At 40.3% G+C, this 56853-nt stretch overlaps 1 protein-coding gene, 2 non-coding genes and 1 pseudogene across 3 annotated transcripts; 1 reads left to right on the forward strand and 3 right to left on the reverse strand.

Moving 5' to 3' along the window:
- The first annotated feature begins 197 nt into the window (after window positions 1-197).
- LOC122760889 (contactin-associated protein-like 4) lies at window positions 198-40118 on the forward strand. The gene is made up of 19 exons (XM_044016087.1): window positions 198-473; window positions 566-712; window positions 3083-3350; window positions 4310-4459; window positions 4975-5146; window positions 11391-11497; window positions 12172-12291; window positions 13149-13349; window positions 15065-15227; window positions 15902-16029; window positions 16557-16727; window positions 19017-19235; window positions 23261-23500; window positions 27213-27437; window positions 28363-28496; window positions 29673-29760; window positions 33345-33563; window positions 35842-35913; window positions 37444-40118. The coding sequence occupies exons 1-19, from the start codon at window positions 198-200 to the stop codon at window positions 37638-37640; spliced, it is 3297 nt and encodes a 1098-aa protein (XP_043872022.1). The 3' UTR covers window positions 37641-40118.
- On the reverse strand, window positions 7045-7127 carry trnal-caa. The gene has a single exon. It is a non-coding gene; the product is annotated as a tRNA-Leu (tRNA).
- trnal-uaa lies at window positions 7448-7530 on the reverse strand. The gene has a single exon. It is a non-coding gene; the product is annotated as a tRNA-Leu (tRNA).
- LOC122760890 lies at window positions 24376-26218 on the reverse strand (annotated as a pseudogene).
- Window positions 40119-56853: the final 16735 nt, after the last annotated feature.

The following is a 56853-nucleotide window of genomic DNA, read 5'->3' on the forward strand; positions in this document are numbered from 1 at the left end:
TGTGATTAGTTTTTAATAAACGTCCTCCCTTCTCACCACCTGTTCTTCTGATATTCACCCATCTTCCTCGTTTCTTATCCACCTTCCTGTCTTTCTTCTTATTCGTCCTCCTGCCTCCTCTACACTACCCCTTGAGTTCCAACTTTTTTTGTCACTTATTTTCTCCTGGGGCCATCTCTGGGATCTTCAACATCTTCATGTGTTTCCAATTCAAATTCTCATCCATCTGCTTTCACATCTTCTCGCTCATTAACTCCTCCACTACCACTTATCTACTCCACCCCTCCTCTCTTCTAGGTGGGGCTTTGTCCTCTGAACCCCAGTGTCTTGCTTCCCTTGGCAGCCTGTTAGATGATCGTCACTGGCATCATGTCGCAGTGGAGCGGCAGAGTTCCCACCTCAACCTCACTGTGGACAAACACAGTGAGACAATTCAAATCCCTGCAATTTTCAGTCACTGGGACATAGAACAGGTGGGGTGGAACACAGACACACACGTAGGCACATTTACACTGCAAATATATTTCATTTTTGCTGCTTTATTAAACTTTTCATCCCAACACAGCTGAGTGTGGGGGCATCCCTGAGTCTCAACCCTCTGAGACTGCTCGACTCCAAGAGGAACTTCCACGGCTGCCTGGAAAACCTGCTGTACAACGGCCTGAACTTGATAGAGCGAGCTAAACACAAGAACCAACAAGTTACTCTCTTGGTAAGCACTTTCAACTGTGAAGACCAATTTTGTAGCATGCCTGTTACAGTAAATACTGTAAAGTAATTTAAAGTTGCGGCACAATCTCTTATGTTGACTATAATTTTCATTTAGCAGTATTCAGCTGCAACAAACTAACAAGTAACATAAAGCTCTGATAAACCCGTTAACCCATATGTTTTGTTCTGGAATTAGTAGAAACCAAACTTGAGTGAAATCGAGAGGAAATATTCAAATTCAGTTGTTCATGTTGTTAATGATACAGGCTGATGATGTGGGCCTGACACTTTATGCTGGATGAGGCTATCAGAGGTTAGCAGAGCTGTATCTGTCATGGCCTACTGCTAATGTTGCTATTGTTGGCTGCACTTTGTCTAACAAAAATGGGAATGAATGGCCTTGTGCAAAGGCTCCTTTTGAACATTTTTGTATTTAGTGTTTTGACGTGATTTGACTGGCTCGTGTCTGTGTTGGAATATCTCTATGACCTGTCTTGATTGGCTGGTGCTCACACTGTCGCTTAGGAAACTGAACATTTCTCAATTTCTGCTGCACACAACATGGGCAAAGCAAAGCAATGGAGCCAAAATTCAATTTGGCAACGTCTTTTCAAAGTGATTGAGAAGCATTTCAGTTGACGCCTCCATGTGTGAGTCCCCTTTAATTCACCCTCACACATATTTGGGTAGAAGCACTGCTGCTACCCATACTCCTCTCAGTACACAGAAGGGATTTATAGTGTTCTCTCTCATACATGTCGACTTTCTCATCATGAAGGCTCGTCAATATCAACGCCAATATTTAACTTTGTTTGGGCCTCAATAACAATAGATATTCATAAACCGTATAGATCTGTTGAGAGATAAACAGTAAAGATAAATATTTGCCTGCCTGTTGTTTTCAACTTCTTCAATATGGTGATGATGATGACAAAGTAGTCATTCGGCGAAAAAAGCAAATTTGACATCAAGCTCCTGAGCGAGAATTGGGCATTAGGAGCTGGAGCTGCCACCCACAGTAAATAAAACATACTGCTTATGTTTTGTTTTTTCTCTCTTTTGTGACTTTCTTCACAAGAAACATCATGACACACAGTAACTGAAGCTGCTGCAGTCTCCCATTGTTTGCAAATCGCCATTTAATAGTCACAACTAAGAGTATTTAGGCCAGCAGAAGGAACTGTATTCGAAAGAATACATACTGCACTTCATTGTTTATTTAGGAACATCATTTGGTTTATCATAGAATAGAATAGAATAGAAAGAAGATACGTACTAGAAGAGTCGTCCCCCTGACGACCATTCAAAAGACTACAGGGTTCAGGCACTGGTATTGGCTTCACTTTCATTATTTATTTACAAGCTATGGTTGATACTTTTCGGAAACCATCGGTAATCATGTGTCGTCATCTGCTAATTAGCCCTTGGCCTAGTTAATGATGATAACAAGCACTTAACGAGGACAGTGAGTGATGAGAGACCTGAGGAAAGTTGCCGATTATTAGACTTTCAGTAATGCTTTCTTATATTTATCATTAGAACGGTTTCTATAAGAGGACAAGTGGAGCGAGCTCAGTGGAGAGAGAGCAGCTCTGAACCATTTCTGATAAACGGTCACTTGTTATATTTAAGGACCACAGCACAAGGAAGCAAGAACTCTGGGTGATTTGCATGCATGGATGGCAGTTTTAATAGAGGCTGTTTTAAAAGAGCACTGTAGCTCTTAGCGTCGTTGAGTATTAACACAGTTATTGTCCTTTTTAATAGAGAGACCGCTTTTGGCCTTTCATAAAGGCATGGTAACAAAAAAGAAGTGGAGCTTTCAATGGCATATGTCTGAGTGGAGGATTTTGGGATTGCATGAGTGGAAGTGAATGGTTTTTGGAGGTTTTGTTCACTTTTCCCCTCATATATTCCAGCACTGCTGCATCCTCCTGTGCACTTTCATCTATCACTTTAACAGCTCTACAAAGGGCTTTTAGATGTCATCTGTGTTTCCAGAGCATTATAAAGATAGCAGGCTGATATTCCCAGCTGAGACTGAGCATTGTAATATATTACTGCTGCAGCTTTAGCAATGGACCCAGTGTCATTACCACCACTCAAAATAATGGACCGCAAAGGAAATGTCTGTATAGAAATGTTCACATACATATCCAACACTCCATGCCGCTGAGATTGTGACACTGGTCTCTTCAGTTTGATGGTTTCATGGTTGTTCTCGAGGAGACTTGCTGATGAGATCATGATGACATGAGGCCACATGAGCAATGTCCTCCACAACTGATTAATATTCATGTGCTATGTCACTTTTTAACACAATGGTAATCATTTTTACTTTCACTCCACTCGACTTCTCTCTCCGTCTCAGGGCAATGTGACCTTTTCTTGTGCTGAGCCAGTTTCCGTCGCCGCAACGTTTCCCGGCCCCCAGAGCTTTCTCCAGTTGCCGGTGGTAGCAACATCCGACTCAGAGGGCGTGTCCGTGGGGTTTCAGTTCAGGACGTGGAACAACGCGGGGCTTCTGGTCACCTTTGCCATTCCTAACGAGGGCGGCGTAGTCTGGTTGTACCTGAGTGAGTCTAGACTGCGGCTACAGATTCATAAGACTGGCAGGGCCGTGCTGGAGCTGAGTGCAGGTCAGTCTAACCACCTAAAAAAAACTCAATCTGTGAATGTGAATTCACACAATGCTGATTCATCCGCTCCGCTCCATACAACCCTCTTTAGTTCTCAGTTTTGCAGTGTTTAGATGTCACGCGGCAACATTCCCCCACTGCACACAGGAAGCAACGTTGTGCTCGTAAAGCGAGACAGCCAAGTCAAGAAGTTTCAGAGTTTAATTCTGCCGCTTATTTTACTGTTTGACAGAATAAACCCGTCTTGCTCTACTGCTGTATAAACACAAATGCTCCCTCAGTCAGGTTCGACAGTATTGCTTGTTTTCAAATGAGGGACAGCATACAAATCATGTTACACTGATTCTTTTACAAACATGGGCAATAACAATAAGAGCATCAACTTGTTGCCACTAACTGAAACCTACAAAACCTTGAGAAGATCCTTGAATGTGTTTCTTTTACATCGAACATGCATTAGTTCTCCATCCTTGCAGAGACTTTGTTACATCGCAGTTGAAAACCCTTCAAGTGCTTTATTCACGACAACCTTGGACAAGGTTGTATCATATCACCACATGAGAACAGTAAAGGCTCATTTATGCTTCTTAGATGAATGGACGGAGCCTTTTCTTTGTACTCTGTATATTCGGTCAGAATGGATCACTACTACAGTAAAGTCAAAAGCAGCTCAACCGCAGTGGGATTTATTTATTTTTTAAAGATCCTTTGCAAGTTGATAAGACACTTAACACCAAAAGGCTGCATTTGTCTGTACATTGTTACAAACTCCTCCACTGTCACGCGTTTGATTGTTGTCAGATTCACAACCACACCCCTTTAGCCTGTAGTATTGGGTAGTGATGGTTACGTTGTCATTCCATCCTTTGGAAATGTTTAGCGTACTATCACGTTGTTTTGAACAAATATGTGTCGTAATCACTAGTGCTTTTTTTTCATGCTCGACGTCCGGTCTTCAGGTTCAGCTCTGAACGACGGTCAGTGGCATTCAGTGGATTTCACCTCTGGACGAGGACGCGTGGCTATCGCTGTCGATGAAGGAGGGGGAGGTGTCGCTCACTCCAGCCCCTCGTTTCCTGTCGCCATAAGACATCAGCTCTTTTTTGGGGGTAAGAGTGGAAAATGTTTTATACAAATATCAGTAAAAATACAGTATACTGTATAAACATCCAAAGTTGATCCACTGCTGCCTCAAATTTTGTGACATTTGTGACATTTCAAATCTTGCATAAGAAACTACCTTAGTGACACAATCTTACCAAACTACCAAATGAGACAGCATAGACTTTGGTGCAAGAGTTAAGAAATAAGGGTGAATCCCAACATATTCTGAGGATATCATAGACTTAAGCAGCTATAGATTGCTTTCATTACAGTACAGAAACCACATGGTAATAGTATGGTAATCATTTTGTTAGAAAAAGGTAGTGTTACAGTTCTACTGTCTTATTTCTGATGCAATTTCTATGAATTATTTTATTACCCAAATGGTAAAACTCGAAAACTGTTGACCTGTTTGTGTACTTCATTCTTGGCTTCTCCCTGCATCTGTTCCTTCTTTTTTGATTGGATCACTGTGACTTTTGATCTCTCATCTAACTTCTCCACCACCTTGCTCGTCTAGGTTGTCCCGCTGAACACTACAATCAGGAATGTAGAAACCCTTTTGACACCTTCCAAGGCTGCATGCGTCTCCTCACTGTGGACGACCAGCCAGTGGACTTGATCCTGGTCCAGCAACGGCTGCTGGGAAACTACAGCTACCTGCAGATCGACATGTGTGGCATCATTGACAGGTCAGAATCACAACTAGCATCAGTTCAAATACTTTTTCTACGCCAAAATGATCAGGTTTATACATATTATGAATACAGGTTAACCCGATGTAAAAAGGCCATTGACTCATTTCCCATTGTAAGTAGAGTAACATGCCCTTCTTTTTTTTATCCCCTTAAACTAATGTAATAAATGTACATATTAGGTACCTTCAATGGGTATTTAGTGAGAATAAGACAGTATGTCACCATAATGGTGACATAATCAAACACTTAGAATAAATATGTATATAGCCTTCTACTTGCAAAACACACTCCCACTTTGTGATTTGCAATTTGAGCTATTTGACAGTTTTTGCACAGACGCCACATGCAACCAGGCTCCTATCAGATTGTACCAGCTGTCAATCACTGCCGTCCTCTACAGTCTTATTTTCCTATAAGTCGGAATACTATTTACGAAAGATTCATCATGCGCTATGTAAGACGACTTGAAACAACTGAGATCATGAACTCCTGAGAAAAAGTGTTTACTGATGTTATAAATCAAGTGGAAAGTAGAAGAAAGAATGAATGAGCATGGTAACCTGATTGTCATATTTACATTACTGACAATCTCCTAGGACTCAGGGACTGATTACACCTTTAAGTCTCGTTCAGCCTATTGTGTTACACACAATACCAGAGGTGACATTTGCCCGTTGGGTCTTAAGTCCAACACCTTAACCTCTCAGAAAAGAGGCTTAAAAGACCAAGAGCTGAAATCGTTTTCTGTTCTTTTTACAGTTCTATATGAGACACATCTGTGGAGGTAAAGTGTAATGTTTCTTTTTCTTAAACAAAAGTCACAAACAAGCTTTAAAAAAAACAAACTTAAAAGTAAGTGCTCACAGCATTTCTATTAAAAATGGACAATTTGTGTTCAGTGAATATCAAAGGCTTTGAAATAACCACTGAAATTGATTTATGTTCTCCCTCGTATGTAATAAATCAACGTTCCTGTTCATTTTGTAATGTCTCACTGCAGTCTGCTATCCTCACTCACAAAGTATGTTACACTTCCTGTTAATGATGGAGATTTAACTCTGGTTTTATTTATTCTGAATCCGTTTCTTTTTATTGCTCCGTCAGTTTCTTTGGCCTCTAAAGAAGGCCGTAAAACTTCAGTTTTATAGTCATATTTTTGATGGGCAGCATTCAACCGAGGACCAACCGAGGGCTTGTGGCTCCACATTTCACTACCACTTTTTTAATTAAATTTCACACATCGTGTTTGTTGGATATGAACAAGTCAACTCTAATTTACTTTAGGCCTAGTTTAAAGTCACATCACAAACAACTTGGTCAATAAATCAAAGTTGTTTTTTTTTTGGTCAGGTCTTGGTTCAGCAACATTATGAGCTCAGCTGACCACCTGAATATACTGTGAATATGACCAGATTATTCCATCAATGGATTTTTTTCTTCCCGGGCATATTCCAAGATGACAATGCCAGGATTCATCAGCCTCAAATTGTGAAAGAGTGGTTCCGCGAGACATCATTTTCACATATGGATTGACCACCACAGAGTCCAGACCTTAACCCCATTGAGAATCTTTGGGATGTGCTGGAGAAGGCTGTGCGCAGTGTTGTGACTCTCCCATCATCAATACAAGATCTTGGTGAAAAATTAATGCAACACTGGACGGAAATAAATCTTGTGACATTTCAGAAGCTTATCGAAACAATGCCACAGCGAATGAGTCAAATCAAAGCTAAAGGCCAGGCAGTGTATAAAGGAATCTGTCTAAATGTCCACACAGACATTTTTTTTATTTCCTCCGATATGGTGGGTTTGCTGTTGCAAAGGTGTGAGTCCATAATGTGCTGTACTGCAAAGATATAGGTGCAACATCCACTGGGAAATAAAGAGGTGAATACCAGGAGTGGGATTTGAACCCACGCGGACTTATGTCCATTGCATCTTGAGTGCAACGCCTTAACCACTCGGCCATCCTGATTACATGAAGACTGTAAACCATCAAGATAATGGACCCAGTCTCTGTGCAAAGACACAAAACAAGCTTATCTTGTCCCCCGATGACTTTACACCTGATAACCAATTAAATTCAGCTAAATAGACCAAATGTTAGGTCTCTAAGAGAAACCCACTGTCGGGAGTGGGGTTTCCTTCTTCCTTTGATGCTATAACAGAATCGTGTTTGCGTCTTATTTGTGATATAATTGCAACATTGACTAAAGCCAAATCCTGTGACAATGACCCAGTGTTTGTGATCTTTACCCTGTTTTTATGTTTCATGTGTTTGCTGCTTAAACACAATACCAGGAGTGGGGTTCGAACCCACGTGGGCATTTGCCCATTGGATCTTAAGTCCAACGCCTTAACCTCTCGGCCATCCTGGTGGTGATTGGTTTACTTTCTCGCCTGGTTTTCGCAACTCTTATTATTTTATTAGCCAATTAGAGCTTGACTGGCCCCACCCACGACAGTCAGCTGATTGGGCGACAGAAAAACGTCACTCCCTTGCGACCAGTGTCTGGTGTCCTGTTGAGACAAACAGCCACAAACTGAGCAGGGATAAAAAGTGCTGCTGGATGTCTAGCGTTGTTGTCATTGTTCATTGTCGTCACACCGGTACGACCGACCAAGTTAAGGTACTGTACTACAGACCCAGGGCTAACCCTTTCCAAATTGAACCGTACCATGATGGCAATTGTTTTCCCCAAAACTTCTCCGAACTATAGATTTCTGATCCCCAAATAGAGGCTTGATCCAGCACACATGAGACTAATATCATACTGTACCTTCATGTAATTAGACTATTTTCAGTCAAACATTGTATTCTCTGCTATTGACATTTTATGCTTCAGGCACAAGTATAATAATGCCAGTAATCCATGATTGAGGGCAGACTGTGCCCAAGTGGAAAGGGAGCTTGGCTTGTAACTGGAAGATCACCGGTTCAAGTCCCCAACAGGGCGAAAAGGCTGGGGTACCCCTGAGCAAGGTACCCAACTCCTGTCGCTGCTCAGTGTGACAGCCCACTGCTTCTAATTCTAGGATGCGTCAAAATGCAGAGAATAATTTCCCTGCAGGGATTAATAAACTATCTAAAAAAAAAATGTTGATGCTTTTTGTTGCAGCATGTTGAAAATCTGGCAAAAACATGTCCCATTTTGTTGGGGTAGATTTTAACCCCTGCCCCTTGTAACGCAGGGTCAAGCAATTGATGGTATATGGTATTTGTATTCATGTATTTGTGTCATATACATGAACACCAAACTTACGGACCAAGAAGTGCTGCAATGTGAACTCGAAGTGAGTCAAAGTTCTGAGGTTTCTCTCAGATCAGCACCAGTGTATGTCGGTGTGATGAAGGAGAACCACATCACAACAGATTGGCCAGATGCTGAGTCATGGCTTTTCTTAAAGTCTTAATTAAAGGAAGGCTGAATTTTTTGTACAGTCACCTCTTTTCTTTTCACCATTTTGGGCAAGTAAACATAATCAGCAAAGTGTGCATTCAAGTAGCACGACATACACAGGCTCATACCGCCTTTTTTTGTAAACAGCAGTGACGTAAAATAGTGTGTGTGTGTGTGTGTGTCAAACCCCTTGGAGGTGACAGCTGGTCCTACAACAGATGGAGTCAAAGCAGTGTGGATAAAAACACGATTACTCATCGTCTTCTGTCTGTTCCTCCATCTCCCTTTTACAGAGTTGTGGATTCATCTCTGACTTGTATGAACAGTTTTGACTGCCTGACGCAGCGGTGCAGTTGTTAGTATTGTCGCCTCATGGAAGACACAACCCAAAAGGCCTCCTTGTGTAGAGGTTGTGTGTTCGTCTGATGCCTGTGTAGTTGGGTTTTATGTGGTATTCACATGTAGTTTGATTAAAGGGTAAGAGAAAGGAGTACACTTAAGAACGCAATTGCTCAGATTCTGCTATCTCCTCTCTTGTGCTATTTATGTGCTAATCCTTTCCCGGAGTCACCTGATTCATCTCAAACAAGATGATGTATCTTCTGTCTTCTATTATCTACCTCCCATTTATCATAGATGGATGGCAGGATGACCTGAACACGCAGACCACATACCTGAACTTTCCCAGCATTGCACCTTTAAAGCTACAGTGTGTTAGCATTTAAATTAAAATGAAAGTCCGCTTTCAAAATCCATTTGGCAATGACTTTATTTTGTTTTCTTTCCTTATTTGAGAGATCTAAAGGAAGGGGTATTTTTTGTTTTTGTTCCGTGACTCGGCTGCAGTAAAGAGAGCAGTTACAAATTTAGATTGAACTCAAGGAATGTGTACCTTCACAGATGCCTCTCTCAATCTCACTTGTAAAGTTTGGGTAGTGCACGCGCAGCTGCTTACTTTTAATCCTGGACGAGTCACCAGTCCATTACAGAGACCAACAACCATCCACTCTCACACCTGCGGTCAATTTAGAGTATCCAATTTGCCTCATTCCCAAAGCTGTATGTCTTTGGACTGTGGGAAGCAAACCCACACGGGGAGAACATGCAGACTCCATGCAGAAAATTCTGCTTCTTCTGAGTGGGCAAGAGTGCTAACCACTCCACCAACCGCGTGGCCTCTCTTAAACCATTTGTTTTTTATCGAGAATAAAACACTATCACTGGCTCTCCTAAAACACGTAGAAAAGCCTACAGTAGAAATCAGAGTCCCAAAAATGTGTGAGCGTGCCAAAACATACAAATGGACAGTTGTGGATTTGAACGCATCTTCTCCATTCCTTTTTCATTTTATCTTCTGACACCACTTTGCTTCTGACCCTCACATCCAGTATCTGCTGCACATAAATCGCCTATTCACTCATATATAAAACCTGGCCTGTTTATATGCAACACAAGGATAGTTTGCTTCATATGTTGTTGTTTTTTTATAATCCAGATACAGTTCCCCCATTTGCTTCCCTCGCGTCCCGTTCCTTCCGCCTATAAACATGATTAATGTCACGATGGTCACGGCAGCAGTGGGATATTTATCTATAAATACGCGCCGAGGCTTCAGTGTCATCTCATTGCAGCTGGGTTCATTTAGAGAACTTCTTCAAACAGCCTGACAGGAGTGAAGCTCTGCTGCCGAGGAGAAGTGAGTGGATACTTTCTATTCAGGCAAAAGAAAAAAGAAAAAAAAGCTTTTATGTGATATGAAAGAAAAATGTTAGGAGAGAAATCTGTGAAGTAATGAAATTATTCTTTTCATCTCTCTGGGGAAAGGGTAGGAAGGTATTCTTCTGATGTCATATTTCAGTATAATAGCAGATTTTTTATTTTATTTTTTTTTAAACCAAACTCCCACAGTACAAACATGTTGGCCGTCAAATATATAACTTTCAATAGCTGCAACTAAAAGGCTATTACCACCTTGAAATAATTAATAATGTCACAATAATAACAGCAATATTTACTCTGAATAGAGGTTTAATTTTTCCAAACACAGCTACAGCGAGAGCTTCGGAGAAAAACACAGTCAGGCAGCAAAAGGATTAAAAACAGATAAAAAAAAAAATAGATGTAATGCATCATTTGCAAGGTAAATATGTCTATGTACTGTATGTGAAAAAAGAAACGAACTTTCTGAAACACCAGAAAGAAAATCAATAAGTGCATTTATGGGGCAGAAAGGGAACATGTGAGCAAAGGGTTGCTAGTTCAAGTCCCGACCCGATCAAGGGCGGGGTTACCCCTGTGTAAGTTACCTAATCCCCATTGCTCTTAATCAGGGGCGTCAGACATACTTGTGCCACATACTGCACAATTTGGAATAATAACCTGTAAACAACAAGAATTTATCAGATTTTTTGTTTTACATTTAATGAAGTATCTTTTTACAAAACGTGAAATTTGCTTGAGAGAAATAAGTGCAATTTAGTAAATAGTATGGCTAAATTTACCATTTACACATTTGCATTACAACCTACACATCACAGTGGATCTATGGACATTTAGTCACAGGTATCTGGAAGTGGAAAAATATAGTATTTCACACTATGGGAAGATGATTCTGGGCTGTTTCCCCTTTAATGAGGTCATTTTCTGTGTCCAAATAAGAACATTTTGATGACCTGCAGAGTTATTTTTATTATAAACAACCATGGAGACTCTTCTTTAAACTATAGCAGGAAAAGAGATTTTCAATATTCCTGCTGGGAATGACTAAAACCGAGGATTTGGTGACGACGGCCTTCTTCGACCATTTTCCTTGACCCAAACACTTTTTTTTTTCCCAGGTGTTCTCCCAATCGGTGTGAACATGGAGGCCACTGCAGCCAATCGTGGACTGTCTTCCACTGTAACTGCTCTGACAGCGGCTACAGCGGAGCAACCTGCCACAGCTGTAAGTCTCCTGTCGGGCAGATGCCGCCACGTTATCACCCGACATGAACACGACGGCAGGGAAACAGGGAGCGATGACAGATGAAATGCAAACAAGGGAGCCATGTGTGAAACATGATAATGAAGGGAGACAGTGAATACTTCCTGCATGAATTAAAACCAGAGGCAAACAGATGGAAGATCGGATTGCCTGAGTTCAGATAAAATCTTATTTGCCACATTTAAAGACCTATTAAAACTCATTAACACATTTTACCCCGTAAACATGGAACTGATTTCAAGGTTATTTGTGTGGCATATTTTCACACAGCTGTATGCAGGATTGGTCAAGACTTTAAAATACTAATATTTAGGATTTGCAGCTTTCTGTCCTGAGCTCGGGCCACACACACACACACACAAAATAAATTGTCACAGTGGAACAGAAGGGTCATCAGTGACTGACCTTGAACACACCTCCCGAGTGGAAACAGGGATTTGTGAAGAAAGAGAAGTCATGGAGGGTTTATGGTCTGAGTTCATTCAGTCATTTCTGTTCTGTCCAGTGGGACGGACAGACAAGAAAGAAAGAAAGAAAGAAAGGAAACTCCGGTGAGGATTCAGTGGTGACACATGCAGTGTAGCAGCAGCAGCCTTAATCCTCCACAGGAGCTGATCTCATTATTCTCCTCACAGCTGTGCACGAACAGTCCTGCGAGGCCTACAAGCACAACGGCAACACGTCGGGGCTTTTTTACATCGATGTGGACGGCAGCGGACCAATCAAACCTCAGCTGGTCTACTGCAACATGACAGGTGACGCACACCTTCAGCCTTTCATCGTCACTCAACATGTTATAATGGAATTGTGATCATCCACTCAATTCATTCATCCAACTATTTTTGGTCATCCATCCTTATAAATAAATATGAATTACGATGAAACTCATGCTTTTATTTTCTCCTGTCAGGTTCACGCTCATATGCAAGTCTGGTTTATTCATATAGTTATCATTTTACTGTAATTCCTTGTTTACACAAAGGTAATACGGTTAACCAGAGAAATGCAGGTTTTAAGCGTTTCTACAAGAGTACAATTCAGTATCGATGATGTGGCGGTGATTATGCTTTAATATCTTTCACTTCATTCAGTCCCTCTTTTAAAGTCGCTAGCAACAGAATGATTTTAGAACAGTGCATGTGATAACGTAACCCAAGAAGGAGCAGAGGGATACAGATTCTATACAACTACATAGTGGTGAAATTTGTGCCATGTGAATTTACGTTGCTGAAAAAAATCCACATCTATTGCAGAGTCATTTGACCCAGGATTATAAACCGGGATTATTACTTTTCCACCTGGGACATGATATATGTAAGAAATGCACCAACATTGTCTTCACCGGTTATGTTGGTGCAAATAACTAAACTAAATTGAGTTTAAATTTGTGTTTATGTGATGTTTTTTTTAGGCTGAGATTATGATTATTAATCTCAAGAATTAGGATTCAGATTCAAACCTTTTGAATCTTTAAAGGCAGTTTACATCCCCTCATGTCACAGCCAAGCATAACATGTTGTTCTTGTCAGAGTTAACACAAATACATACGTATAAGAAGCTGTTAATTAACTGTAATTAATAGCATCTCTGTCTATCTATCTATTCGCCCTAGAGGAGAACACATGGATGGTGGTCCAGCACAACAACACAGAGCTGACCAGAGTCCAACCCTCTCCAGGTGTGAACCAGCATGCGGTTCACTTTGACTACTCGTCTCTTGAGGAACAACTGTCGGCCATGATCAGCCAATCACAGCACTGCGAACAGGAACTGTCCTATCACTGCAGGAAGTCCCGCCTCCTCAACACCCCAGGTGAGGAATGTTTGTTTGCGCTAGACATTTTATCCAGGTTTGCCGAACATGTCGTCTGTCTCTACTGGAACAACCAAGAACTTTCTGCCTTCCTTGTGATATAAATATGGCTATATTATATTTATATATATGTATATGTATATATACATACACATACATATATATATGTATATATATATATATATATATATATATATACATACATATAAGTTATATAAGTTATGTTTTAACCACTGTAAAAGCATTGATGCCATTTCAGCCCATTCTTTTTCTGTCAGACTGACATCCCTGCAGCCATTCACTCATTCATTCATTCATTCATTCATTCATTCATTCATTCATTCATAACATGGCTAAATTCTGTCCACCACAACTTCGGTAACAGGAGAAACGTTACAAACCATGTTTCAATCACTCACTATGTTCACGTGACATGAAAAGTGGACTGGAGAAGACATTTCTGAGTTAGTCTGTGACTGTATGGATTGACAGGTTTGTTTACTTAGTACATACAGTACACTGCATATATCTACCAAGGCAAGTCCACACACCCTTAAGTTTTTTCACTCCTGTGGAACTACAGAGAGAGATACGTGAGTGGTGAGGCAACCAGTATTTGGGAGATGGGATATGAAATGATGGATGGAGATAGCCAAAGAGGCAGAAAAGACAGAATGGGTAAAGAAATTTTCATTTTAAGCTCTCTGGTGCTCTCCGAATCGCTGACTCAGCAGAGACCTTTCCAACCACCTTCTCTCCATCCTCCCCACCTACACACGCTCAGCATGTGAATTTATTTATATATTATTTTTTCATTTATACTGTCATGGACCTCAACTCAAAATAATGTATTCAGTGTTGGCTGGAAAACATTCCTCTCCTTCATCTTGGGAGGCGGAGAGAGAGGGGGATTTTGTTTTTCCATACAGCCTTCACTTATTTTCTTAGAATCCCAGTACAGCGCACATTATTTCCCACTGTGTTACAGCTTTTATGTACTGTGAGCATCCGAGTCAATTATTGATTGACGCAAGAGGCTGCTGTCGTGTGCGCACTGGTCTCAGAAAGTATATATGGACCATTAAAATGATCTGCAGCCCTCATAACCTTTTTTGTTGCTCTGGTGATTCTTCTTTTACAACCTCTCTTATTTTCGGTTAAGCAGCTATTGAACACTCACAGCAACCTCATGAACGATCAATGCAGCCGTTACGACGTTATCACTTTTGAACAAGATGCATGTAATAACCCAGAAAGAGCTGATGGTGTGGTTTAAGTCACTTTAATTTGGGCCCACGTGGGTCAGGGTTTTGTTTTCGTTTGTTTTTTTCTTCTTGGGAAATTCAAAACTAGCAATGGTGTTGAAAATAAACATAATGAGACATCAGTATGGGTTAAATGTATTCCTGCAGAGGTAAAACTTCCCCTTTTTAAAGGTCTTTTTTTTCTCTACATCATTTTTTATCTTCATCCAGAGTAAAAAAAAAAAGTTCTCCAGAAGTAAAATGCCATTCTCTAGAGGTAAAGGTGTTTTCTCCAAAGCTAAAACTTCCTTTTCCAGAGGTAACATTTCTTTCTCTATAGGTAAAAACTATTTCTCCAGAAGGAAAATGCCATTCTCTAGACGTGACAATGTTTCCCACAAAGGTAGAACTTCCCTTTTCAGGGTCCTTTAGCGGTAGACACGTTAAAGTTTGTGATTATGTGTGTTTCAGAGGGTTCTCCGTTCAGCTGGTGGTTTGGGGGTCCCGGCACCGGTCGTCTCCAGACTTACTGGGGTGGAGCTCAACCAGGCAGCCAACAGTGTGCCTGTGGCCTGCAGGGCGACTGTGTGGACACACATCACTACTGCAACTGTGACGCCGACCGCACTGAGTGGTAATTCCCCCTTCACCAAGCGTTACGAAAGCTATGCTCTGACAGACGGAAGAAATCATTTAGTGTTGTGGATACTGTGGAAAACTGAGTGACTTTAATGTAGTTATATATTTCATTTATCATTGCAGTTCATTCCTGTGTCGTCTGCTTGTTAACTCACTGCTGATAATTAGACTGAAAGCTCCCTCTTTGCTAACCAAAGCAACTCATTAGAAGAGGCACGTGATCCTCTGCTTATTCCTATTTATTTTCTCCTCTTTTTTGTGGCTGCAGTGCATTCACAGAGAATAAATGAAAGTTTAATGCCTGTGATGATGTAATGTTGGTTTAATGAGAGGATATTACAGTTAAAGTCTTTTAAAATGCAAAGGGGAAACAAAACAAGACACATGCACGGATGAACGTAAGAATTAAAATACTGTAATAAAGACCTGTGGCAACAAAGGATGAATGCATTACTGCTGAATTGTGAGAACAACCAAATGTCTTTTGTCAGTTTGGAAAGTGTTTTTACAGAGCAGTCATTAAGGGGGAAAAGGAGAGCAAGGTAGTTTCAGTGTCTGTGCTTCGTCTTTCAATTAATTCACTCTTTTTTTCATCCTCCTTGTAACCTTTTATTCTCCTTCTTCATATTTATCTCCGACCTTCTCTTCTTCCTCCTCCTCTTCCTGCAGGGCTGAGGACTCGGGCTTGCTCACCTATAAGGAGAGCCTCCCTGTTAGGTCTCTGGTGTTGGGTGACATCCAGAGGCCGGGGTCAGAAGCTGCCTACAGGGTGGGACCTCTCCGTTGTCATGGAGACAGTAAGTTCAGCTCTGGTTGCCTGGTTACGCGAAATTAACTGAGTAGTGAAATCGTACTTGTTTCAGAATTTTTTTTTTTTACAAATAAGGAAAATGCAATGTACATCTACCTTTTTTTTAAAATAAGGAAACAAATATAAAATATAATTTCTGCTGACATGGAAATTATTGTTTTTTTTAATTCCACCTGCCAATTTTGTGATAAATAAATCCTCCTAGGTCGTGCACCTCCATACCAAGAGGCTTATTATCAGCAGCAGAACTGTTACTAATGCATATTCCCTTTGTAAAATGTCACACTGCAGTACTTGCCTCTCATTACAAAGCAAATCAAAGAAACGTGCTGCTTTTCCTTCTTTCCATTAATTGTAATTACATCCATTTAAGTAGATAAATAAATAAGTGTTTGTCGTGTTTAATCCCAACGAGACCCGTGCGTAAGATAATTAGCAGAACGCGATGGCTCACTTCTTCCCTACGTGATTCACATGTGAAAATCTTGACTGTGATTTCTCGCTGCTTGTCAGAGAGCTTCTGGAACGCCGCGTTTTTCGACAAGGAGACGTCGTACCTCCACTTTCCCACCTTCCACGGCGAGCTGAGTGCAGACATCTCCTTCCTCTTCAAAACCACAGCCTCCTCCGGTGTGTTCCTGGAGAACCTTGGCATCAAAGACTTCATCCGCATCGAACTGAGGTGTAAGTAGAGACCTCCAGGGGAAATATTTAATCCGGATTAGAGTGATGTGTCAGTGAAGCCTGGAAGTCAAAGTCTTAATCTGGTTCTTAGTACGACCCAAAAATCCAGAGGGTTCGTACTTAATCTGTATCGCTGCACCCTGAAGGGTGAATATTTGTTATGAGGTTGGTTAAACTCTGTTGTATTAACCTTAAGTGTTTGGTCAGTGTTGCAAAGTTGCGGCAGGAACATTTAATCTTGTGATCTTTTTACACCCCTCACATCAGTGAGGGAAAGATTCACCGTTTGCTTTGTTTCCACGCGACGATAGAGAAGTCTTTTTTGTGTGTCAGACTGCACAGATGATGAAGAGAACCACTAGCACTAGGATGATGTTTCTCACCGTTTTGACCCAAACTGAAGAGTTAATCTGCACTGCCGGGAAGCTCTTTGGGCTCTGCTTAGCTTTCTAACATCGTACAAAGTGAGTGTTATGTGGAATATGACGACAGTAACCAAGAGGGTAGTGTACTTTATGGATAGCGCTACTTTGTGGCTGTTTATTTACATTTATAGCCCTCTCTGCTGTGGTATCATTTAAAATGTGACATAAATACCCCCCATGGTGTTCTTTACTATGTGAATGGGCAGAGACAGTAATGCAGTAAACAATGTGTTGCACATTTAGGAGCAGACAAGCTTTTTTTCGTGGAGAAAGTCTTAAAATATGTTGCCGTTTGAACCTTAATGAGCCCATTTTCTTCAATTTAATCTCATTTTACTTTGCTGCATTTTTATGCTTCACTGTAGATGAGATTTGAAGGAGCATATACAGAATCTAATGCGGGGACACTGCTGCACAAACAGCCTCTCTCCTGAGGGAAATCACTGTCAGCGTGGCTGTTCCGGCTTTGAATACGGCTGCTTTGTTGGCAGCTGCCTCAGATCACTCTTGTACCACTGCAGCTGGTCCTGAGAACAGTCTCGAAATAAAAATATACTTTTAGACGCTCGGCTATTGTTTTATCTTGTTCTGCACTCCCAGAGAGACACACCCTCTCCTTTCAAAAATATGAAGGACAAGCATGTTTCGAAAATACCTGTTCCTCTCCGAGATTCTCTTTGTTTTTGAATTAAAATGATGTGAGTGTTCATCCCTTCCATTTCTAGTCAGGGCTGACTAGACTGGACTAGCAGATCATAAGATGATCTGTACCTACACGTACAGTTTATGTATTATCCCACTGTGGGTAATTATGTAGATCACTGAGCTTAATTGCTCACTGCGCTGTGAAAAGTATTCTCAGCTGGAATCCACGAAAAGCTTCTCAATTGATTTGTTCATGTTAACTGTTGACACGTTTGCTGAGATGTCCATACTAATGTTCCTCACATGAGCCACAGATAAGCAGCCATAACCAAACAAATAGGCTGAGCTTTGTTTTACCAGCACTGTAATGATGTAATGATGGACTCACTTTTGCTATAACTTGTTTAAAAGTTGACTTTTGGTACTTTGTCAGTCAATGTCTTGCTTCTTTAGGACGGTATTGCACAAAAGTTTCCTGTTGCATTTTTGGAAGGATTTTCAGTGCAGCCTGTGGCTCACAAAAGGCTATTACATGCTAATCAAATTATTTAACACATTGATCAGTAACATTTTCTTCTGCCAACTGGCAGTTGATCAAGCTGTCAATGCCTAATATAGAGTTTCCCCCATCGATTGAGGATTCTATTGCTTTTATGCTCGTGACAAGGCAAATGACTGCTTTGGCCATATCCATCCACTTTATCCTGCACATGAGGGTCCCTGCTAACATGGTGTGAAAGGCGGGGTACACTGGACAGATCGCCAGTCCATCACAGGGCCACATAGAGACAAACAACCATTGACTCTCACACTCTCTGGTCATTTTAGGGTGTCTAATTGACCTAATCCCCTAATCTGTTTGTTTTTGGACTGTGGGAGGAAACCGGAGAACTCAAGAGCAAGAGCGCTAACCATGACCTTGACCGTGCATCTCATCAGGCTTGTGTCCAGCTCACTATTTCCATCTACATTATAGTTACGGATTGGGTGAAGGCTTGAGTGGCCCTTTAAACTACGGCTTTTTGTTTGTATGTTTTTTGACAAGAGAACGTTGATTCTTTGGCAAAAACATTCGTTCTTGAAGGAGTGTCCTCTTCCACCGCCTTTTGTTACTCAGTTCCTAGGAGCAAACTTTAGGAGAAGAGTTATAGGGCTGAATTGAATACTGTAATATTTCTGCTATGTCGTCTTAATAACACACTCGGGTTCCGCCTTCCAGCCTCCACTCAGGTGGTTTTCTCATTCGATGTGGGCAACGGGCCGCTGGAGGTCCACGCGGAGTCAAACGTCTCACTGAACGACAACCGGTGGCATCGTATCCGAGCGGAGCGGAATGTCAAGGAGGCGTCGCTTCGATTGGACGAGCTTCCCGCCGCCGCTCAGGAAGCGCCCACTGACGGACACTTCCACCTGCAGCTCAACAGCCAGCTCTTCATAGGTGACGACAGTTTACATCATTAGCAGTGTCTGTGTTTTGTCGTCAGCAATTATTCTCACACATTATGTTGTTCTATACAGTATAAATGATATATAGCATGTAGCTCCTCATACAGCATCCATGTCATTCTCCTGGGATCCAGTAGCTCAGTGTTCTCTGCTCTTCTGAAGTCAACAGCTTGATAACTTTAACCTTTTTTTTTGTGCCTCTGCCCTCAGTTCACATTAGATGCCACTGTATGAATCACTGTGGAGCTATTCACAGATGAATAGTTCATCTGTTTAGGATCTAATTCAGCCATCTGTGTGAAGACATTTCCATGGAATTGCACAAGTGAAGCTCATAATGTGCTGTTTTTGTCATTGTCAGTGCAGATTTACCTCACTTATATCTTTTGTGTGGCTGTAGTTAGACCAGAACTGATGAGCAAAGGATGGGAAACTACTGAGTAACTGGTTCAAACCCTGAAACACAAACATTGTGTGAATGTAGCCTAAATATACTGTACCATATCGGGCATGGTGCTTCTGTGGCTGTATTCATAAAAAGTGAAGACGGTAGATCATCAAAGATCTCCTCATATCAGGTGCAGAGTCCAGTGGTTAATAGCTGATATCTTGTTTATTTGACATGCTTTTATTGCGACGTTTGATCAACGTAAAGATCAGCTGCCTGGATGGATGTGAGTCAATCCTTAAACAAAGGCCCTAAAAATATTCCTTTCCCTTTCATTTTCGGCTCAATCCTGTTTTCTTGCCGGCAGAATTCACAAGACGCTGAGTCAGCTCATTTAAACTCCTGGTTTTCCCAAGATGGTAGCAAGTGTGGCCTCCTCTGACGATCCTGCATGACTGAAGAAGTCGGACGAATGTTCCTAAACTGCTGAGTCAAATAACCACTGATTACAGCCGATAAATAACGCGCAGTAGCATGCAGCAGGGAGTAGTTATTTTATACTGTGTACAGTACATAGAAATATTGTGTTTATAGTGATTTCCTCCTGCCAGGGTTTTTAAAGCTGTTTTTAATGTTTTACATGTTTTATTCTGCCTCTGTTTGGGCTTCTTGGATAGAAATGATGTAACAGCATTTCCATGTTGCGTTCTTTATCTTTAAACTATCAGGGAGTGTTTGTGTGTATACAGCAGCAGAGCAGGGCAGAGGCAGACAAGGAGCATTATCCCATCAAATGATGATGGACCGGGTTTTATGAGCAGTAGAATTCACTCCTGAAAGTTTTCTTGGGCTTTTTCTTTCGTCTCGTTTTACCTCGGTCTCTGCGTCGTTTTATGAGGTCACCTGCCACAATTAATAGATACTGAATTCCAGGGTCGTCTTCTTCTTCATGTGCCATCTTCATGTGTAGATCATCTCTTATGATTTGACCAAAGAATGCACATTTCCACTGTTTGATGGTATAAGCAGTTTTTTGTTTTCATCTTTTTATTTTTTTATAACTCCTTTGTTTGTTTTGTGCTCAGTCCAAGATCTCAGTCTCAATTTTACTTGCTGTTACTTTAGTTCGTGCCGCAGTGGTTCTGATTTTTCTAGATGCATGATCGCGCATTGATGCCAATCTTTGTTGATGTTGTCAAAGGCAGCTCTTGCTATTCTGATTCTTCATTTAATCTTCTTTTAACCTAATAATTTAGGTAAAGAAAAAAAAAGAAAAATTCAGAATGCAAACAAGGGTAGAGGCCAAAAAATAATTCAGGCTTCAAAAGAAATTCCTTCCAAAGCCACAGGAGAAATAAGTGACCTGTTCACCGTTTGACTAATTAATACAAATGAACGTAATCAAATGCTTGAGCAAATGTTTTCATGTATATTGATGTGACTGTTGTGTGTGCATTATTGTGTACATAGTTAATCCATCCAAGACAGGATATTGATTTATTTGGATTAAGTTGCTCCCGGCTTAAAAATTCATCTTTGCACACGCAGTGTATTTATTCATCGAAACTTCAAAAAACAACAACACTCCTGTGTTTAAATTAAAAGCTGCTGTGTTGTGCAAATTTAGAAGCCATAAATATAGATACAGTGTGTATATATATATATATATATATATATATATATATATATGTATATATATATATATATATGTGTGTGTGTATATTAGTGGATAGGTACATGTGAGTGATAATCCCGCCTTTAGCTCTACAAAGCAGTGGATGCCGTTGTTTATGATTAATTAGCCGTGTTATTGCCTTGCATAGATTTATGATCCAACACATTGTTTATTTTCTGATTCATTTATTGCTGTTTGGACCGTAGGTGCTAAAAAACAAATCCATACACGGCAGTTTCTGAAGGCACGCAATGAAAAGTGAAATGACTTCCACGGTGGAGGTGTGGAATCTTTTGTTTGAGGTTGTCGAGCCTTCGTGTGTTTGTGCGACGCGTCGCTGTCTGTCTGTCACCAACGCCCAAAGGCGGTTCTTCTTTGTCTCCGACGTTTGCGCGAGGATTTTCAGCGCTCCTTTGATCTTCCCCTTCATGTGTCCGACACATGTCGCGACTGATGAGCCGCTCCTATTTGCTGTGGCGGTTTCACTTTCATCGTGAAAGACAACCTGTTCTGTCGAGCTGTTTCTAGATTTCATTTCTCAGAAGCCACAAGGAAGCAAATGTTTTGGTAACTGTCTGGTTCTGGTGCCAATCCCAGCTGACGTAGGGCATTCGGCGGGGTCACAATCTAGACAGTTCCCAGTCCATCACGGGGACACATAGAGACAAACAACCACTCACACTCACACCTGTCGTCAATTTTAGAGTGTCCAATTGACCTAATCCCCATATTGCATGTTTTTGGACTGTGGGAGGAAACTGAAGAACCTGGTGGAAAACCCCACGCACACACAGGGAGAAATAGGTATAATGTGCGATACATGTCGTGACTGATGAGCTACTTCTATTTGCTGAGTCTGTTTCACTTTCCTCGTGAAAGACTATTTTTAGATTTCTCAGAAGCCACAAGGAAGCAAATGTTTTGGTTATTGTCACTTAAATAGTAATTATATTTTTTTTCGGGTCATTTTCTCCAAATAACATCCAACTATGTTTCACTCTGTGTTTCATTATACTCCAGATTACTTCTGTGTCCCGTCGCTCTTCACAATTTTCTCGCTTGTTTCAATAAATCCAATTCCATTTCTGTTGAGAAACCTGGGAAAAAGACCTGATTTTGGTGTGCTGAAGCTTGCACTGTTAGCCCGGATGTCATTTCTACTCAAACAATCCATTTCAACATACATAGATAATTTAAGTTTGATTGTGTAACGATCAAATTTAAGCGCAGTCTACTAATTGGAAGTAGAATATACTTACATTTGAAAGTAATGTCATGAATGAGTAACTTTAAGTTAAATGGGATGTAATTTATAAGTTTGGGACATGACCATGCCGCTTAAATTCCCACTGCATTCAAGTAGTGTAGGAAGGTTCGATGTTCCCGAGGTCATTTTTCAACTTAGTGGATGCTACAAAGAAGATTTTTTATATTTTAATAATCAAAACATTTAAAAGACATGGTTAGCCGTTTCTGGTGATGTTTCATGTTGTTATCAACTATGCATTAACACTTTTTAAGCTTTATATCAGTGATTTTATCCCAGACTTCTTGTTGTATTCTACTAGTAGACTCTACAATACCTAAAATCACTAAAACAATTGACTTGATATCATTGATATCATGATTTAAGGAAATAAATAACTTGCTAATCTATTTTACTCTACACGGGTCGATATTTACTGTAGCCTATCAGTGTTTGTTTGATTTTTGTCAGTCGGAAAATCATTTACCCGATTATTCTGACATCACTTGAATGCAACATAGGTCACCTGGGGGTGGACAGAGATCGTGTGATTGAGTTTTATTCTGGGAATGAGTTACAAAGATATTCTCCAAAGCCTTTCATAATTTTCTATAAATAAAAATACCTATTTGAGTGTTATTTTCCGTATGTCATGTACAGATGAGCTCATCCATTGTAAATTGCTTCTTAATGGTTTGTTGTCGTCAGGAGGCACAGCGTCCAGGCAGAAGGGCTTCAGAGGCTGTATTCGCTCTCTGCAGCTGAACGGCGTCACCCTGGACCTGGAGGAGAGGGCCAAGATCACACCCGGGGTGCGACCAGGCTGCCCGGGTCACTGCAGCAGCTACGGCTCGCTCTGCCAGAACCAGGGCCGCTGTGTGGAGAGAGCCAACGGCTTCCACTGTGACTGTGGCCAGTCTGCCCACACCGGAGTCTTCTGTCAAACAGGTTCACACATACTCAGCTTTAAGTTTTCTGTTTGGACTGAAGCATGTGACTGAGATGTTAACGACCATGCTCTGATGCAAGGATGACAACTTGAATATATGAGTTATTACATCTATGGGGTGCATTTTTTTTGAATTGGCAAAACTTTTTTTTGAAAACTTAATAGTTCAGCCCTATTTTCTAATGTAATGAAAACAGAACAAGTCTCAGCACTCACATGAAAACTTTATTTTACACATTTAATCAGCAAATTATCTTCACCGACTGCACATACAGATGTGTTCTTTTGTTTCACCTTAAATCGTACTTATATAAAGTAAAATGAATGATCACGTTGATTATGATCATGATAACTACAGGTTTATCATACAGTACATCAGAAAATCTTACCTTTAATCTTTGAAACAGAACATGTTCAATCTAATTGTAGATATATTTATTAAGTGAGAACAAAATAAGTCAATAAGCGAAGTGTGGTGAATATATACAGTAAATCTCAGTGTACTGTAATTACTGTAATTTCACAGTAGTTATGACTGTGATTTAGAAGATTATCCAGTTCAGATACCGTGTTAAACAGTAGAAATCACTCTTATTAAAACAAATAATCCCCCTTAACCTTGTAAAGCCTGACACATGAAACAAAACAAACAGAAAATTCTAAATTTTTGGAACTGAGATGTTTATAATTAATTTTTATTTATCATTTGATACGGGTTTTTTTTTCAATATATTTCATTTTTATTATTTTGGTATCTGGTAACATTAATGCACCAAGAAATAAAATGTAAATAATGTCAATGCACCCTACACTGTTTGATTGACAGAAAGCTTGCATTCACAATTTGTTTCTAAAACCCTTTTTAATGTGAAAAGCCATGACTTGGAAAAGCTTGTAATAGCAGGCAAATGATGCAACCATGGCTTTTTTTAATAAAAAAGTGTTTTAGAAACAAATTAGGATTCAAGTTTTAAAGAGTAAAATACAAGATTTATCTCACGGCTCCTTAAATAACACACGTCTATTTGAGTTTACAGAACTCGGCTGAGGCTCCATAAAAGCTGAAAAGTTCAGAATAGTAAAAGATCCCGATTCCAGCATAGAGAGGCTGTGTGAATGTGGTCTGGACTCTGTGGAAGAGAGTCATGTTGTCGGAGACGTTGTAGAAGGAGATAACGCCCGCGCTTTGATCCACGTACACTCCCAATCTGGCGGTTGTCAGATCATTATTTATCACCCAGCATCCATTTTGGACTTCAAAACCCATTTCATCTAAGGTCCCGTCTTGGCAGATTTTCCTCGGATATGTGACCGCTACAGTGACGTCTCCTCCTGTACTTCTACTCTCCACCTCCCAGTAACAACGTCCAGTCAGAATCTCTCTGCTCAGGACCTGAGGCCAGTCCTTGAATCTGTGTGGATGACTAGAATAAGACTGCTTTTTCCTCACTGCTGTTACTTTTCTGTTTCCGTCAGATAACAACAGGTGTTTGTGTACTGTGTATGGATCCAATGTGATTTCCTTTGAATATTGTAAGAACTCAGCTCTGGTCTTGGGCTCTGGTTGTGGCAGTGAAACATCGTCTGGAGTCACTGTAAATGCGGCGTCTGTCCATGGCTTAGTCAGGAGATCCTGTAGTTGACCTCTGAGCTTTGACACAGCTACTGTCACATCCTCAGTATGACGTTGGTCCTGGATGAGAATGGAGGCGGACTGAGTGTCGCTGAGCGGTAGTTGAGTAGAAAGTGGTTGTGATTCTCCGTGTGTAAGAGCCACTGCAGTTCAGCGTCTTTACTCTTCAGCTCAGTGATCTCCCGCTGCAGCTTCTCCTGAAGATCTTTGTTTCGACTCAGTTCACTTTTCTGCCGGAATCTGATTTGCTGCTTCACGTCAGAGCTTCTTTTTTCCAGGAGACGGATCAGCATTTTGAAGATCTTGTCAGTGTCCTCCTCTGCTTTATCAGCAGAGCGGTTGACAGCCTCCACCTGTTGCTCAAGCACCTTCACATTCTTCTCTCTGCCCTGGATTCCCTGGTGGATTTTTTGTTGACTCAGCTCGAGCTCTCTCTGCCTCTGCGTCCTTTCTGCTGCAGATGAGACCGTGTCGTGGCCTCTGTGTTGGTCCTCACAGCAGAGATAACAGATGCACTGCTGATCAGTGCGACAGAACATCTTCATTACCTCATTGTGATGAGAGCAGATGTTCTCTTGCAGCTTCTTGGAGGGGCCCACCAGCGTGTGTCTTTTAAATACAAGTGACTCGTAATGAGGCTGGAGGTGTTCCTCACAGTAAGAAGCCAAACAAACTAAGCAGGACTTGAGAGCTTTTAGTTTCCTCCCAGTGCAGACATCACAGGCCACATCTTCAGCTGCAGCATAGCAGTGGTCAGCACGAGCAGCTTGAAGCCCAGGCTTCTTCAGTTGCTCCACCAAATCTGCTAACATGGTGTTCTTCATCAGGACTGGCCTCTTCATGGTGGTCTTTCTGCACTGAGGGCAGCTGTAGATCGTCTTCTCGTCCTCTGTGTCCCAGTGGAAGTTAATACAGTTCTTACAGTAGCTGTGTCCACAGGAAAGAGTGACAGGATCCTTCAGCAGATCCAGACAGATCGCACAACGCATGGTTTCCTGCCCCAGCTGAACTCCTTTCGCTGCCATTTCTCATCCCTGAAGTGAAACTGAAAGTCGGACTCCTTGGCTCTCGTCACCTTGCGAACTCAGTTTGCGAACTGCACTGCACTCGACTGCACACAACTTAAAACAGCTCAGTGAAGGGGAGGTACCAAGTCAGCAAAGATCTTTGTCTTTTAAATGAGCACGCAGAGCAGGTGTTTACAGGTTTAGCTTCATTCCAGAAAGAGGAGTAATAATAATAATAATTATGTTTTTGGTGTATCATTAGGCAGGATCATACAAAACAAGACATGTGAGTGGATACGTGGATGTGTTTTCACTTCCTCTACCTTGTAGAGCTTGTTTTGACATTGTTTACTTGAACATGAATGACTTATCAAGAAGACAGAGATAACTGTTGTAAAGATTGGGTTAAAATCATTAAAAGTGCAAAACAAAAAAAAGTGAAAGTAGTAGAAAAAAGTAAAAAAGTTTCTGGGCATCAGTGGAGAGGGAAAAACTCCCTTTCTGTCAGGAGGAAATCTCTGACAGAACCAGACTCTAAAATGTGCCTCGTCCGGTTGGGGTGAAAGGAAAAATGTGGAACAGAGAAGAAGTGGGGAGTGAAAGAGATTCATTTACACTGAAAACAACTGCTTTACAAGTGTGTGTGTGTGTTGCGTGTAATACGAAGTCACCGCAGTTTCATGCAGCCGTGCAGTGATGACTCCGCCCATGTTGAGTAGGGACTATTTTTATAGTGGAAACGCAACCTAAACCGTTGGCGTGGCGAGCTGGGACCATAGTGGATAGGGCCATATGTGAGATGTGCTTGAGAAAAGAGGTTCAACTGCATCACAAATACAAGATCTTCAATTCAAAGCATGTCAAAACATTATCTAAAACATTATCTATCCTGAGCGACAACAAGGTGTAATGGAACTGTTGTGTGTGGGGGGAAATGCCCTTCAGTTGAGTATGTCTGCATGCCGTATTAATGCTTCATTAATGATTGTCATGTAACTCCCTGAAAGGGAAACCGTCGACTACGTACTTCAAACATCTGATCCGCAAAAATCAAAAATATCTTTCCTCCAGAGGTGTCGGCGTCCTTCAAGTCTGCCACGTCTGTCAGCTACACCTTCAAGGAGCCGTACGAGTTCATGAGGAACAGCAGCGCTCTGCCGTCCTCCATCTACTCTGACATGACACTGAGAGGAGAGAACGTCTCCCTGAGCTTCAGGACCAACCAGAGTCCGGCTCTGCTGCTCTACATCAGCTCGTATTACAGGGAGTACATGGCCCTGATCATTAACAAGCACGGTGAGGAGGATGCAAGGCTTTTATTTTGAAGGAGTTGGATTGTTTGATTGACATGTGAAATAGCTTCTTAATTTTTAGGGATGTTCTTTTGTTATTTTATTGCCTTTTTTTTTTTTACCTTTTCTACCATTTTTATCTCTAATCCTTTTTGATTTTTGCAAAAAATTTTGGTCCCTCCTCCTCCTTTTCCTGCACCACACCAGGGGTCTCAAACTCAGGTGACCACGGGGCTGCTAAACATGATCTGGTCAGAGTGGGTGATATGTGCTCAAAACGACATCACAATATTCCATCATGATACCGCAATAATAATATCTGTGACAATATCTCACAGGATTTCAAAATAAAAGTTGATTGAGTAGAGTGGTGCTGTGCTGGAACTGTACAGTGGGAAAGTGCCAGAAGAAAAGCCCGGAGCGGGACTGAAACTGAAGTGTCATGTGAAATCACAGAGAGGATTCTCTTGTTTCCCCCTGAAATCTTTCACCCTTGAATGCATCTACAGCTCCACAAAAAAAAAATACTCACAATTGCATTTATAAAGTATGTCTGTAGAAAAGTAGTGGTTTGTAATCACTGCTGTTAATATGCATGTAATATTTTTTCTTTAAGTTTTGAAGTTGAAATTCTTTTTAAAATCCTGATTTTTAGCTGACACTGAACACATCACAGGGTCTCGCGTTCATTATGGACTTGATGGTCTTGAATATCAAGAGAGTTAATGAGATTTAAATAATTAGATTAGTTCTGTGAGCTCTGCTTAATGAGACTGAAACTTTTTTCTGAGACTTTTTTTCAGCCAAGATTATGGAGCAGTGGCAATGTTTTCCTTTTTTTTTACCCAGAAAATACTGTGTTTGAAACAATTTCTGCTTTTGTAAATGCAGCTCATACTAGTGACACGTGTGTTCCTGTGTGTGTGAAGATGAGCTGGAGGTGAGGTACAAGCTGGACAGCAGCAGAGACGCAGAGGTGTTGAGGAGCAGAGTGAAAAGTCTGGCCAACGGACAACTACACACCGTTACTGTCAGGAGACTGAGCGACTCTGTGTCTGTGCAGGTAATACACACACAGTACACTGCAGTTTTAATGGGAATATCTTTTAAAAACAAACCCACCTCCATAACCTGGCTTTTATTCTTTTATTCTATGCTTTATTGTCCTCTAACAGAATTTTTAATTTTCTATTTTACTGCACCTATAATTTTATCATGTTCTATTGCTCATCATACCTTATTTATGTATTTGTTGATTGATTTAATTTACTTATTTATTTATAAGTACAGATTTACTTATCTATTTCATTCCATTTTATCTGTTTATTATTTATGTTTTTACTTTCTCGTACACCAGCTTTTACCTACCCAGTGTTTTTTGCTCGCGGCTGAGTTCCATGCTGCACCACACAGTTGGACAAGTAATGCTACGGTAAAAGGCCAATAAATAACACATAACTTACCAAACTTACCTCTGCATGTGTAGTGGCATAAGCATCGGGACATTATGTGCGTCACATTTGCATAAAAGGAGCATCCACCAAAGGGTCAGTCCTGCGTGACGTCTATGTTCTGATTACCCTTTTGTGATTAAAGACAAATGTTTTGAAACTCTTATCAGCACAGGAACAGTTTCTGACTTCCGACCAATTCAATAAACTTCAGCTTTTATCAGTGTATCTGGCAACAGCAGACACACAGTGACGCACAACTGGTGACATTTTAATTTTGGGATTCTCAATGACGCATTTATAAGCAGCATATTCACATTCAAAAATCATGTACAAGTGACTTAATACTGTTTTTTTATGTGGAATTTAAAGGTATGGTTCAGTTTTCTTTTAATGTGAGCTGTACACTCCCCACTGTGAGCCCACTGTGCAGAGAACCAGCATCACCATAAGAATATGTTCACTGCTGTATCTCACTTACAGCTTTCCCTGTGTTGTTTTTCAAAATATTAAACTTTGGAGCTGTAGAAGCTCTACGCGACTCTCTGTGTTTCTCAGCATAATCGGTGTTTAGATCTCGTGTCATCCGGCGACATTCTCGCGCTGCCGCGCACACACAGGATTGTATTCATTTCATGTCAAGACGGACAGAGACAACATTTCCCCAGTAAAGCAAGAAGGTTGCAAAGAAGTTGGAGTATGACTGAAAACACAAAGACGCGCACGTAACAAGCAAATTCTACTGCTCAAAAAAACAAAAAAACTTCACAATTATTTTCTTCTTTCAGGTTAACCAGGATGACGGAGAGGATTTCAACCTAACATCTGATGGAGAATTCAATGCCATTAAGTCTCTGGTTCTGGGGAGAATACAGGGTAAGGCTCTTGACATCGTTCCTGAAAATGACATAAACTGCACATACACATACTTATATTTAGCTTGCATCTGTGTTTCATCTCATAAGAGATCAGGGTGACGAGTTTATGATCAGTGACGTTGTAACAAGGTAGGCAAAGCAGGCAATTGCCTTCCCCTGATCTGAGAGGGGCCCTCTGAGAACATCTGAGTTCATTAGTCCACAGCAATGACAATTCTGTCCCCTAACAAGGCCCCATGCTGCTAGCCTGCTGCTAAATGGATCATTATTTCATAGCATCAGTGGATGAACCCTTGCATGCACTTGCTTTACATATAAAGTGACTGAGAGGAGGAAAAAGACAAAAAAAGAAAACCAGTTATGCCAAGGGTTGCATTTGTAGCAACAGTAGAAACATTGTTGTTGTTGTTGTTGTGGTTCAGTGTTGGGCCCCTTTTGACTGGGACCCCCAAATTCCCTTGAAATCCCTCTGGTTAGTATGTGCTCCTGCAGGAAGTAAACTAGCTGTGGCTGCTTTAACCAGAGAATACAGAGCATTTAGGCTGCTTTTTTCCCCCCCATAAGACTGCAATATAGAGAGTGTCTTATATCCTTTTTTGTGATAAAGATTATTTTTTTTCATTTTCACCAACTATATAAACTCACCTGACTAAAAAGTACTTCTTTTTTTTTAAATTGGATTGAATTTGTTAAATCTGGACACACATCAAAGTTTAAATTTAGCTTTTCTCGTTTTTATGAACAAAAAGAAAAGAAAAATAGTCTATTTTGTGACTTTTTGTGATAATTATTGCATTATCCCATTTTTGTGTGTGTGTGGGTGGATTTAACTCTTAGTGCTCACGCGGCACAGATCTTTGCCACAGGTGAACCCATGGTAATTTTCCATGGGAATAATACACAACTCCTTATGTGGACATCCTGGGAGGGTGTGTTTATAGGTCACATATTCAGGCTTTAAAAAAATGTTTTCGTCTTCTTATTTGAGTCAAAGTTATGATTCATTTTATATTGCATTTTTAGTAGTGATATTAAGTAACAATAATTGTGCAGAAGTCACAAAATAGACTGTATTTTCTTTTCTTTTTGTTCATAAAAACGAGTTGAGTGAACTTTGAGCTGTGACATGTTTCCAAATTTTGCAAATTCATTCTAACTTCAAACAATTTGAGTACTTTTTGCTCAGGTGTGTTTATATAGTTGGTGAAAATGTATCTATTTTATCAGATTGCCTAGGTTGCGCTGACAAAAAGGATATAAAACACTATATGTTGCACATTCTTATAGCCTCTGTATATACTGTACGTTTAATCATAGTAATAGATGGTAATAGAAGAAAGCAGCCAAAATGCTCTGTGTTCTAAGGGTTAAATGCGATATAAAATAAATCATAGATTCATTTGACTCAACGTTCTTGTAAAGCCTGTAAATTTAAAACATTTTACCGATTATTAAAGGAGTCCATTATTGTTGTCCAACCACTGACAACCAAAATCCAGTCTGTTCAATTTTCTTAGTCTTAGTGAACTTGAAAGGAAAGAAAATTTGAAAATATTTACAATTAAGAAACTGGAAAATAAAAGCAATTGGGGATTTGGTGCCTTGCTCATGGGCACCCAGCCCTTGGCTCATCCCAGAATTGATCCCAATCCCATTACAAGCCCAATTACTTTCCTCTTGGCCATGGGCTAATAGAATATTTTACATTATATATAAAGTATAAGATAAAAAAGTACAACCAATAATAAGTAGAAATGTGTTAACGTTGATAACGTTGGTTCAGGGAGTACAGAGCTCTTCCAGATGTCCGGCATGGATGTGCCATAGTCTTGTACATCATTATCATCAAGCTGCTGTTTTTCTTTCACAGACAGGGGAGGCAGTACCACAGTCAGGGAGGGACAGTAATTGGCAGTGTCATGACTTATTCATGTTCCCTTTGAGCAGATCCATCAGAGACGGACTGAGCTACAAGCTGCTAATAACACAAGGAGCTGCAGTCACAGGTGTCTCTGATGAGAGAGACTCGCCGCAACACTGTCAATGTGCACCCAAACAAATTGGCAACTAGAAGTAAAACACGACGAGTAGCTGCTTTAAGTAGCTGCCACCACACGGTTGAGGATTTTTCGGAGGGCGGTGGTGCCGGAAGCGACGTACTGAGGGCCGTAGTGCGCAGGCCCAAGGATTTAGCTGAAATATAGCCTTTACCGTGACATTTTTTACTTTACTTTAGCTCTTTTCCCTGAAATTGAGTTGTTTCTTGTACGTGATGTGCTTAGAAGCCTTCTCTTTATCCACTTTTCTGTGATTTCTCCCATAATCCTCTATTGTAGTAAAAAAATTGAGACTTCTAGCTTGGGGAATAGTTGCCAGCGTTGGCTTTTCATTGGCAGCCAGCCCTTAGTATGTTACTTCCGGCACCACAGCCCTCCAAAAAATCCTCAACCCCACCACATGTATGCTCTGTAACCATCAGAGGACACTAAACAATCTCCATCAGTCAATTACATTACTACCACCTGGTGGACTGGAGTGGAATAGTTGGTTCACTCACTGATTTGCCTCATCTTCACGGTCTGCATGAACATGTTAGTTCCTTGAAGAAGGTTCTCAGCTCAGGTATATCTGTACATTTGTCTGTGATACACCCGGAGGACACGAGAGACATGACAGCCACACTGCACAGTTTACGGTCTCTCCATATTTCCGTGTCTTTGGATATAAATCATCGGTATCTCAGCCCGAGTGTCGCTCGCTCAGCGTGTTTTTTGACCTTGTCATGTCAGCATGTGTCCAGTCGTCCACCTCTGTCAAACCACGATTGACACAGAGTCAGATCAAGATCTGAAAAAGCAACGGGAAAGTGGATTTTCTGTCGTTCCCTTCCAAAGCGCTCATCCATCAGCCTGACTAATGGACCTGGAAGGAATACAGAGAGATAGGCAGGAGGAGGAAGAGGAGGAGGTGATTGAGTGAGGAGCTGATGTTTCCTGCTGCTCTCATCATCATGCAAAATTGTCCTGTGGAAACTATCGTTGCTGCCTCAGGCATGAGAACAGACGCTCAGTAACAAGGAGCAGACAGAGGACGAGGGTGAAAGTGTATGTGTGTATTGTGGAGCGACCGATGAGAGGCTGAATCACTTCAGAGTTCAGTGATGTACAGGAGATGAGTGAGAACCTTCACAGACATGAGTGTAGCATCATTGGTGTCCTTCACTGGATTAGGACAGTGAGACAACCTTAACTAAACAAATACTCCTTAAAGATTTGTTTTCATATTCATATTTATTAAATTACTAATGTACAACTGTCTATAAAAAACTAAGATATAACCTTTAATGTTTACATTCAAACCTCTGGACACAACGTTCTCCAGAGTTCAGCGACCATGGTGCGACCTCAGGAGAATGTTTCACTTTTTGTTTCCCTCAAATTTAAGGGAACGTTAGGCTCCTGGGTAACTCTGAGGGAACGTTCTCTAAACGTTATATTTTGGTTTGGTTCATTTTAAGAAATAATTTAAAATAAAACGTTACGACACAATTACAACAATTTCTTTTTCTTCTTATGTCCTCAGACTATGATGAGTTGGACTCAGATTTGGCACAGCTGGGATCTCTTGGATTCACCGGCTGTCTCTCAGTCGTCCGTTTCAACTCCATCAGCCCTCTGAAAGCTGCTCTGCTCCACCCGGACACCAGCCCGGTTGTCATCAGCGGACCTTTGGTCCAGTCCACCTGTGGTTCCTCGACTTCAGCCGATCCATACGCAGCCGAGAACAAACGCCACCTGTCAGGTAAGGGAACGTTTGACAATGGTAGTTTTTGATTATATCCAGAACTTACTTAGACTATGTATTTAAATAATCCGTGTACAATCTAAGTGCAATGATAAACCTTAGATGCTCCTGACGGAGTCGTGTGTCTCTTTGGCTGCTAAATGCTCCGCTGTGTTCCGCAGCCACTCTCTGACTGTGTCTGTCTGCCGTCTGATGCTGAGCAGGTGGTGTATAGAGGGTTTTAGAGCTTCTTTGCTGCTAACAGCTGCCTGGTGGGACCGAAAACAGCGCTATCAAAGTGCTGAGATGGAGCCATAACAGTAAAGTTTCAGGATGAACGGCTTTTTTTTTTTTTTTTTAAAAAAAGAGTGAACTGAAACATTTTTTTTAGAGCTTTATCCATAAGGTTATTTGACTCATGCATGCTCATGTTAAACATATTGGTTAAATAAAGAGAACCTATTGAAGGGATAGTACTCACAAATAAGACCTGGTCAGAAGATTGGCCAGAAATTTGAAGTGGGCGTGGCTAATGCAGAAGTGTTGCCATTCCCAGGATTCTCAAGTTCTGCACTTGAATTTCTCATGAAGTATGAAATGTCCTGGCCAGAGCTAACTTTGTTCTTGTTCTTGCCACCTTGAGAAAAAGAAAACTTCTGCCTGTTCCTGCTGCAAACTGAAGTTTATGTCCCTTTGTAAACCACAATCGGGAGTTGTTGATCCACTGCTGTCTGCATCCATATGTGTTCTATTTGTGAATTTGGTGTTTGAAATCCTTTGTTTGGATTTATATAGCTCAGTGACACAAACATACCCAACAGGGAAGAAGCTCCTATGTCCCCCTAGAGCTAAACATTCAGATTACTTTTCATGGAAATTGGTGTGAGAGAGTAAACAACTTACAAACTTCTGTTTCCAGTCATGAAAGGCTGCGTAACTGCAAGATTTTCATAAAATAATGTTGGTTAAATAGAATTTATTAGGTGAGACTTTGGTTGAGGGGCAAAAATCCATGTCCTGGCAATGCTGAATATGAGTCAGTGACACAAAAAAACCCTGAATTATCACTTTAATGGAAGCCTTTGCTTTGGCTCCTGCATCCTGATTATCACCACCCACATCATGTGAGGGTCAAAATCATTATTTCGCCATGTAACAGGCAACGTGAAGGTGTCTAAAAACCATCACATCAGTCATCATTTCACCCACCCACACGTCACATCTCATGATTCTACATATTATGAGATTTGAAATCATAACTATCACCGCCACCGTGTTGTGTATGTGTGTGTGTTTGTGTGTGTGCATCGATTTAGCGTCCCTGCACATCAGCATTCAATCTTCATCTGAATCCAGATCCGTACTCATCCATATTGATGGGTATTGAACTGGTCAGGCAGGGGCGTTTAAGGTCGTGCACCACTCTCCGCCATTACTCACATCAAAGGTGCTGTTTATGCTCCAGAATCAGATCGAAATCCTCCGCGTGAAATAACTTCAGTGACACAAACTCAAGCGGCAAACGAGAGAGCGAGCATTTTACAAAGTGTTCGGTTTTCAGGCCGTGTTGTCAGTGTCATTTAGGAACAAATGTTAACTGATGACAAACTCCTTACTGTCCTTGTGTGATGTGCATCTCATGGTTCATGAACTAGGTGTTTAGACTCCTATTTATTTAGTTAGAAAGAACGTTTTAGTCATAATATACTATTACAAAAGATGGTTCATTTTGAATTTCTTTCCCACATGATCCCTGAGGTGATTCTAAACTATAAATGCTTTATGTTTGTGTTAAAGAGCCTTTGTTCACTGCCCTTCACCAAAGTCCATATTAGACATGGGTTTGTCTTGCAGCAGCAGTGGAGCAACAGCAAGTGGACACAGCCCCGAGAATAGAATGTCCACGACGTAAAAAAATGTCTTTGGCCCAGGTAACGCCCCTAAAAAAAAGCCCCTAAACTATCCCTTTACTGTAATTTAGGATTATTGTTTTGATTCTCTGCTCTTGTCATTTTTTTCTGGGTGACGGTCTGGAAACCTTTTTTCAATTTGTTTCTGAAAGTCCTTCTTGTTTCTGACCCGTTCCTTTTCCCACTTTTCTGCCTCATGTATTCATTTCTGTGTTTCTCCACATCACTGCCTCTTATAATTGTTTGGGCTGTTCTATGATTGCTTCTATTTCCCAATTTTAATCTTCTATCTTCCTCTTTTTTCTCTTCTACCTTCTCTCCCTCTCTCTCTCTCTCTCTCTCTCTCTCTCTCTGTCTCTCTCTCTGTCTCTCTCTCTCGGCTGTAGACCAGTCTGGTTCAGTGGGTTCAGGTCAACCTTTAGTCAATGCCATGAGGACTGACTCAGCTCTGATCGGAGGTACTGAAACCGTTTCACTGTATTAAAAACCTGTGTCATCTTGTATCTCCCTTCACATACGTGAGACTGAATATTTCACTTAATGTGGAAAAAAAAAAGAAATGAATAGTTTTCTGACCAGGCCGATGAAATCAGACTGAACAGTATAACGGTGTCACTCGGGGGGGAACATGTGACTCAAAAGTCATTTAAAACTGTCGATTCAATCCGTGTGACTCTGTGTCTCTGTGCACAAAGCACAGCCAAACTAATTAAACCTCTCCTGAAATGACTTCCGCATGTTTATCTTCAAACGTGTGGACATTTTAAAACCAGAGTAATATCCCGCGAATTTAATTTCAGCCGTAGTCTGGAATTCCAATTAAACCAAACTCTTTTTTGCTCCCCCTACATAATGAAACGTGTGTCTTCAATTACTTAAATGTCCAGATGGCAGCGAGAAGGAGGAGGGAGACGACTTCACGGACCAGTCTCACAGAACTCTGTGGAGCCGAGTCCTCTGTGGCCCATTTACTGAGCCGAGTCTTTTGTGACAGTGAGCAAACGAAGCCAGTCACGACTCGGCGGTGTGAAGACACAGCACGCTGTCGCAGCTTTGAGAGTTTTCTGCGTGATTCTATTCCTGTCGCCTAAAGCGGCCATTCCCAAACTGAGGATTTTAAATCTGAGGTCCAAACACACAAGACTTAAGGTCAATCATTCCTATACATTAGAGGTTAGAGTTTGACTTTTCTCACCTAACTTTGCCAGAAACATTCATATTTTAGTCACATGCAAACTCAACAAATAACACTTTTTACAGCAATGCTGCGTCCTGCAGCTCTAAAATGCTAAATATTAATGACATTTTTATAAAAGTTTATTAATATAGCCTCCGTTTCTTCACAAAAATAAAACTAATGAGTGGAAAATGTTTGAGAATGATCTGCACTCACCATGTTTCATATGCAACAGACTGTAAACAGAGATCAGAGGAGATGCACATTATGGAATTATTGATCAATGAGGCCAAATCATTCTGACACATTCACTGATCTGTTGACAAACTTAAAAACATTCACCTATTAGGTCATTTAGTTTAACCCTTTAACACCTAACCCTCAAAATGTCCGTCTGGACTTTTTTTGCTCCATAGAATGTCCTGTGACTAAGTGCTTTTGCCCATTTTTCCAGAGTTCCTTACAGCGTTTACTGTTTTAACTATTTAAAATGAAGGAGAAAAAAAAACACTGCAGTTGTACAATGAACAACAGATTTTGCGTTTGAACAGTTTGAAACATATTTACAATAATAATGTTCTTCCCACTCGCTCCTCTCTGGCAACAAAGACGCTGATTCTCAGGCTTCCAGAAACAGCGCGAGTGAAATGACTATAATAACCACATATTTATGCTTTGACGTGCAACTTCTCAGCTTTCAGAAACTGTCGCATTTTCTTCTTCAGTGTTGGAGATTTAAGTTATTTTCAATCATTTTTGACCATAGTGTAAATCAATGGCTGGTTTCGCCCATAGATGCTTTTCCTTGCAGGTGTGATAGCCGTGGTGATCTTCGTGGTTGCGACCGGCCTGGCGATCACCGCCAGATTCTTGTACCGGCGAAAAGGGACGTATCGGAATCGGGAAGTGAAGGGAGTCAAACAGGAGGACAGTCCAGATTTTCCTTTCAACAACCAGACTGACTCCCAGAGAGTGTCCTGTGAAAACCAGAAGGAGTATTTCATCTAAGTGCAGGGGGCGAGGACCTGGCAACCTGATGAACCTGAAGCAGAGGATTCAGACGGGGTTTGTCCACGTCACACTGCACTAAGAGAGACGCTGGATACTTCACTGACAGCTTTAAATTAGGAGAGAAAATAGAAAGAAAATGGGTCTTTTTCTGGATATTGTGTATATATTGATACGAACAGGCAACACAACTGGACTCATGAGGTCTTGATAGTCCTTGTAAATATGAACTGTAAATATGAAAAACCAGCTGGCGTCTCGTCCACGTCACTGTCAAATTTACTGGAAAACTCGTTTGGTTTTGTACATTATTCCAAGCACAACTTTGTTTCCTGTTTCCGGTGACATGGGGGGCAAAGCGAGTCATTTTACTGCAGCCCTGACACAAGGGTCATGGTTGGACACCTGTTCTCTCCACCCAATGCCACGAGCTCGCTTCATTTTGGTCTAAAGGGATCCCTCGGGTTCCCTTTTTGCCGGGAGCCCCCTACAGTCTCTTTTATTATTATAATAACCTTTATTTAACCAGGAATAAAAAAACTCATTGAATCTCTTTTATAAGAGTGTCTTGGTCAAGACAGGCAGCAGTACATATACAACCACTCAAACATACACAAACAAAATAAATATTCATAAAAAAAATACTTAAAATACACAGGGTGTGTGATTTAAACTCACAATCAGGAAATGATTCAATGAAATCAAACTGCATTTAGGCAAAACGTCTGCAGCCATTTGATTCTGCCTCCAATTCATTTAAAAAATATTTAAAAAATGTCCAATCAGACCAGATTTTTCAGTTTCAGACGCTCTTGTAGTTTGTTCCAGGAACTGTACCTTGGAAGTGACAACACGTCGAGGACATGACGTGCTTCTAATGTCCCTGATCATTGTGCTCGGAAACGTCACTGGAGTCATTTTGCTGATGGACTTTTCTGTAAGGATGAACCAAGTCCAACTAAGCGTAACCATGCAGGAGTAATCGGACTATGAATTGTATTATCCAGACTTTTCAATAGCTTTGATTGATTTTTCCAATTTATTTCCATTGTTCTTCTCTCCTCTTACTGCACTTCTTTCTTTTTCTTGTAATAGGAAAGCACAAGAAAAGCAGATTGGGGGGAAAAAAAACATCCATGAGCATTTAACTTTGTTAGATCCACTCCAGTTTTCAATTCCAAACTCCAGTTTCTTTTCTTGTCCCTGAAGCGTGCAACTGCTGGAAACAACCTGCCAGCTTTCTATAGGTGGATTTGAATCATGAAGAAAAGGATTCTTTGATTCTTCAAATACGCATATTAGATAGAAAGATGCAGGCTCCCCTTTGTGGAACTTGAAAATAAATCACTAGGACTCATGTAAGCGAGTGAGGCAACACTTAAAAGCCACTCAGGCCACATGAAATTTTAATGATTTTCCCCCTTCACAATTATCGCAATCACAGAAATGGAACTAAATGCTACTGATCGCGAAAAAATTGCACATGGTTTATTCCTGCTTAGCATAAACGAGCCTGAATGTCCCTGAAGCTTTTAGCAGCTCAGGCTGCTGTAACTCAGTGTCTGTCTGTCACCTCCATCACGACGTGCAGAGATGGTTAATGTGCTTTTGAAATGCTAATCCACCTCAGTCTGACAGGTGGATTGTGACTCGGTAGAAAGCAGCAACGTGATCAAAATGAGACTGGGAGATGATCCAAGAGGCAGAGTGTCGAGCAGACGTAAAGTGTATTGAAAACATGTAAGATAAGTCGCCGGGATGAAGCGAATGCCGCCGCGTGTTAATTCAGTTCGCGCGTAAAGAGCAGAAAGAGGATCGACAGCAGCTGTTCATCAAGTATTCCTTCAATGTTTCTCCAAAGAGATGATGGGATTTTAATGGAAAAAAGATGTTTGAATTTTAAAGTGCATCCGTCATCCCTTTGTTTTTGTTGTCTTTTAAAAGTAATCATTTTCTCTTGAGAAGCTGCTGTGGTTTAAAAAAGTGACTTCACTTGTTATTGTACTTTAGCTTTACCAAAAATGAAAACCCCTATGATGTTTTTCATCTACAGATTCCACCGGCAACTGTGTCATTCACTCTCATTTAGTTCATGTTTTTACACAGCGTTTTTTTCCTTTGAAAATGCCAGAAAACACTTTTAAATCCTGCATTCATGTTTATGGGATTCAGAAAGAGCACGTTGTTTATAGTTTGTAACATAACGACAAATATAGATGTTACAACTGAGGTGTAAGGTGATTCTCTTCTTGAAATCCTTGAGCGTTTGTGAACGTCGCCCCTTTCATTGAAAGAGCTTGGTGTGTATTTCCTGCACCTCAAGAGCTGTAAAGGTTACAACATAAATGCTCTTTTAAAATCTGGCAGTTCTCAATGATTTATGATAATAGGTCTGAGTCCTGGGAGCTATAACATGCATTTCACATTTTCAAAAAGTGGTTTACGACACAAATAAAGAAGTTTTTTCTGGTCTGTGAAGGCTGCTGTCGTCACTTTATTCTCACATACTGATTCTTTCACTTATCGGTACCGACAATATAGTACAACAACACTCTAAAAACACAACAACCCTATATAGTGAACCCAAGAAATTAAACCCACACAAGAATTTTACTATGGTTTTACTTTTAAACCTCTTGTGCTGGTGTGAAGGTGCTACTTAGCTGAACACAACTAAACTTTAGTGTTAGCCCACCATGATTATTTGTACGATATGCAGAGTCACATGACATACCAGAGGATATATGTGCACATTGTGTTGTTTCCAAAAATGTAAATAAAGCACAGTAACCTACATGGAGAACCATGTAACCACTCTCACTCACTATTCTTTTGTCAATAAAATGCAGTTAAAATGTTGAAAAAAGTCGATCAGTGTTTAACAAACCTGGAAATCATGATTTGCTCATGATGTCTTTTCAGTTTTAATGATTTTTTTTTTTTGTCAAATGGAGCAAAGAAACCGGAAAATATTCACGTGTAAGAAGCTTTTTTTTAAAAAACAAAAAAAACTTACATCTTTTGAAGATGTAAGGTTTAAATACAAAGAAAACAAGATGGGGGCGTCAGAGTTTATGTGAATTCAAAGCTGACATCTGACTGTCTATTTATTCATTATGTATTTACTGCCAAACGGGAATATTGTTTAGTGGCATTAATGTGATATTTTTTCAGTCGCTTTAAACACGAGTGTAATGAATAGCATCCAACACTAAATTGGTCATTTGGTAAGAGGGCAGGGCATTAATATGGACAAAAGATTGAAATAAATAGATGTTGTGAACATGACTAACATGTGGTATCTTTTATTTACTAAACATGTTCATAATGTAGTGTTGTAGTATTGTAAGGGAAGTACTGACAGTTGGAGGGTTTTTTGTGATGTCACGATACACAGACATTTATGCAAATAATATAAATACATAACATGGGGGCATGAAATACTAATAATACAAATCCCGGGTTCTATCCAGGATTTTATTTTAGCGTAACTGGTGGTACACGTACCACAGTTTGAGAACCATGGTTCTAAGCTATTTTGCAAAAAAAAAAAAAGTCCAGAATTGATTTATCTGAATCCGCTCAGTATCAAAATGATCTAATCAACTTGACACTAAGTCTAAATGATCTATGTCTTTGCTCTTTTTTTAATCTTCTTATCAAAGCTGAGACTAAAGATCTTAATTAATAGTCAAGGTCGCCGCGAGTTCTGATCCGTCGTGGTCCTGCGTTCTCTTCCTCACTCTTATCACCCCGCTGTGTTAAAAAACGCTCAGAGGTGAAACTATAATATGTTTGGAGGAAGTCGATTTATTATGGGATGGCGAGGCTGTGAGGCGATGACTATCATGACAAATACTGACTCCTCTGTGTGGAGGCAGCCGGAGAGGAGGAGCGTTTGACGATCCTTTAAAAACAGTCAGTGTGTGAAAAGTTGTTGCCTTGGCCGCTGCTGTTAGTCCTTTTTCAGATTATCTCCGACTGATATTCTTCTATTAGAGATTAGACCAGCATTATCTCATTTTAAGAAGGAATGGTGTGATGAGTCAAGGTTGCTCTTAAAGCGAATCTAATAAATATTCTCTGCAGACAACTGAGAACTTCTGCTCCTTTTAAACCATCTGTCTTTTGCAAGTGGTTTGGGAATGACTTTTATTTTGTATTCTTCTGTCTTCCCTTATCTCTTTTAAAAAGAAGTAAGCGTGTTTGGAAAAGTGCTGGTGGAGCCTGACTGAAACTCCATCCTCTGTACATGCTACACCTACGGTGGCTTGGAAGTGCAAACTTTTTCTTTTGCCTTTTTCAGTTCTTATTGAAAGGGAATGTACCAATTGCTACATAATTATTAGGACTGTTTATTTGATTGTATAGGATTCAATTTTGATATACGAAGTAGTAGAAACCCCAAAGTCAGCGGCTCTTACTTTGAAAGAACATGTTGAAAGGAAGTGGTGCTCTATAATGGCGTGTTACCACTGGCTCTACTCGCCTCGGCACAGTTAAGTTGCATTTCCACTTGCATAGTACCTGGTACCAGGTACTTTTTTTATTTTATTTTTTTCAGTATCTGCACTTATTTGGTCAATTTATTAAACTCACTACAGTATGTTTAAACGGACACATTTGACCACATAACTGTAACACATACACAAAGACAAAAGCAATGTTAATTCTGCAGTCTTTGATATTCACAGCAGAGAATCTTGATGCTGTTAAACAATAGTATCTACATTTACCGTATTATCAAGAAATTGCACAGAATCACATAAATGTGACAATTTGCAGAGGAGCTTTCTAAAAGTCTTCATCTCTCTTCTTGCAGCTTCCTCTGCTGAGGTGATATGCAACATGCCCAAATGAGCTTCATCAAAAGTGCCAAGTGCTTTCAATCTTGTGTAATTATCACCACAGGACACTTTGAGTCCATCTAAGCTGTCCCATTATAGCTGATATGATGAGACTGTCTCTCTCCTTTGCCCTGTGCCACACCTCCCATTATAACGCCCACAGGCTGACATTTACTGAGTTATTTTTCTTCCCACCAAGAGCCTCAATTGTTCTCTTTTCTAATCTCTGTTTTTGTTTCTTCCATTTACAGCAATTTTGCATTGTTGTTGAGCCACTTCTGCCTCCATTAGTAAGTTCAAATCTATTATTTTAGGATGTCGGTTTTTCAAATCCTTTATTTGGATTTGAAGCAAGCACATGGTTCTCAAACTGTGGTGATACGCGAGCTTCCTCTGGTGGTACTTGGAGGAAAATCAGAAATACTGTTCTACTTTATAAATCAGGGTGGAATTTTGACATAGAAAATGAAACAAATAACAAAAAAATGTAAGAAATAACAATTAGAGTCACCTTATCTCTCACTCCATCTTAATCCGTCTTTAGGTCAAACAAAATTCCGATCATTGCAATCAAAAAGTCTATTTTCAAACAAATGAAATATTACATTTTAGAACTATTACATCGATATTTTATTTGCAATTTGTGTATTTTGACATAAATCTAATTCCATATTATGAAATTAGACAAAATCCCTACTAAAAACTCGGGGTGATCAGGCTTGGAACTTTGGACCGAGTTACCCATGGAAATTAAATCTGCCACCAGCATTTAATGTTTTAAATGACTTTAAAAAGAGCCACATCTTCTCTTCAGGCTAAGAATAGTCTATCAAGATTTTACCATTACATTATTTTATCATGAAACTGTTTCACTGTTTTGCTTCTATTTTCTATTGATTTTATGTTGTATACCTTTTTATGTTGCTGTGCCTTTAACTGTGTCAAGTACTTTGGTCAACCTTGGCTGTTTTTTAAATGTGAAGTACATGTACATGAAGTACATGTGAGGAAGAGGAGGCTGATGAGACAGCACATTATCTTATCTGGACTAAATCTGCCTGTAGCTGACTCTGCTCGGCCTATTTTAACGTTGTTAGTTATTTTTGCTTTTTTTAAGACGTAGACGTATTACAGCTTCTTCAGCTTCCCCAAAAAAAACCCACCACGCTACTGTTCTATACATGTTTCATCTGCTGTTTCCAAGAACATAAGGTACACACTGACCTCAGGGCAAGATTGTATAAAATGTCCTTGGCGGCTTCTCTCAGAATGGTAAGAACAGTAAATCCCATTTGGTTCACGTTTAATGGTCGTGTCGGGAGCACAGTCACATCCTGAGACTCAGTGCCGCCACCTTTTCCCCTCGTCACTAAATAAATAATTAATCAGTGTTGTTTTGTCTCAAAATTCCCTTTTTTTGTTTGTCTCATTTGTCTTTGTTCTCAAACACACATCCGTCTGGTTTTGGGATTGTTGTGTTTGAACGGAGCAGAAGATCCCCGAGGATTCGCACTGACTGTGAGTCTTTTATGCCGCTTCATACAGCAATCCTTACAAAAATGATTACATTTTCTGATGAGCCTGCTGTGGTTTGACCCTTGTTTCCTCTCATCTCGTCACTAAAAACTGCAAGGGAAAAAAAGTGTTGGGATGGGAACACGTGCAGTCGCAGTTACAAACACATAAAGCAACCCTGACACCTGTCTCAGTGAGATAATGCAGAATGGCTACTTATATCGAGCAGTCAGCTGTTTCTTTCCTCTTACCAGGAAGATTTACATGAGTGCTAGAGCCGCCCCAACCCATTAGGCAGCAGAAGCAGCTGTGTTTGGGGCAGCACCTGCTGCGCGATGGGCCACGTGAAAGGCGGCATCATGATGCAGATGTGGAGGGAAGCACACCCTCTTTCATCCTCACCTGTCACCACTCCAGTCGACTCACAAGAAACACCAGAATGGAGCTTTGGGGGATTCATTCTTGTTTCATTAGTCTTATTTCTGCTTATTTTCAGCACCTGTCACTGCACAGTCCGTCGTTTCTCACTTGCCCATCACCCATCTGGTCTTCACACAGATTATAAAATAGTTGCCAAACGGATTCCTGTTTTCAAGCGTGGAGATTTGTAATTTGACCAACGCCTTTGTCAGTATTTGTCACCTGCAAACAGGCACCTGTTGGACGACGAGGTGTCAATCCCACTGACGTGACCAGCCACAAGATTGAGTAAACACTCTAAACACTAAAAAAAACGCTGAGATTTTTGTGTTTTACAGAATACGCAAGTTGAAATTTCGAAGAAGCCACTCAATGTTTCAAATCACAATATTGTGGTTAAAACCATAAACTTTGTATTTGAGTTAGGGTTGTCGATCGCTCTGAATCAATTCCTAGGGTGCGGTGATATCACATTCCAGTGCTTTTGTAGTTTTTCCGCCAATCAGCTGCTCGTCCCAGAGGAAACACATGGCTACTTAATGGTTAATGGTCACTGTTACTCCTGCTTTGAGAAGCTGTGTGTGTTTTCACCGTTGAATGAACATGGACGAGGAAAAACACACTGCAGAAGAACTAAATCGTGGCTGTCTTAACGAAGACAGAGGCTTCCGGTCATGCCGATGCCGATCTCGCTTCTGCTGTGCTTGCGGACTTTATCGCTAACACGCTAGCATTTAAGATAGCAGACTTTAGCGCTAATGCGCTATCATTTAAGATAGCAGACTTTATCGCTAATGCGCTATCATTTAAGATAGCAGACTTTATCGCTAATGCGCTATCATTTAAGATAGCAGACTTTATCGCTAATGCGCTATCATTTAAGCTAGTGGACTTCATCATCGCAAACTTTCTCCTGAGCTTATGGACAACAAACGGATGGATTACTTAGTGGCAGGACATGACAATAATTGGACACCTTGAGGCAAACAGACACAGTAGTTCTGAGACGACGCGCGATTAAAAGAAAGCACCCCAATCCTCCTCCTATCTTCTTATGGGATCAGTTTTCAGTCCTGCTTCATCCTCTATTTTCCTCTAAATATGAACATAAGTTACTAATTTGACATCATTTCTTTAGTAATGAACCATAGTGTTTTGGTACCGGACGTTTTAAGTTTTGACATGATGATAAAATTGTTTTTTCCCAATGTTTTTGAATGGAAATGATCCTGTCTCTCACACAGTTGGTGCCACGGTCTCGAGCTGAACCAAAGCAGCAGAGCAGCCATAGTCAATGTCTGGCAGATCTCTCCTCCGCCTCCTGCTCAGAAACCTCTGTTTGTCCACAACGCCTTCAGCTCATTTTCCACATATCCAGATGAACGGCAGTCACTCTTCTGCAGCAGCAGCAGCAGCAGCAGCAGCAGCCTGTGTTTTTTGTTCAGGTTTCATTATGTAGATTTCCCAGGAGCGTGATCTTTCCTCAACACGGCCCTTTTGTTGTGTCATTTCTGTTCACTTTCACAGAACCTTCTCATTCCTCTGCAGCCCGACATAAACAAAACACATGGATCAGCATGCGATTCTGTAGCACATTTGTTTGTCTTTAACAACACCCCTATAGCAACTCACCAGTTATTTATCTGCTCTCATACGAGCTTTCCCGCTTCCCCTATACGATCATTTACTTATATAGTCCTCAAAGCTGTAAAACCACCCGCAGACATTAATCACGAGTCTCAGCATCCACACAGTGTTTGTTTCACAGCCTGTCATGGCAGCCTCTTTTTCCCAGAAGGCCGCTGGCTCGCAGGTTGTTACTGTGTCTGCATGAATCGGCCTCGGCCCCCCCGAGGCTCGTGGATAATCTTTCATTCTGTCTGCGAGCGAGAATTCTTAATCCATCGTTTGATATTTCAGCCTCGCTGGTTTAAACCACTCACATTCAGTCTTAATTAACTGTTCACCAACAAGGAAAAAAAGGTCCCTACTGATATAAATGTGTCTTTATTGGGCTAAAAACATTTTTACAGATGTTCTTTCCTGGCCTGAAGCTTCACTCATGTTTCACTGAAGACTCTTTAAAGTGTTATATATATATATATTATTTTATATACATATGTATATATATATATATTATTTTTTTAGAGGGAATGGGAAGTGTTTTTCTATTATTGTACAATATTTTCCTTTTTTTTTTTGTTTGTTTGGTGTCAGCTCATCTATTTTCCCATAATTAGTATATACTGATTAGTGCACTCCCGGTAATGAGAAGAACATTGTTTTTCCTATCAATTAATTTGTCATCAAACAATAAACAAATCATACTTTGATGAAGGGTGTTAAACAAAACCAATTAGAACTTAATGGCTGTATTCTGTCTTCATCTGCCCTTTTTTTTACAGTTCATATTTTCTTTTATAGTAGACTCTTTTTGAAAAATAATAAGTAAAACAATGCTGAAATAAGAGGCGCAAATATCTGCTCTTTTGGTCATAATTAGTGAGATACAGTTTCTGCTTCGGAAAACAATAAAATAAATGGCTCATTATTTGTTCACATGGTGAGTGGGAGAACATTTTTTTTTAAATCTTAGACGTATCTCCATTCTGCCTCCCGGAATCTGTACTCACTGTGTTTCTACTCACAAGAGCAGATCCTAGAAAAAAAAGGAAGAATAAAAAAACATGGTGGATACAGAGATGCATCACTAATCTAATTGTTGTGATTGTTCATTTTGTGAACATGTAAAAGATCATTTTCATGCTCAAACAGACCATGAAAGAGAAATTAGACTCACTGAGTGGAGGCATTTTCACTCTGCAATCTGCATAATGAACTTTAAGCTGCTGAACCCCGACTGTGACTTTCTCTCCACTTGACTTTCTTTCTTCTTTTTTCCTCCTCTCTTACATAAGAGGCTGCAGGCGACTGATAGTAAACTGCTGTCGGAGTCCAGAGCTGTGATGTTTCTATCAGCAGACACATGAATTAATGAACTTCTTGCCTTGACTCTGAACATCAGTCCTCTTCTTCCTCCTCAACCTTCTGTCCTCTCACCTCTTTATCCCCCTGTCCCTTCTGTGACTGCACATTTGTTTTTATCTCTTTTGTCCACTTTGACTTTCCCATAGAAGCGCAGAAGAACAGGTTAAAAAGGCGCCTTATATCGTCACCTTTGTTTGTTTACACTGGAGCAAACCAAGCAGGCTAACAAGGACACAATGACAGTGTAGGTTTTTTGGAGTACGAACATACAGGAAATAGCCACTTAACAAAAGCTGCTTATATCAATGATATCTTGAGAATATGTTACCTTTTCTATCTGGACGCTGAAGGTTTTAAACCACTTACTCTCACACACCAAAGTCCATAGGGAAGATCAGCGTTTGTTGTGGTGAGTGTCTCAAACACACTCGAAAACTGAGCTGTAGATTTGAATGCTCTTTATTGCACCAAGGCTTGAACATAAGAGAAAACCAATTATAGGGTTAGGGTTAGTCAACAGTAATCCAGGATACCTTTGAGTCGCCACTGTTCCAGGAAATAGCCCTTTAAACCTAATCCTAATCCTTGCCAAACTATTCGGATTATCCTTTCCCTGTGTTTTAGATGTGTGTACATTTCTGGTCCTAAGACCCAGTGTGTAAAATCTGTAAAATGGAGTGATCTGCCAGTAAAGGAGGGGTTTTAACTGCAGACAGGGAGGCAGTGAAGGAAGACAAGTTGACAAGAGAAGGCAGACGTCGTTGAGGAAAGGGGAAAGACGAATTTGACAAAGGAAGAAGGAATTGGAGGAAGGTTGCCAAGGTGAAGGAGGAGAGCAGTTTGAGTTTTTTCCCTCCGTGTTGCTCCCCAGAGGATTTATCTCTCGTCCTCTCTTTTTCTTTTTTTCATGATCAAACAGAGAGTCCCTGATGATGTTTCCTCCTCCCGCTTGGCTCCAAGTCATACGCCATTTATTTTAAGCCAGAGTAAAGGCTGGCAAACCTACAGCAGTCACTTCACCCTGAGCTACATCTGGATGTGTCCTCTGTGTTTGTGTTCCCTTCTCCTCTCCAAGCATCTCCTGCATCCTTCTTTCCTCTGCTTCTCGAGGATTGCCTTTAATCAGAGAGGCCGACCCGTACGCAGCAGCAGCCGTACGCCCACTGTCTCTTTCTTCCTTTGTCTAATTTTTTTACTCCATCCCTCTGTGGATACGGAGTCAAAAACACAGTGTCCTCAGTGAAACAAACAGCCCGCGGTGCTGTGACTCACCGATCCATCATGATGGGGGAAAAAAAAGCTTTCAAACTCCAGAAACATAACTCCATTATTCCTGGTTACCACCCGTTACCGCTTTAAATCCTTCTCCAAACGGCTGTAAGCAGCATGTGGGACATAGAGGAAAGAACAATGTCTCTGTTGACAAAAGTATGTGGATACTGATTATGGGGATTTGGGCGAATCATAATTCTAAATTAATGTACTGAATGGAATCTTTTTTTCTCATTGTTGATGACGTCAGCCATGGACAGGGAGCAAAGGTCATGAAGAAATTTTGTGTGATTGAACCTAAACAACATCTTCAGGATGAACTGGAATGGCATGAATGAGCTCATGAACGCGCCCATGAACGAGTCCATGAACGAGTCCATGAACAAGTCATGCCTAAACCCATATTGCGGACCCTGGTATACTCGCACGTCAGGTGGTGGTACAAGTCTGGATGCAGATTTCTACCATAGTAAAAGTATAATAAAATACCGATTGGTCTAACCCTCGTAGAACCAAGCAGAGCCATGGTAGAACGGTATTGTGGAAAAGCGGCATCATGCTCTTCTGTCGTAAAGGTTCCAACATCTGATGGTAAATCTGAAACCTGAAGAGTTGAACGTGTCATGGCAGCAAATCAAAGGTATGATAAGGAAGTTGTTTCTCCCCCCCACTTTCCCGGACATTTTTTGTGACTTGCTAACATCTGGCTATCGTCAGCATGCAATTATGCAAATATTCTCCTCATACAACATCTACCACACATAAGAGAAACACAACAAGGACGAACACAATCTCATGTGGACAGTTTCAGGGACAAATTAATCTCAACAGCTTGTCCTCTCTCTGACCTGCGCTGACACGGGTCAGTGGAGGAGATTGTTTTGTAGTCACAGGTCACAGACTTTGGAAACTTTGGAGAAGGCAGACTGTTACAGAGACTAATTGTTTTTTTTCTGCCTGAGGTGGAAAACAAAGTGACTGGTCTGCTGGATCCTCGACTGCAGCTGCCGGTGATTGACAGCAGGATAAATCAGGTAGACGGACAGAGGGCGAGGACCAGAGGATGGGCTTTTTGGTGGCGAGGAAATTGCAAAGGTCTGAGGCCAAGAGAGAAGGCTGAGGCCTGGAGTTTGGAGACGCCGCGGCGAAAAGCTGAGTGAGAACTTTAGCCTGTCAGTGAACCCAAACAGCTCGGAGTGTCAGGAGGTCTACCTCGTTAAATAGATCTCTGAGAGAAGGACAGAGGAGAGCTAAAAGAAAAAGAAAAAAAGGTGAGTCCAGGCAATTACAGCTGGACAGTCAACAGAATGGCAGCATTTATCTGCTGGTGAAGGAGAAACTCAAGGGTTGTACTGATTTTTCTTTCTACGTAATGTATGTAGAATTTATGGACACTTAACAATGTCGTGATGATATGGTAAATCTATGAAAATGTCTATAGTAAATTATCTTTCACTAATTAGGATAGATATCTACTTTTACATTTATATAAGGAATCATATGCTCAAGATTGTTTAAACAGAGAAGCTGAAACTGCCTCTTAACTCCATGCCATCCAATAAAAAGTGTCCCTGATGCAGTGAAATCAGGTCAGTGTCCCTCCTCCAAGATGAATTTGTGCTGTACGAGATTTGGTGATGACAGCTTTCTATCTTTATCCTCCATTTTAGCACAGAGCTGGGTTGAAAGAGGGTTTTGGGGGTGGGGAGGATGCTGACTGCGGCTGTTTTTAACAGCCTCCAAAACTTGTGATGTGTTGTCCAATTAGAGAGGACAGTGGATCTTTGAGGGGTGAAGAAGTGAGTTTTAGACTCACTGAGAGGAGAATTTCTGTGCGTCTCAGGAACATTTGTGATGCTTTTATTCCTGTGGATAAGTAGCCTGTGCCTCTGCTTTTCACTTCACTTCTGTGATACATGTTTGCTGGAATCCAGGAAGTGAGAGCTGATGCTCAGCTGGTGCCGCTGCTCTAGAGGAAACTTTAGAGTTTTACTATAACTCTTCAAAACGTTTTTCTTCCTCTTCCACTCCTTCTCCTTCACTGTTGTCTCCGCTCACCTCAGGCTGCATTATAATATTCTGCTCACTCTGTACAAAAATCCAAAATCAGCCTCCAGTCACAGGAAAGTCTACCACAGTGATCACTTTAATATTTCAGTATTTTTGTCTGCAAGTTGGAACAATGAATGGTGGAATATTGAATTCACCATCAACGCTTTCTTCAAGGTCCATGACATATGGAGATGGTGTCTTCCAATTGGGTTTATGATTATTATTCCATTTGAACACAGGTTATAGTTTTAGATGTTTTTTCCAACTCTTTGTATGAGTTAAATACTTTTTTAAATTAAAGTATTAAACTCATATGTTACAGTAAATATTCATTATCTGGTCAAATTTTCCTCACAAAAACTCATCTTTTCCTTTTGGTTAAGTTCACCTTTTCGTTTAATCTCTCCAAAAAATACAACTGATGTGTTCCCTCTTTTTTTATTTATAAGCTCTATTTTTTTCTTCCCTTATGCCTCCATTTGATAACATTTACAGAGAAATAAGCTGTTTGGTGCAAAGCAGGCTCCGAGGATTCACATTTTGACGATGCTTTAAATCATCTTAAAGCATGAAACGTTCCACACCCTCTCCCCTTTCAGCTTCCATATTCACCATCAACGGTTTACGGGTATTTTTAGAAGAGCTTGTCAAGGACAATCCAACAACTGCAGCCAAAGAGATAAAAAAAACACAAACATTCAGGATCACTATTTTGTAATGCAAAAATACTCTTACTGTGTCCTTGGGCGAAATACAGCGTTTCTGTTTCAGGTAAAACTCCAGCAGTTCAAAATGAGAAGCTAAAACTGTCTCTTAAATCCATGCCATCCAATAAAAAGTGTCCCTAACCCTTATTAACATATTTAAATGTGAAATATCTGGGAAATCATCTCCATGTTCTATATTCATCAAGAATGACTTGCAAGGTTACTTGCAAGATTAAGACTTGAGACTTGAAGGTTAAGACTTGAGACTTGAAGGTCGAGACTTGAACGTCGAGACTTGAACGTCGAGACTTGAACGTCGAGACTTGAACGTCGAGACTTGAACGTCGAGACTTGAACGTCGAGACTTGAGACTTGAAGGTTAAGACTTGAGACTTGAAGACGACTTGAGACTTAGACTTGAGACTTGAAGACTGAGACTTGAAGGTTAAGACTTGAGACTTGAGACTTTGAGACTTTGAGACTTGGTTAAGACTTGAGACTTGAAGGTTAAGACTTTGAAGACTTGAAGACTTGAGAAGGTCTTGAGACTTGAAATTTAAGACTTGAGACTTAAGACTGAGAGTTAAGACTTGAAGGTTAAGACTGGAGACTTGAATGTTAAGACTTGATACTTGAAGGTTGAAACTTGAGACTTGAAGGTTGAGACTTGAGACTTGAAGGCTAGGACTTGAGACTTAATCTCAGCTCTATTTTTATTTTATTTTTTTTATTTTTATCTATTTCTTATGCTTCCATTTGTTTGGTGCTAAGCAGGCTCTGAAGATTCACATTTTGACAATGCTTCAAATCATCTTAAAGCGTGAAACATCCCACACCCTCTCCCTTTCAGCTTCCATATTCACCACGTCAAGGACAATCGAACAACTGCAGCCAAAGAGATAAAAAAATAAAAAATAAACATTCATGCTCACTATTTTGTAATGTAAAAATTCACTTACTGTGTCCTTGGTGGAGAGGGGAAGTCGCTCACTGGGTCAAATCGCCCTTGTGGTCCGTGTAATTTCACAAAGCTGCATTTTTTTTGTACTTTAAGTATTAAGGGCTTCTTCCCACCTTCTCTTCTTCAACCCAGTGCCACACGAGCATCACCTTGATGAATGTGACTTTTTTTTTGTTGTTGTGGTGGCAGTGGTGTTGGGCGCAATGCAATCTGCTGCTACTTTCACTGTCCTGAAATTGCAACAAAATTGATTTTACTCTGTGCTGAAGTACAAAGCAGAGGCGGACAGACAGGCTGATTAGCTTCAGCCACCCCATTTCATTGGGAAATGGTTGAGAGACCTGAGATTCTCATTGCCTGCAGAAGGAAGAGGAGCTGCTGCTGCTGCTGTTCAGGGATTATTTAGAGAGAGATGGTTGGAAATAAACAGGTGGAATATAGGCGAGTCTGTCAGAATATGATCCATAAATCCTGTAAATGAAATGTCTGGATAGCCGGGAGGGTTCTGATAAAGGGTAATGGCGCACATATACTGTATATACTCACATTCACACACAGGCACAGATATATATGCATAAAACACAGAAACACATTCCCAAAACGGCATTAGTAATCTATCACAGGCTCAGGGGAAACGCTGCACTGTATGTTGATATAGCAACTCTGCTATCTGCACATTTGAATCGAGTCTGTGCTGAGAATTCCTACACAGTGAGTTTCTGCGGCTGAGGTGGAGCGAACACCATCCGTGCAGCGACTCTGATCAGCTCCCTCGGCCTCGGGATCATCTCGGGCATCTTCTCAGATTTGATTGATAGTGTTTGTGCCAGAGGAGGCTCTTAGTCATGGATGTTAAGTCACCTCAACATGCGGTCATGTGGTGATTTATAGGTTGTGTACATGACGTCTCCCTGCCCGATGATACGGGCAACAATACAATTCAAGGACGATACTTTACGAGCAAAGTTATTATAGTGAACGGAAACTAAAATTGAAAAAACATTTTCCTTTTATGTCACAAAAGTGATATAAAACTAACTGAAATTGTAGAGAAAATGTGCTTAGTTTTTGTCTTTGTAAATCGATTTCATACATAATCCTTTTGGGTTCATATGAAGTGTATTTATATACTTGAGACTTGAAGGTTAATACTTGAGACTTGCATATGTGTGACTTACTCCCATCTCCGTCTTCTGTTATAAATATGTTCATGCCAACTAACTGAATACTATTATTCTTAATCGTCACACAAGAACTACTCGTGCTTAAGTTCAGTATTTGTGTCCTTTCTTGCTTAAAATGCCAGTGGACGGCTTCAGCTAAAATGCCTGTGGACATCAAAATCCTGTCTGCAACATAATGGATGAGGCGGGTAAAGAGAGACAGATGGAAGACAAACTGGGACAAATATAGACAGAGGAGAGTGAGCTGAGGGGAAGCTGAACTCAACGCAGTCACACGGGGGGATTCATGACAGACGGACCACTTCTCTCTGCATGGCTGCTTTAATGACGGGCAGCAAACTCATTCAGCAGGACAAACAAATCACTGGGACAAACCTCAGCAGGCATCTGCCATCATACACACACATGCACTCACTAACTCTGCTGCCTGCTGCAAAATCTATACCTCTGCTTTGGAACAGCAATAAAGCGATGCACGTATAAAAGCTGAAGGCCTTGTGCCTTGTCCTGCTTCTATTGCAAAATCAGTAGGTAAAAATAAAACGTGCGAGTCAAGCTATAAATCATATTCTCTGTTTCTCGACTCTTGATTATTTAAACAAATATTCAGCTAAATGCTTTTTAGCACCTGCAAGAAAATCAAACTTGACGCGTGTAATAACGTAAAGGAAATGTTGTTGTGGCTGTTTGTTCAACTAGTTAATCTTATTTATGAGTGAAAGCTGAATAATTTGGACAAATCAGCCATAAATGTTCTCATTTTCTATTTGAAAATATCCTCTTTCTGTTGAGAAAGTTGATTCCAGTGGCAGTTGTCACATCTGACCCCATGTGTTTCTGTTTTACAGGTAAGAGAAAGTTTTATTAGTGTAGTGGTAGTTGTTAATCAACCTGCTTTTTTCACATTCATATTTTACAGTGCACCAGCATGCAGCCTGAAACTGAGGAAGGTAAATGGAACTTAACAGTCATTAGTTCATTTTTTACACCTGTGATTCATGCGGTCAATCTGACACTGGTTTTGCATGCACCATTGACTTTTAATTTGAAATCTCTCAAAAACGGTTCAATAAAAATGCCTGATTTTAAATATGCTATATGTCTAATATGTCATGAACACTACACAGCCAGTATATTCCACAACTTATGGAAATTTGTTTTGAACACAACCCAGCCAGTCTTGTCAAGTAAAAATGTCACAAGTACTTTTAATTTGAAAGTTAAAGTCAGTTTATGTCTTCATACACTTCTCAGAGGTCTCTGAAACTCTTTTCTATTCTATTTTCATTATTTTCCTATTCGAATATATGCTTTCAAATATGCACTCAGACACAGAAAGAGTGGGCTCACTGTTTTATTTTGAAAAATGTAGGCTGATTTCCTATCAGCTTGATTCTTTGAGACTGCTTGACCACTGTGACCTGTCACAATATTGCATTCCAAAAAACAATGAAATACTGCACAGTCATTTAAATGTATTAATCCAGAATGCAGCAGCTCGACTGGTCTTCAACTTACCAAAATTGATTCATACTACACCGCTCCTCCGCTCCCTTCACTCTTGTTTGTACCCAAATGTTTAAATGCACTTATTGTAAGTCGCTTTGGATAAAAGCGTCTGCCAAATGACATGTAATGTAATCCATTTCACTTCATATACTCTGGTTAATTGATAATCATGACTTCTCCTTCATTAAATGGGGACCCAGTGAAGGGAATATTGATCATCCCCAAACCAGGCATGATTTACCAGGCATGTTATAAACACAATTATAACCAAAAATTGCTCAGACAACTTGCTGCGACTGCTCAGCCTTCATTAGCATCACTGCTGCTCATCAGCGGTCAGAAAGCTTTGATTGACAGGTGTGATGTGCATCTGAGCATCACAACTCATTCTGACACATGGCTCCTCGTCTGCGGCGCATCACAGACTGCAGCGGCGTGAAATTCACTTTAATTACTAACGCTTATTTCAACTCTGATATTATTTGTTGCCCCGTTTCATTCCAGCAGACACATGACTGCTTTGGTTTGTAGATGAGGAGAGGATGAAGGTGATGATGATGAATGATGAATTAGATTTTTAAATTTAATATTTAGATTTGTTTAATATAATATATAGATTGTTTTTATTTCATATTTAGATTTAGATTTTAAATTTAATATTTAGGATTTAGATTTAACATTTGGATTTAGATTTAGATGTTTAAATTTAACATTTACATTTAGATGTAATATTAAGACTTAGATTTAACTAGATTTGGATTAAATATATAGATTACATTTTTAGATTTATTATTTAGAATTAACATTTACATTAGGAGTAAATATTCAGATTCTAAGTTAACAAATACTGCTGTAGATGTGGTAAAAAGTAACAACACATTTGTAAACATTGTTTGAAGTTAATGTAGCAAAATGTTGACGTTATTTTCAGCGTTTTGTTGTTGATCAGACAGGATGGGATCAATGGAACCAAACTTTTTCCTTGTGTACGTATTGAATTCATAGAAGTTGAGTGAATGTGATTGTTTTGCATTCATTCAAATTCCGACATTGTTATTAATCACAGAGTGAAGATTATTGTAGTGCTTTGAGCTTTTTCACGATTCTCTAGTCCTATGACTAGAAATAACAAAACAATACATGTCACTTTTATTAATCTTCATAACTGTAGAAGATGTATAGGGTTGGCGCCTTTAATTATGTTTGGGTAAAGCAGCAGTAAAAAGCTCCCATATAAAAACACATTTTCATTACCAGGAGAATTTACTCTGCCCTAAAAACATCTTCTTGTTCTTTCTAGTCGCCTCAGGGAATTCATAGATGTAGATCACAGATGAAAAATAAATTTGTCTTCTAAGTTACTGACAATTTTGGTTTTAAATCTCTATGCTGTTGCTATACCAACAGTAGAGGATAATTATTATATTATAATATTAATTCACTTGGAACACATCCAGAAAATATGATTAAAAAAAACATCCTCTACAGGTGTCAAGTATAAGTATTTTTTGTCTCAGTTTGGACGATATACTATACTATGACTTTTTTAACTAATTTTGGACGACATACTATACAATGACTTTTTTCAACAATTTTGGACGACATACTATACTATGACTATTTTGACTGATTTTGGACGACATACTATACTATGACCTTTTGTCTCATTTTGGACTGACATACTATACTTTACTTTTTGTCTCATTTTGACCTACATACTATACTATGACTATTTTGATAGATTTTTGGACAACATGC

Source organism: Solea senegalensis, unplaced genomic scaffold (assembly GCF_019176455.1).
Source record: "Solea senegalensis isolate Sse05_10M unplaced genomic scaffold, IFAPA_SoseM_1 scf7180000014135, whole genome shotgun sequence".
Taxonomy (NCBI): Eukaryota; Metazoa; Chordata; class Actinopteri; order Pleuronectiformes; family Soleidae; genus Solea; species Solea senegalensis.

Bases quoted from the DNA above. Each gene is read 5' to 3' on its own strand.
- LOC122760889 (XM_044016087.1), top strand. From the start codon at position 198: ATGTGTTTCCAATTCAAATTCTCATCCATCTGCTTTCACATCTTCTCG. The intron at 3,351-4,309 runs GTCAGTCTAACC...TCCGGTCTTCAG, and splicing joins CGTGCTGGAGCTGAGTGCAG to GTTCAGCTCTGAACGACGGT. The intron at 29,761-33,344 runs GTAAGGCTCTTG...TTATGTCCTCAG, and splicing joins GGTTCTGGGGAGAATACAGG to ACTATGATGAGTTGGACTCA.